This window comes from Xenopus laevis, chromosome 7S (assembly GCF_017654675.1).
Source record: "Xenopus laevis strain J_2021 chromosome 7S, Xenopus_laevis_v10.1, whole genome shotgun sequence".
NCBI lineage: Eukaryota > Metazoa > Chordata > Amphibia > Anura > Pipidae > Xenopus > Xenopus laevis.
In genome coordinates this window covers 22,605,037-22,665,984 of record NC_054384.1, presented here as the reverse complement: position 1 = coordinate 22,665,984, position 60,948 = coordinate 22,605,037, and the positions used below count along the sequence as shown (strand labels likewise).

The 60,948-nt window shown below is 40.2% G+C and overlaps 4 protein-coding genes across 12 annotated transcripts in view; all 4 read right to left on the bottom strand.

Annotated features, from left to right (window-relative positions):
* Positions 1 to 216: 216 nt before the first annotated feature.
* ccar1.S (cell division cycle and apoptosis regulator 1 S homeolog) lies at positions 217 to 33,196 on the bottom strand. Of its 4 annotated transcripts, none has more exons than XM_041570990.1 (25): positions 32,934 to 33,196; positions 30,685 to 30,806; positions 25,562 to 25,734; positions 25,316 to 25,360; positions 24,485 to 24,517; positions 24,189 to 24,382; positions 23,435 to 23,549; positions 22,840 to 23,038; positions 22,518 to 22,647; positions 21,006 to 21,167; positions 18,148 to 18,373; positions 17,954 to 18,067; positions 16,281 to 16,447; positions 15,405 to 15,615; positions 14,620 to 14,700; positions 11,412 to 11,597; positions 10,665 to 10,856; positions 9,359 to 9,595; positions 8,220 to 8,316; positions 7,259 to 7,356; positions 6,268 to 6,414; positions 5,978 to 6,098; positions 5,571 to 5,756; positions 3,592 to 3,797; positions 217 to 1,398 (listed from the first exon to the last, which is right to left on the bottom strand). In XM_041570990.1, exons 2-25 carry the CDS (start codon positions 30,758 to 30,760, stop codon positions 1,348 to 1,350), a joined length of 3,447 nt encoding a protein of 1,148 aa, XP_041426924.1. In that variant the 5' UTR covers positions 30,761 to 30,806; positions 32,934 to 33,196; the 3' UTR covers positions 217 to 1,347. The 4 variants fall into 4 exon arrangements, with proteins under 4 accessions (XP_041426924.1, XP_041426925.1, XP_041426923.1 ...); XM_041570991.1 differs by having other exon boundaries at positions 8,208 to 8,316; positions 22,840 to 22,918; positions 32,934 to 33,193; XM_041570989.1 differs by having other exon boundaries at positions 8,208 to 8,316; positions 25,316 to 25,357; positions 32,934 to 33,192.
* Positions 33,197 to 36,600: 3,404 nt separating this feature from the next.
* Positions 36,601 to 43,437, bottom strand: LOC121396404 (protein kinase C delta type-like). The gene is made up of 9 exons (XM_041571279.1): positions 43,434 to 43,437; positions 42,193 to 42,299; positions 41,608 to 41,772; positions 39,842 to 39,933; positions 39,583 to 39,645; positions 39,328 to 39,466; positions 38,190 to 38,381; positions 37,954 to 38,082; positions 36,601 to 37,431 (listed from the first exon to the last, which is right to left on the bottom strand). Exons 1-9 carry the CDS (start codon positions 43,435 to 43,437, stop codon positions 37,300 to 37,302), a joined length of 1,023 nt encoding a protein of 340 aa, XP_041427213.1. The 3' UTR covers positions 36,601 to 37,299.
* LOC121396227 (protein MNN4-like) lies at positions 43,345 to 48,084 on the bottom strand. Its single transcript, XM_041570987.1, has 3 exons — positions 47,959 to 48,084; positions 46,398 to 46,586; positions 43,345 to 44,254 (listed from the first exon to the last, which is right to left on the bottom strand). Exon 3 carries the CDS (start codon positions 44,116 to 44,118, stop codon positions 43,447 to 43,449), a length of 672 nt encoding a protein of 223 aa, XP_041426921.1. The 5' UTR covers positions 44,119 to 44,254; positions 46,398 to 46,586; positions 47,959 to 48,084; the 3' UTR covers positions 43,345 to 43,446.
* Positions 48,085 to 50,570: 2,486 nt separating this feature from the next.
* Positions 50,571 to 60,948, bottom strand: part of LOC108705728 (serine/threonine-protein kinase Sgk2-like) — a 183,359-nt gene continuing 172,981 nt past the window's right edge. For all 6 annotated transcript variants that reach the window (XM_041570969.1, XM_041570967.1, XM_041570971.1 and 3 more), the window contains 11 exons: positions 60,153 to 60,290; positions 58,973 to 59,161; positions 57,328 to 58,104; positions 56,045 to 56,151; positions 55,460 to 55,624; positions 53,966 to 54,057; positions 53,715 to 53,777; positions 53,461 to 53,599; positions 52,324 to 52,515; positions 52,088 to 52,216; positions 50,571 to 51,559 (listed from right to left, as the gene is read on the bottom strand). In XM_041570969.1, the coding sequence (XP_041426903.1) occupies positions 51,428 to 51,559; positions 52,088 to 52,216; positions 52,324 to 52,515; positions 53,461 to 53,599; positions 53,715 to 53,777; positions 53,966 to 54,057; positions 55,460 to 55,624; positions 56,045 to 56,151; positions 57,328 to 57,970 (1,662 nt within the window). In that variant the 5' untranslated portion in view covers positions 57,971 to 58,104; positions 58,973 to 59,161; positions 60,153 to 60,290 and the 3' untranslated portion in view covers positions 50,571 to 51,427. The remainder of the gene's footprint in view (positions 51,560 to 52,087; positions 52,217 to 52,323; positions 52,516 to 53,460; positions 53,600 to 53,714; positions 53,778 to 53,965; positions 54,058 to 55,459; positions 55,625 to 56,044; positions 56,152 to 57,327; positions 58,105 to 58,972; positions 59,162 to 60,152; positions 60,291 to 60,948) is intronic.

Sequence of the window (60,948 nt, the reverse complement as noted above, 5' to 3'; positions counted from 1 at the left end):
TAGTTGCACACTCATTTGACCTGACACCAAAACGCCAGAAGCTACCTTTGCATTAAAGAGGACTGTAATTACCATATCTTTGCCAGTCATATGAAAACGCAGAAGGAAGCCATTGTAGCAAGTATCTGCTATCAGAAATGAGCATTTGAAAAAAAAACACACAATTGTAAGACCAAATAAACTCCACAGACCTTTAAAACTGAACGGACAATTAAAAACAGGCAAAAATATTTTAATGTAAATAAAATGTAGGAAACAACTTTGTCAGTATGAGGTTTCTATTCATTTCTTCTGGCATTTGCTCAAGAAAACCTCAGAACCAAAAATGCATATATATCAAATGATATCTACTCCCCCCAAAGAGCACATAGTATTTATTTCATAATATACTTAAATATACTTTCCCCCTCAATTTTTTTTCTTGTATTGATTTTGTAAAACTACTCTAGATTTCAGATTTAAAGGTATAGGGAGCGGGAAAAGATTGTGGAATTCACTATTCACAAAAAAAATAAAACCCAAAAAACACGTCTATCCTATCTAAACAGGGATGCACAGAATCAAGGATTCAATGGGATTGGGGTTCACCCCCCCCCCAGTGTTCAGCCGAACCAAATCTAACTAAAAGTCACATGACTTTAAAGCTTTGTTCAAAATTGATTAGGGATGCCCAAGATCCAGGATTTGGTTTGGGATTCGGCCGAATCCTTCTTGCTGGCCGAACCGAATCCTAATTTGCATATGCAAATTAGGCGGGGAGGGAAAGTGCGTGACTGTCACAAAACAAAGAACTAAAAAATGTTTTTGCCTTCCCACCCCTAATTTGCATATGCAAATTAGGCTTTGGATTCGGCCAAATCTTTCACGAAGGATTCAGGGGTTCGGCTGAATCCAAATAGTGGATTCGGTACATCCCTAAAATTGATGCAATTTTAACGTCCCTCTCGCCACAAATTAGGATGCAACCAAATCCTTTGTATTCTGCCCTACAAAATTGATGGACTCGATGTGTCCCTAAAATCCATGTGCTTTTCCTAATGTCTCAGTGAAGAAAAATTAATTTATTAGAGCGTCTATTTGTTACTTCTCATTTTAAACACCATTTATTTTAACATTATCAACAAGGCAGTTTGTGTTTTACTCTGAATTACAGGCAACCCCTACAGGTACCCTCACACACTAATAAAACTTTATACATCTTCCCCATTAAATAACCGCTATTCACACTGTCTCTCGCACGGCACTGGAGTTGATTTATAATACAATATCCATTTACCCGGGTCGCTTGCTTAGTAAGGCAGTCCAGTTGCTCCAGACTTCTCACACTTGACCAGCACAAAGCAAAAGTTAACTTGATCCATTTTCTTTCGATTTCTGATCCTCTGTTGGAGATGGATTCTGATAAAAAAAAAAAAAAACAACAAAAAACATTTTTTTTTTTTTTTTTTAAATTTGAATGGATGGAGAGAGGAGCCAAACAAATTATTCTAATGTCTTTTATGGACACTTTCGCTACAAACATTCATAGAAATATCATTTTTTGCATGACATTCCTAAATCCTTGCCCCGCCCCATCCCCATAGTAACTGACTGTACCGCCCCACTCACTCTCTCTCCAGACTGGAGCCTTTTTATCAAAGTGTGAAAAAAGAATTTACAGATAAACGGGTGAATTCACGCAGATGTTTATAAAAATTAACATTTCATAATATGCCAGAAAATGTGATTTGTTGTGATTTCCATACCAATATTTTGGGCTACTCAATAAAACCAGCGAATGAAACTCTGGATTAGGTGTTATTAGGAGACGGAGATGCTCCAGCACTTTAACACTGTTTTATGCCCCACAACTCAAATCTGCAATTCATTAGGGATGCATCAAATCTATGGATCAGGTTGGATTCCGAATTATCCTCAAAATATTTTGCTGGATACCAAACCAATTCCAAACCCTATTCTGCATATTTAAATCTGAGAAAAAAAATGCATCAAATTGTTTCCATTATTTATTTTCTACTGTTTTTCCAAAATCTAAGTTTAAAGTTGAATGTTCATGTCTCTGGTGTTTCAGTCTGGCAGCTCAGTAATTCAGGTGCAGACTCTGAACTGTTACAATTTTGCAACATTTAGTTGATGCATTTCTCAGCAGCATCTCTGGAGTATTAGCAACTATTGTATCAATTCTAACAGCTGCCTGTAATGAAACCCAGAGATTCTGCTCAGCAGGGACAACGATAAGAAATGTATCAACTAAATGTATCAATTTAGAACAGTTTACAGGGTCGGCGACCCCACTCCCAGAGCTGCTTCAGAAGGTGAAAAAAGACACTTCACACTTCAATATTAGAAAAACGGTCACAAATATAAAACAGAAAGTCATTGGAAAAAGACATTATTTCTGGTGATCTCTGAAAAAAACTAGTTATTTGAAGGTGAACCACCCCTTTAATAGCTTTAAAGTCACATGACTAAGATTCGGATTTGGCTTGCATAAACACTAGTGATGGGCGAATTTATTCGGCAGCCATGGATTTGTGTCAAATTTCCATGCTTCACTGGCCGCAAATGTTTTTGCGAAACTGCGGCAAAAATTCACCGTCTAAAAATTAGATGCGACAAAAAAAAAAATTGTGATGCGTCAAAATAATATGGACGCCCATTGACTTTAATGCATTTGGACAAAATAGTCGCACGTATAAAAATTGACGCCCACTGCATTTCGTGAATTTTTCTACGTTTTGTGAATTTTCTTGCCGTTTTATGAATTTTTCGGTAAAGCGAAACGGGACAGATTCCCCCATCCCTACTAAACACTGAAGGAAGTCCAGAATGCCAGGCGTTGGCATTCCAAGTACACACATCCCCAAACTGCCTCCCACCAGCCTAATAAACAGTAAGAGGCCGGATTTACCAAAGGTCGAATGTTTATTTCCTCGAATGCCCTCGAAACTGGAATAGTATCTTATTTTAAGAACAAACTCAAACGTCTAAAACTCAAACTTATATTACCGATCCAAAAACTTGAATTGAATTTGACTAAACTCGAATCGAGTTTTTTCTAAGAAGAAAAAAATGTCAGGAAGGCGATTAACATCTTCAAATAGGTCACTGGACCTCTGCCATTGACTTCTACAGGTTTTAGGTGGCGATTAGTCGAATTTGAGTTGTTCCCAGGGTCAAGGTATGATAAATCTCGAATTCGAGTTTGGATTATTTCCAACTCAAATTTTGTGAGTTTGGACCAAAATCGAACACGAAAATTTTAATTTGAACCTTAATAAATCTGCCCCTAACTGTCATCTGTCTGCCCCTATCTATGTCATCTTATAGCACCTCCTCTGGCATTTACAAGAATCCACAGGGCCTGTATTTGGTTACCAACTTGGCCCTACAGACATGATTACACCAGTTATCTCAGCACACAGATAAGAATCCTTTCTGTTTGGCTAAAATTACTACACACCTATGCTGGGTATAATCATTGCATTGGTTTATGGCTTTACCCCCTAGCCCAGGCATCAGTGCAGCAGCCTGAGGACACCAACAAATGCAGATACCAAGGGGCTGGAGGGTGCAAATGAATGGACATACCTGATTTAAAACCACCTGGATTTCTTCCATGGCTGCTGACAAATTTTTGATGCTGTTCGTTAGCTGGTCTTCATACAAAGACCTTGTGTCTTCTGCCGCTTTCAAACTGTCTTTTAGGTGGCCAAGATCATCTTTTGTCTGTTTTAATTCCTCAGACAAATTTTGATTAGACGCTTCCAGCTGGGATATTGTTTTTTCATCTTCCTCTACAATGAAGAAACAGCACAGGTTTAATATGGAAACACGTTTAGTAATAAAGGTTGACAAACTCACTGGCTATACAAGTGTAAAGGCATGCAGCAGAATCAAATGTAGCAGTTAATTGACTTGTGATAGTTTATCCGGGTCCCAAGAATTCTGGATAGCAGGTCCCATACCTGTACTGCATTCCCAAAAGTGCCATCTCTTTGGACAGGCAGATACGGACAACACAACATGTCCACGAATCCTTATTGGGTTTATTTAATGCTTACATGATTGTCTAGTAGGCTTAAAGGGGTGGTTCACCTTCAAACAACTAGTTGTTTTCAGATGGATCACCAGAAATTACGACTTTTTCCAATGACTTTCTATTTTCTATGTGTCACCATTTTTCTAATATTAAAGTGTAAAGTGAAATTTTTCACCTTCTGAAGAAGCCCTGGGAGGGGGTCGCTGACCCTGTTAACTGTTTTAAATGGATACATTTAGTTGATACATTTCTTATCTTTGTCCCTGCTGAGCAAAATCTCTGGGTTTCATTACAGGCAGCTGTTAGAATTGATACAATAGTTGCTAATACTCCAGAGATGCTGCTGAGAAATGTATCAACTAAATGTTGCAAAATTGTAACAGTTTAGAGTCTGAACCTGAATTACTGAGCTGCCAGACAAACACCAGAGACACAAAGATTTAACTTTAAACTTAGATTCTGGAAAAACAGTAAAAAATAAATAATGGAAAGTAATTGAAAAGAGTCTTTATTTGTGGGGAACAATCTAAAAACAAGTGAATTGAAAAAAGTGTTTGGAAGGTGAACCACCCCTTTAAAGGAACAGTAACACCAAAAAATTCAAGTGTTTTAAAGAAATGAAAATATCATGTAGTGTTGCTCTGCACTGGTAAATCTGATCTGTTTGCTTCAGAAACACTATTATAGTTCATATAAACAAGCTGCTGTGGAGTAATGGCGGAAATTGAAAAACGGCTGTATGGCACAGGATAACGAATGGATAACAGATAACACCATTATGTTCTACAGAGCTTATCTGCTGTGTAACTTGAGCCTTTTCTCCTTTGAATGGCTGTCCCCATTGCTACACAGCAGCTTTTTTATATAAACAATAGTAGTGTTTCTGAAGCAAACACACCAGTTTTACCAGTGCAGGGCAACACTGCATTATATTTTCATTACTTTAAAACACTTCTATTTTTTGACGTTCCTGTTCCTTTAAGGTATGAAGATACCAAACTATGGAAAGATCAGTTATCTGGAAACCCCCAGGTCCCAAGCATTCTGGATAACAGGTACCATACACGTACTGCATTCCCAAAAGCGCCTTCTCTTTGTGCAGGCAGATATGGACAACAAGCCATGTTTTGCTTCTGCTGTACAGTGAAATCTTTATAATGAATCCTTATTGGGTTTATTTAATGTTTACATGATTGTCTAGTAGGTTTAAGGTATGAAGATACCAAACTATGGAAAAATCAGTTATCTGGAAAGCCCCGGGTTATGAGCATTCTGCACAACAGGTCCCATATCTGTACTAGCAATGAGAGGGGAATAAATACAGCACATTCCGAGAATTAATGTTGCAACATTTCAGGCTCATTATCAGGATTCTACTGAATTTCCTTTCCATACAGAATATAATGACCCTTGAGGTAGGCGTGGGTGCTTCAGCACAGCACCTGGCACCACAAAATAAGGCGTTTACTTAGAGCTTTCCTCTACTAAGTTCCACTGACAGAGACAGAAACTAGACAACTAGTGATACCTGTTTTGGATTCGAGTGTCTGAAGCCTGTGTTCTAATTCGGTCCTCGTTTTTTCACTCTTTTCTAGCTTCTGCAGTAGGCTTCCAACGTCCACCATTGCACCTTTATACACAATTAAGCCTCCTTTGTCTTCCACTGTTGATAATCCAGTTCTCACAGCTTTAGATGGCAGTAGGGAACAATTACCTAAAAAGAGTCACCACAAACATTCTTTTTGACAAACGGCCATAAAAAAATATTATTTTGGATTGTCTTTTTTGTCATGATGGTATCATATACGGAAAGCAGAACAGCATTCATCATATCCAGCGCTATTCCCAGAGAATCTTGGACATTATCAAAGCAACCATAATAAAGAAGGTTATGGAGAGCATCAATATGCTGTCATGTCTAGTGCTCCTCCTTACCTAGAATATCATTGTTTAAGGGATCAGTTTCTTCATGACTTCCATCTTCGGTTGCCGTATCGGTTAATTTACGGTAAAGCAATGATTCTTTCAGCAATATTCTGGTAAAGAGTTTTTTTACCTAGGAGACAAAAATCAGTAGAATATTACATTTCCAACTTCGAATAATACAAGATGGCTTTTAAGAGAAAGGACTCTTTCTTTAACCACTTGTGATTTCTGTTTCCTCTGCTGTATGAAGGAGCAGTTGAAGAGGCAAAAGTATAATCTGTCAAGGCATTATCACATACCTGAGCACGCGAGAGGTGTAAACCAAGAGTGTATAAAATCTCCTCTAAATCCTTTTCCAACAGGTAACCACAATGACTTTGGTCAAAATAGACAAAAGCCATCAACAGATCTCTATTAACTGTAACCATCTGCTTCTTATCCTTCTCCTAGAAAACAAAGTGTCAGAAATCAGTATCTAGTTCTTATGAGACATAATTGGTTAATTAAACTAATTTGGTAACCCTAGCAAAAGCAAGACTACACTACAAAAGTATGTCTTTACCAAATCAAATGGATACACTGGGGGGCAAATTCACTAAGATTCGTAGTTGCGCCAGCGTCCAATTCGTCGTACTTCGCCAGGCGTATTTTTACTACGCAAATTCACTAAAATCCGAAGTTGCACACAGGGGAAGCGTAAGGTTGCGAAGCAAAGCGAAGTTACGTTAGCGATGGTTAATTTGCATACGGCGCCAAATTGAAGTTACAATGGAGGTATATGTAGCAGAACTACACAAGCCTGGGAAACCTTCAAAACAGCAAATAAAATTTTTATTTTGCCCTACACATGTGCCCACTGTATAGTTAAGGTGCCATGAGTTAGGAAATGTATGGGGGAAGGAGGGGAGCCCCAAAAAAATTTTTGATCTTTTTCAGCCTATCACCCATAAAAAAGAAAAAATGCCAGCGTTTTTTGGGACTTAGAAAAATTTTGAACTTTTTTTGAAGCAATCCCTATCTACTCTATTGCACTTCACCTGGTCTGAGGTGGCGAAGGAAGTCTGGCGTAAAAGTTAGCGTTCTGAAAAATTTGCGCCTCAGGGAATTTGCGTAGTTACGTCCGTTGCGCGAATTCGCCAGACGTAAGGGTGCGAAGTAACACTAGTGCGTCCGTTAGTGAATCGGCGAATTAAGGAAAATGTGCTATGCTAGCGAATTGACGCTAGCGTTAGGCGCTTCGTCCTTTAGTGAATTTGCCCCTGGATCTTTAGGCCCATCTATCAAGCACACCTTATCTTTGGATTGTTGTTCCTTGCTACATCTGTTGCCATCTCTTTTTTCTTCCCGTTTATCCTTACTGCTTGAGTCATCATCGTCATTCTCTCTGTCTGCAATGCAAACATCACCATTATTTAACCAGCAATATTAGGGAAATCATTAATCACAGGACATTATGTGTATTTATATTAATCCTAACAGTATAATACAGGTATTGGATCCGTTATCAGGAAACCCGTTACCCAGAAAGGTCTCAATTAGGGAAAGGCTGTCTTCCATAGACTATTATAATAAAATGATCCAAAAGGATTTTTAAAAAATAATTTCCTTTTTCTCTGTAATAATAAAACAGTACCTTGTACTTGATATAAACTAAGATATAATTAATCCTTATTGGAAGCAAAACCAGCTTGTTAGGTTTATTTAAGTTTACAAGATTTTCTAGTAGAGTTAAGGTATGACTATCCAAATTACAGAAAGATCCATTATCTGGAAAACCCCAGGTCCCAAGTATAACAGGTATCATACCTGTATATATAAATAATTTAAAATACTTTTAAATACTTTTAATACGTGCCACCTTTTCCAGCTATGGTAAGGTGATCCCGGTTGTGGCCAATAAAAAGGCAACCATATTTGGGAGTATTAACCTTGAAAGCAAGCGAGTTGCAAGTAAAACTTAGTCCCTTTGTAAAATGTATAATGAAGCAATAGAATTCTTAATGAATCAGATGAAAATTAAGCGTAGGACTGGCCAGATATGGGATGACTTTGACATAGTTGGCCATCTTAAATATATTGCAATATATGGACAAACAATCCCTGTTTTGTTTATAGGGTAAGGTATTTTTTAGTAGCAGCATGCACAAAATGTCTCTGTCTTAAATATATTGATATTGGGTTGAGTGCAGAGGACTCTTGTATTTGTCTGTTTTAATACATGCCATCACATTTTACAAACCATCAAAATCACCGTCATCTTCTTCTGCTGCTATTGGTTCATCGTCATCTTGGTTCTCATAATCCAGATCATCTTCCTCTCTGTAATCCTCCTTTCTCCTGTCATCTCTCTGTAACATTACAGTGAAAAATGTCATTATTCAAAAACAGATCAATGCAAGACTACATGACCTTTTATATATATATATCTAGCAAATGTGCAGGGTCAAAATTGGGGCTAGGCAGATAGGAAACACTTTGCTTTATGCAAGGTGGGTTCTGTACAAAAATTTCACATTCACATAATTGCTGTTGATTAGGAGAGGAGCTGTGGTTGTGCCACTTTCTGCAGCCTATCAGACTTGTGTCTGTACTAATAGTGCAGATCAGGAGAGGATTTCCAGCTGTACTGGAAAAATTAAACTGGTTTAAAGTAACTAAATCATAATGTTGCCCTGCACTGGAAAAACTATAGCTATTACATATTATATAAATAAGCTGCTGTGCAACTGTGGGGGCAGCCAATCAAAGAGGAAAAGGCTCAGGTTGCATGGCAGATGAGCTCTGTAGAAAATTATATTTTGCAGAGCTTATCTGTTAAAGGCTATTCAGCATGTACTATTTAGCCATATTTCATTTGCCTCCATTGCTACACAGCAGCTTGTTTATATAGAAAATAGTATTGTTTCTGAAGCAGACCTCTTTTACCTGCGCAGGGCACGAGTTCATTGTATTTTAATATAAAAAATTCACGTTTTTGTGTTAGTTTTCCTTTAAAAGAGAGATTTGGTTGTGCAAATAGCTGCAGGAAAGAGAAGGGTTCTGGCTGTACTTCTAGTTTCAGACTAGTAGTGTGTTGAGTAGGTTGGTTATAGGGAAAGTATGGTGACGAGCGGATGGGGCAGGTGGGCGAGCAGGTGCCCTTGCCTTGGGCATCTGTTCTCTCTGGACGGTCCTGGTTGCATTAGTTAAAGTTAACAAGAGCCGAGGTGAGTTATTTTGGCTGCATTAGTAGCTGCAGATTAAGAAATAAGAAAAAGAAAGGAGATACTGGTGGTTCAACAACTAAAAAAATAACCAAAAGGAAGGACGGGAATTGGTCTAGAATACTACAACATAACAGAGAGCAAAAGGGCATTTTATAGATCTATAGTCAGAATACTGAACACAGACCTTTCTTTCCTCCTTCTCCTCCAGCTTTATCTTTTCTTCTGACGATTTCCTTCGTTTAGGCTTTGGCTCATCATCGTCATCTTTATCCTCTTTCCTTTCTCCTTTGTCTTCTTTCTTGCATTTTTTCTCCTTGTCTTTCTTTTCTTCTTTCTCAGGGAGAGCTAAAAGCTCCCTGTATATACGCACTCCAAAATCCCTCTGGAGCATTTCATTAAATAGTTCAGCAAACAGTGATACCTATAATAAGAGTCTTGCGTAACTTACACTGGTAATGCAGACGAGGCAGGTTATCTAAAGTGAATCGAAGCACTAATGGCAATTTAGCAGGAATTAGTTACCAGTGAATTCTCAATACAACCAAAAACAAGGTAAAACTAAAGATTATCTGGTTTAAGGACCCAAAGCCTACATTTTTAGCAGGAATTGCTGTTAAAGGCACTAACAACATGTTTCTATCTAAGCTATAAATATGTGCCTCGCCCCAATGGGGCAATAGGTCACATTTTTGGCAATTTATAATGAGAATGATTGGGCCACTTGTGCTCCATGGAAATATCCATTAATGCCCTGAATGGAATACACAAAGCTGAATGTATTACTCTAAACAAGAAAGCATATTTATTACCGGGGACTGCTCTACGGAAATTAGTGTTTTGGATTAGGTTAATTGGTATGGCAAAATTAATGTACTAACTACACATTAGTACAGGGATCCCCAACCAGTAGCTCGTGAGCAACATGTTGCTCTCCAACCCCTTGGATGTTGCTCCCAGTGGCCTCAAAGCAGGTGTTTATTTTTGAATTCCAGGCTTGGAAGCAAGTTTTGGTTTCATAAAAACCAGGTGCACTGCCAAACAGATCCTCAATGTAGGTCGACAATCCAAATAGGGGCTACCAAATGGCCAATCACAGCACTTATTTGGCACCCCACAAACATTTTTCATGCTTGTGTTGCTCCCCAACTCATTTTACTTCTGAATGTTGCTCACAGGATCAAAAGGTTGGGGATCCCTGATTAGTAAATAAACCCCAGTGGTACTGAACTGTGACAAACCCAAAAATGGTAATTTCAAGAAAATGGTACCTTAAAGCTCCTAGTAACAAAAAAAGTACTGTGCCCTTTTTCAAGGTCCTTAGCTATATACTTACTGACTGCAAATGTATATGAGTGAAGGCATAATCTAATTATAATAACTTTTCCTGAAATCAAATACTTTTTATAAATGGACAGCTAGTACTAGAGCTGTAGCTACGCGGTTGTCTTTCTAACATCAGAAGGCATACAAACTAGAAAGAAATAACTCACCTCAAACGAATGCTCCTTATTGTCCTCTATTCGGTAGTCTAACAAAACACTAAGGGACATGATGCTGCAATCAAACTTTCCATTTTTCGCAGACCAGTTTGGATGAACAATAATTGCCGGCTCATCTGGCAACACATATCTCTTTTCACGTCTCTGGCGTTCCAATTCCTCTTGTCGTTTTTGCTCCTCTTCCTAATAATTATATACACATTACTATATTATATAACTGTGAGTGCCGAGTCATTGCTTTATATATATATATATATATATATATATATATATATATATATATATATATATATATATATATATATATATATATATATATATGACCTTGATCTTATTTATTTGCATAATTTATAGACAGTAAGCAGTACTCTAGAGTACATCTAAAATTTTAGCCACTGTAAACTTTATAGAACTATTAGTAAATAAAAATGCTTCACTGCCAGCTTCTGATAAATGGTCACGCTCAGTCCCACTGCATCATATCTAAATGCACTGCAATGCCACTGCATCATATATAAATTCCTACCAGTTTTTATTCAGAGAACTCTGGCAATGATACAACTACTGAACTAAGCACGACTGTGTACAAACGTAATAATTGTGTCTAGTCTTATTCAGAAAATCATTACAAATTGCGAGGTCAACTTGAACTTAAGGTTTTTTTCCTTAACACTTGGAATATGGGAACAGCTAAACCCAAACTGCTTTAGAACAAAATAAAACCAAATTTTAATAAACCTCTTTATCATCCTCAGATTTCCTTTCTTCCTCCTCTTTCTCTTCTTTCACACATTTTTCAAGTTCTTTCTGCTCTTCTTTTTGTTCCTCTATACGTAGCTGTTTTGTCAGTCGAGCAATAAGTTGAGATTTCAGACCTTTAGAGCCAAGGGTTCTACTTTCTAGCTCCTTACGAAGATCGTTTACCTTGGAAAAAGAAGCTCTTGTTTATACGGAAAGTTACAAAAACAGAGTGTAATATAATACAAGGTAACTGAGATTACTCTCACAGGTAGAAATTGTAAATGCTTTCCAAAGGGCACTGATGTTGCAGCCGCTGAAAGGAACAGGTTTTTTTAATGACGTGGCCAGAAAGACGCACACAAATAGCTTATATTTTTCCTGTCACAGTCATATGAAAAAGTTTGGAACCCCCTCTTAATTCTTTGGAGTTTTGTTTATCATTGGCTGAGCTTTCAAAGTAGTTCCTTTTAATATATAACATGCCTTATGGAAACAATAGTATTTCAGCAGTGAAATAAAGTTTATTGAATTAACAGAAAATATGCATCATAACAAAATTAGACAGGTGCATAAATTTGGGCACTCGAACAGAGATATTCCACGAATACATAGTTGAGCCTCCTTTTGCAAATGTAACAGCCTCTAGACGAATCCAATAGCCTTTGATGAGTGTCTGGATTCTGGATGGCGGTATTTCTGACCATTCGTCCAAATTTGATGGCTGCTGAGCATGGACAGCCTGCTCCAAATCATTCCATAGATTTTCGATGATATTCAAGTTGGGGGACTGTGGCGGTCATTCCAGAATATTGTACTTCTCCCTCTGCATAAATGCCTTTGTAGATTTCGAAGTGTGTTTAGGGTCATTGTCTTGTTGAAATATTCAACCCCTGTGTAACTTCAACTTTGCGACTGATGCTTGAACATTATCCTGAAGAATTGCTGATATTGGGTTGAATTCATCCGACCCTCGGCTTTAACAAGGGCCCCAGTCCCTGAACTAGACACACAGCCCCACAGCATGGTGGAACCTCCACCAAATTTGACAGTCGGTAGCATGTGTTTTTCTTGAAATGCGGTGTTCTTCTTCCGCCATGCAAAGCACATTTTGTTATGACCAAATAACCATTTTTGTCTCATCAGTCCAAATCACTTTGTTCCAAAATGACTGTGGCTTGTCAAAATGAGTTTTTTGCAAGGAGGTGATCTTTGGGTTGGGTATTTTTCTTGGCCTGGGGTTTACAGCAACTGTGCCTGTGGCCTTCCATTTTCTGATTCTATTCCTTACAGTTGAAAGTGACAGTTTAAACCTCTGAGATAGCTTTTTGTTGCTTTGAGGATCTCATGGTGTCACTCTTCAGAGGAGCGTCAAACAGAAGCACAACGTGCAATTGGCCACCTTACTGTAAATACTGTACATTTTCTCATGATAGGACACACTTGCCTATGAAGCTCAAGGCTTAAAGAGCTAATCCAAAGAATTTGGTGTTGCCAGTAATCCGTATTGAGCAGTTACATGCATTCAAATTAGCAAAATTACAAGGGTACCCAAATTTTTGCAAAGCCAGTTTTTCACATTTGATTTCATTTCATACAACTGAATACTGCTTCACTAAAAAAAACAAAAAACACCCCAGTACTTCATTTTCCTTTGGAAATGAAAGACATACCAATGTTATCTTTTTTGTTGAAAGTGGAGTAAATTATTATGCAGGCTGAGAGGGGTTCCCAAACGTTTTCATGTGAAAGTAGGGGTACATCATTCACAGATTCAGTACATGTAGTAGAAACTTACTTGTTTTTTTGGTTTTGACATAATTCCTAAAACATTTAAACAAACACTAATCAAACTCATTTAGAGATAACCCTATTAAAGCCTTGCCATCCTCCTAAATTACATGTTATCAAATTTCTCCCCTTGCCCTTTACCCAAATGGTCAGATATCTTACATACAATGGACAAGCATTTCCCCATCCCAGAGTGATATTTGATCTTTAGCTATCTAGTTTTTGCATACTATTCTCTAGAATATACTCCTGAACACTTCAGGGATTCAACTCAAATTCAAACTGAAATCCAGTCTCATAATTACTTTTCTACCACTTTTGAATAATATAGCAGAACTACTCTAAAACAATGAAATAACAAGTAATCAAACCCAACTAAATGGTAAAATTTGTAGTTTCAGTAGGATATGCACTTTCCCCTATGAGACTTATCTGCCAAATTCCAATCCTTTACATAATCCATCAACCCATGTCTCAAATATATTCTGAATACATGCCTGTTTAGAGATGTTCTATCTCATTTAGAGATGTTCTATCCTTTAATCACATTCTCTACAGTGTCTACAAGACAATGCGAAGGCACTTTGTGGACAACCAATTCTAATATATGTCCATAGTTGTGATAATCACTGTTTAGTTCCACACAGCCTCTGAAAGCAACATTAGCACAAGAACAAGAAAATTTATACTGTTTATGGGCATTGAAAGGCAAAAAGCCCCATGTGCATTGCCAAGCAATGCTGGCGTGGAGTGAAGGTCACAGCCATTGGCCTCTTGCATACTTTGAGGCGAGTTTGGAGAAGACACTTTCCTGTTTTCACACAATAGTGTCCCTATTCTAAAAGCATGGATTATACAGAACAGGCTTGTGGAGATGTAAATGGTAGAACTTGACTCCATAGATGAAATAAAAAGTGGACTGTGAGTCAGGTCTGACCTCACAACGTCAGTACCATACCTCTCTAATGAACTTGGGGCTGAACAGATGCAATTACCACCAACACAATTCCAACAGTTAGTACTTGCAGCAAAATTCTAAAGATAGTTATAACAGCAAAGGGCAGATCAATCTGCATATTAAAACCCTGGGTTTCAGAATGAGATGTTTGGCCATATAGTATAACAAGTAGAACACAATATCACTTGTGCTTAACCAAGCCTATTTAAAGGGTCACAGGACAGTAAACACTTTAGTGATGCGCGGGTCAGGTTTTTCTGCACGGCCTGCCCTCCCCCAGCTCCCGACTTCCGGGTTTCTTTTATAGACCCACGCAGATTGTTTTTTTTGTGTGTATATATAGTAATCATACATTAATATTGTCTGTTAAAAGGTGAGGGATTTTGTGCTCTTTAGTATAAACAGTTCGTTTTTTCCTGTTTAAGTCCTGAAAAAAAAAAAAGAAGTTGATGAATGTACCTTCATTATCTTCGGGTCAAGCTTTGACCAATGGGTAGGAGTAGAAATTTCTTTTGCATCACCATCTTTATCTTCTTCCTCCTAATGAAGACATATGATTAAATGGTTAAATCATCTGTAAAGAAATAAAATTGTGTCGCAGGGCCGTGCAAGTAGCAAGGTCGCAATTTCTCATTTTCTTCTCCTAAAACTTTTGTGAAGGCACAAGAACATACTAGTTCTTTCACTGACAACTAATCAAAGCCAGATCTGTGAAATAAAGGATGATGAATAAAATGAATACAATTAGGAAATACAAACACTGCTTGTCTACGATGACTTTCCAGTGTTCATATTCAAGCCTCTGTAATTATAGGCCCTCCCCCATGATAAATCCATTGCTGTCTACTTTGCACCCCATTAATGACCTAAAATCCAAACGGTTTTGAATTTTTTTGAAGTTATTATCTTATCAATTTTGGGATGAAACAGGTAAATGTATAAACATTTGCAAAGTGGTAAGACAGTGAGAAGGCCACATTTGTTTAAACAACTGCGCCAGCTTGCAGCAACTATTTCTATCACAAGATAAACAATCAAGTTTTAAAACCAGCGAATTAGAATTTTTAGCACCGCCACCCTTTTCCACTCCCCAAAGGCTGGTATTCACTAAACTGCAGACGACGCAAGGCATGTTCCCTTGAAGTATGTGTTTAATGTGTGCTGTGCTTTGTGCCTGTGTTCCTGTGCCTGTGTTCCTGTGCCTGCGAGAAGCGGGAATAGAAAAAGGGATTAGCGTTCAGTGCCTGTTCTCCATCAGCTTCCTTGCGATCACCCTGAAGCTTGTCGACCAGCTGCTGCTTGTATCCGCGGCACAGGTTTCCCCACTCTGAGCGGGTGGGAAGGCAATGCCAAACATCCGGGAAAAATAAAACCACTGTCTCCACATGAGCAGGAACCGTACGCCCCTTGTGGGTCTCCTCAGGGCGATGGTAGCGAATCTCTGCAAAACGGTACCTGTTGCAAGGGAAGAAGCACGTTGGAAAACCAAAATCTATAATGCATTTATTAAAAGAGCCTAGTTCTCTGGTAGCACATCAAGAACAGCTAGATGGTTATCTACAAAAAAAATTATAAAAATTGAAAAATAATAGAAAAAAATAAATACAATTATACAAGCCATTGTTTTTCTTCAGGTAAATCAAAGCATTGTTGTGACGTTACTGCAAAAATGAAAAAAGAATTACTGTGTAGCTACATGAATATCTGTGAGTGTATAGTATACATTTACAATTTAGCCCAGCATAATGCATATAAGAATCCAGACTGTTGTTTTTCAACAAAGCTTGAAATACCGTTAGAAAACACGGCGACAATTTTGTTTAATGTCAAATGCAAAGCAAGAGGTTTCTTCTTGACGATCCGTAGCTGGGTATGGAAGAAAAAAAAAAAAAAAAAACAGTCTTCAAAATATACATAACAGTTGACAAAAAGAAGAACCAATAAACGTTCCTTAGCAATAATTAGTGACGATAGTAAAAATACACTAGATTTGGCACCTACCGGAAATTCAGAACCCTCAAAAGTTATTATGAAGACAACTCTAGAGCCAGGAAGCAGAGAGAGTCACCACAGAAGTTAAGAAAATAGGATGCTACCCCGACCTTAGGACAAGTACTTACCACTGTGTGCACAAGCTCAGCTCAATGCCAGTCAGGGCCTTACAACAGCGGACAGCTGTCCTGATGAGTACAGAAGGGTCTTTATCTGGATTAGGTCCATCAAGGGAAGGAGACCAGTGTCCTCCTATTGCCATAGCCTCGTCTTTACCTTTCATTCCCACTAAAAACTAATCAGGAAACAGAGAAAAGTACACCAAAAGGAAAAAATGTTACACAAATTTTTCATTAACAATATCGCCTCTAAAGCATTCTATTTAAATGTACAGTTGTGTTCAGAATAAAAGCAGTATGTTTAAAAAAATAAAGCTCCAAATCCTTATGATAGCTTTTATTTCCATACACACAAATGCACTGGGAACACTGCCCCTTCTATTCCAAAGCAAAACATGAAGAGAAATTGATCACATTTGTGTTATACCTTTACAGATGGTGAAGAAAAGATTATTAGATATTAAAAGATATTAGGCTGTTCCAAAAAAATAGCAGCGTCTGCATTCTTCTTTACAAACTCAAACATTCACTGTATAAAGTGAAATATGTTTTGAGATTTTGCTTTCCTTTGAATTACTGAACTAATATTTAGTTGTATAAGCAGTGTTTTTGCACATCTGTGTTGCATGGAGTCCACAAACCTCTGGCATCTGTTACATTCCTCAACTCTTCCACATTTCTTTGTTTTGCCAGTCTGTTTGGGGTCATTGTCTTGTTAAAACATCCATTTCAAGGGCATTTCCTCTTCACCATAAGGCAACATGACCTCTTCAAGTATATTGATGTAGTGAAACTGATCCATGATCCCTGGTATGCGATAAATAGGCCCAACACCAGAGTATAAGAAACATCCCCATATCATGATGCTTGTTCCACCATGTTTCACTGTCTTCACACTGTACTGCGACTTGAATTCAGTGTTTGGGGGGTCGTCTGCGACCCCTAGACCGAACAATCTTGCTTTCATTAGTCCACAAAATGTTGCGCCATTTTTCTTTAGGCCAGTCGAAGTGTTCTAAATTCAAATTGTAACCTCTTCAGCACGTCATATTTTTCAACAATGGGACTTTGCAGGGGCTTCTTGCCAATAGCTTTACTTCATATAGGCGTCTTCTAATTGGAACAGTACTCACAGGTAACTTCCTGAAGCTGATCATTGACATGGAGTCTTTGCCATTTGGCTATTCTTCTATCCATTTGAATGGTTGTTTTCTTCCACGTCTTTCAGCTTTTGGTTGCCATTTTAAAGCATTTGAGATCATTTTAGCTGAGCAGCCAATCATCTGCATGTCTTTCACTCTCCAATAAACTTTTTAATCAAACTATGCTGTTCTTCTGAACAATGTCTGGAACAACCCAATTTCATAGAGAAATGCACTATAACCAGCATGCACAACATTTGCTGACTTCCTTCCTTAAATAAGGGCCATAATTGACATGTTTTTTCACAGAATGAATGACCTCACTAGCTGAACTCCACACTGCTATTATTTGGAACAATAATAAAATTGGCATCTAGTTCATGCCAGATTGCTTGCAGAGCCTCACATTCAGTGACTATTAACATAATACTCAGCTCATTAGTGGTCAGCACAGCTCTAAAATCTTACACAGTCATAAAGAAATATGCAGGAGGAAGGGGATCAGATAAGCACTCTCAGTAGACCTTTAAATATTAATACCTTTATTAATCTTGCAGGATGCTGAAATCCTTCCCGAACTTCTATAGGATCTTCAGCAAGAGCACACGATTTATGATACAACTCTTCCAAGGAAGGGCTTGCTAACAGCATTACCTGTTTCAAAATATATATTTTAAAGATGTGATGCATTTCTGTTGCCGTAGCAAATTAGTTTTGTTAGTCATAATACAAACCTTAACACTGTATGTATGATCAGCATCAGGGGGATCCACAATTGCAGTGTTTTTCTCCAGAGGATCGACTTCCTTATTCATAATATAAAAGTTGCTGTAATTGCCCAGCTGAAATGATCGTGAGATAGGAAATGCATCTACCCATGTGAACTGAGTATCAAAGAAATCGCTAGGAATGTAGAGATTCTGGTAACGTCGCCTTAGCTCCATTGTATCACATCCTGGGCTATCGGGTACAAATAAAAAAAGGAACACTTTGAGGGAGAGTAATTAGAAATTAGATGCTCCCCTGTTAATAAAAATATTTATTCATGTCGAGTTTTAAATTAAAAAAATTTTAACATTTTTTTTTATTCACAAAATAAATATTTGAGAACATTTTTGAAGGTCATACAGACAAAACATTACAAGAAACTACACATGCATGTGCACCGGGAGGTGAAGAAGCTTCACTTTCTGCTGTTCCAATGGTTTGTGTGCTTTGCATGAATAAATGGAACAATAGATAGTGGCCCCTCATTTGCTCTCACACTGTTAGGCCTGTGGACTGATCAGTTAAGAAAAGTGTAGAAGTTCAGAACGTGTATGGCTGCCTAGGCTAATATATTACAGTTCAGCACACTTCACAAATAAAACAGGAGCCAGAGGAGGAGTGTAATACTGAGGGAGAGGGACCTTTTAAGAGGAATTAAAGTCTGGATGCATTTATTATAGTGCTTGTGGAGGGGGGAAAGAAACTGCCTTCTGAAGGAAGAGATTTTAGTATTTCTTGGGAAGGTGTATTCAACTACCCTGTGCCATGCCTCCAAAGGAGTACAGGATTTCACCCCAGACATCTACACCCCCCAGACATGGAAATGTCATCCGATCACAGTGATACTTATTGTGTATAAAGGCTTGCGCTATTACTGTATGTTTTTTTTCCCAGTAATTCAGAAGTCTAGGCTAATCTGGCTAAAAATGAGCATGGTCTTCTCCTTCATTCAGACCCCAGTCAAAAGGGAATGGAAAAGTGAGGGGTTTGCTAGATTTGGACTATTGAATTTGCAACTTAAAAGATGAGGAAGATTCCGAAAAAAAACACAAATACAATAGAGTCATATCCACTTGCATGTGCTTTTGAAATACTGTTTCTGAGAATTCTGTGGAGCATTGTCCCTTCATCCTATGATAACATGCCCCAAAGTGTGCATGGCAAAACACACTTATGCATATGACTATGAAGATTTTCATTCATCCAGGCCATGGTATATCTAGTATAGGTAAATCTAAAAACAACTGGACTTGCTGAGTAATCAATGAAGACATTTCACTACTCATCCGAGCAGCTTCTTCAGTTCAACAGACTGGTGTGGGAAGTTCTCGGCATATGAACTCTTCCACTAATCCATTTACAATGGCACATTGTAACTCTTCTCTGTAGATTCTGTGTAGTTACTGTGATAGGATTATCCAATGTGTCATGCAACTCCTAGAAACAGGTGTTACTTGTGAGAGTTGCATGAATGGATGTGTGAAGTGTTCTGAAACCGCTGGGGTACAGATGTTAGAACAGCATTGTATGTAGCAGACAGGCGGTGTCGAACCTCTGTTCAGGGATGGTTTCTCCACCTTGACATGAATCGCCTCGTTCAAACCAGCGGTCTTCTTTATCCAAGATTTGGACCTTGCTATATTCAAAGGAGTGTCCCTTGACTTTTAGGTGTAGAAAGACAGCTGAGTTTTGCCCTGTAGAGTTTGCCCTCCTATGCTGAGCCATTCACTTGGAGATTAGTTGTTTTGTCTCCCCAATGTATAGATCTGTGCACTCCTCGCTACACTGGACTCCGTATACCACATTGCTTTGTTTTTCTTTTGGTGTTCGATCCTTTGGGTGTACCAGTTTTTGTCTCAGTGTGTTGCTAGGTTTGAAAAACACAGGGACATGGTGTTTGTTGAAAATCCTCCTGAGTTTCTCTGACACTCTAGCTACACATGGGATGACTTTGTTTCGCCTACTATGTGTCTCCGGGCGGTTATTTCTATTGGTGTTCCTGTTGGGCTTGGTTGCTGCTGTTTTGACAAAGGCCCAGTCTGGGTAGCCACGTGCTTTCAAAGCTCCTCTGAGATGTTTTTGCTCTTTGTCTTTGGACTCTGTATCAGTTGCCACACATTCCGCCCTGTGGTGCAGAGTTCTAATGACACCCAGTTTGTGTTCCAGCGGATGGTGGGAATCAAACAACAGATATTGATCCGTATGAGTGGATTTCCAATATACTTCAGTCTTCAAGTTACCCCCCCTCTTGGATGCATATCAAACATTCCAAAAAGGCAAGTTTGTTCTCGTGGACATCTTCCCTTGTGAACTTGATGTTATTGTCCACTAAGTGTTCTGTAAAGGACGCCACACCAGTCAGTTGAACTGAAGAAGCTGCTCGGACGAGTAGTGAAATGTCTTCTTTGATTACTCAGCAAGTCCAGTTGTTTTTAGATTTACCTATAGTAGATATACTATTAGGCATAATTTAAATCCTTGCAGAATGTCTCTTCCTCAGGCTTATGTGTGTAAAAATAAAGAAAATGTACAAATGAACATGGAACCACCACCCTGGCTTCACATATACTGATTGGAAAATCCTGCACCATTCAGAGTGAGCACCAGTATATTTGGAATCTGATCACCAGCAACCATCCAAGGATCCCTGCTCTTCTGCATACAAATGCATTGTTCTTATCTAAGGTGAACAACAAAACATCTACAACGCCTTAATTTAATTTTATATCTCTGTGACCACTATGCAAGGTATTCATTAAGACAGTCACATCTTTCACAAGCCTGCACACTCAATTAACTGTAATGGTTATAATAAAAAACTTACCAGTCTAAAGAGAACTTGGAAACTTGAACAGTGTATCGAGGTACAACCCTTCTTGGCCTCCTTGGTGACCTCTCTCTTTCTCGCCGTGGAGATCTTTCTCGTGATCTTTTCCTCTGAGGGGATCGATCGCGGGATCTATGTCTCTCTCTCTCTCTTTCACGACTAAAGGAGATAGGAGAAGGTTGATAAAAGGAGATTTTGTGTACACACCGTTAAATCTCTTTCTCTCGCTTGGGGGGACACAGGAACAATGGGGTATAGCTTGCACCACTAGGAGGCAGGACACAACAAAAAAAACAAACTAATCTCTCCTCCTCCTGCTTTACCCCAGCTCCCAGGCAGAGCCAGACCAGTTTGTACCAAAGCACAAAACAGGAGGTTACCAATAAACATGAAGCCTTAAATAACTATATACAATAAAGGAAGATGCAAAAGCGACCATGCAGATGATACTAAATAGGGCAGAACTATAGGTTCCATGCAGGATGCTGCCACTTTGTGAGTGATTTGTCTAAGTTGGAAAACTGAAGGATCTAGGCTTTTTTATAGATAACAAGTTGTCTAGTTCTGGGCAGTGTCATTCTGTGGCTACTAAAGCAAATAAAGTTCTGTCTTGCACAAAAAAGGGCATTAACTCAAGGGATGAAAACATAATTATGCCTCTTTATAGGTCCCTGGTGAGGCCTCATCTGGAGTATGCAGTGCAGTTTTGGACTCCAGTCCTTAAGAGGGATATAAATGAGCTGGAGAGAGTGCAGAGACTAAGTGCAACTAAATTGGTTAGAGGGATGGAAGACTTAAATTATGAGGGGAGACTGTCAAGGTTGGGGTTGTTTTCTCTGGAAAAAATGCTCTTGCGAGGGGACATGATTACAATTTACAAGTACATTAGAGGACATTATAGACAAATAGCAGGGGACCTTTTTACCCATAAAGTGGATCACCGTACCAGAGGCCACCCCTTTAGACTAGAAGAAAAGAACTTTCATTTGAAGCAATGTAGGGGGTTCTTCACAGTCAGGACAGTGAGGTTGTGGAACGCACTGCCGGGTGATGTTGTGATGGCTGATTCAGTTAATGCCTTTAAGAATGGCTTGGACGATTTTTTGGACAGACATAATATCAAAGGCTATTGTGATACAAAACTCTATAGTTAGTATAGATATGGGTATATAGAATTTTATTAAAAGTAGGGAGGGGTGTGTGTATGGATGCTGGGTTTTCATTTGGAGGGGTTGAACTTGATCGACTTTGTCTTTTTTCAACCCAATTTAACTATGTAACTATGTCTGAAGGAAAACTTGAAGGCCTCACCAGGGAGGGAAGTATTTGATTTAGGCCCCATGAATATATACAGGTGTTTTATATTGTTATAATATTTAAAAATCAAAATATATAAAAATATATTCCACACTGTACAATACACAGCTCTATACAATCAAAGATACAGATTACAAACAAAAATATAACTGATATAACAGGTAAAGAGGATCCTAATATATTTTAATGCACCTTCGGTCATCCTTCCGGCTTGAAATTAAATCTCCTCTATCACTTCTACTAGAAAATCGGGATGGCGGCTCAATTCTTCGCACAGGCTGTGGTTGTGACGAAATGCGAACAGGTATCTGTATTAATCCAGCTTTAACAGAAAAATGCAAAAGGAAAAATTAAATAAGAAATGTATAACATGCTCACAATAATGCTAAGTAAATCACAGCATTTATTTCAACACTCACTCGAGCATTAATCCTCCTGCAGTTTCTACATGCTAGGGAATTTTCTTTGATCGTTCTCTGTAGAACAGGAAATTACATGTTTGTAACGAATTTACCTTTCTGCTGTGGTTGTTGTATGAGAGGAGATGGTTGAGTCTGAAGCAAAGGGGTGAGTGTGGCAGCTGACATCTGAGCCTGAAAAAGAGTTTGTGCTTGAGGAGGTGGCTGAGTCTGAACCGCATAGGCAGTAGGTTGTGCAACAGGTTGCATGACAGCAGGAGGATTATTTATCATTGGCTGAACTGGAGCTGGATTCTATAGCACAAAAGCATGAAATTTAAGACAGGAAACTGAAAGCAATTAAAAAAAAATAATTATGTTGGAATAATGCAAGTGAATTGCAATCAAAAACAAACTATGCAATTTGACTAGGGATGTAACTGCACCCAGTAGCATCAATCAATAACAAAATGGTCAGCAGTTGACTCCTGCAGCTAGCTTTCCCATCTGTATACAATCACAATAGTGAATTATAAACACCACCCAGTGTCAAATCAAAATGTCAGAATTGCTGCACATCTAAAAAAAATAAATCATGAAAATCAATAGCTAGATAGCATGCATATTACTTATTACTAGGTGTTTACTGCACAATATTTCAGTCAGGAAGTAAAGCAGTAACCCATATCTATGTGTCCCATAATTAAATACCTGGTTTGGAAGAGTCTGGATCCTCTGCGCATTCCATTTGAATGGCATATTGGGATTGTAAGTGGCTTCCACCAACACCCGGTCACCAGCTTGGGGTGACTTTCCTTTAACAGCTCTGCGAAAACAAAATGATTTACTGTCTTTACAAGCAGGTAAATATAATATATTAGAGCTAAAGCTTCTGCTTGTGCCTCAGTTGCCAACAACAGGAAATTCAAAACTCTGTATTATAAAATATATGCAATTACTCCCCAGGTACCATATAGTTATAGTGAAGCGATCCATATTTTTTTACATAAAAGAAATGAAGTATTAGAATTTGGACTAATCCAAATTCTGCTAGAAATGCTGACATCTGACTGGATCTCAAACTTAATACAAGATTTGGTACATTCCGGGTATGACAATGCACCTCTTTTTATTGCTAGTTCAACCTCTACTCTTTTAGGAAAGCATTAGATGGTGAAACATTGTTGATGGTATTTGCTTCAATTCAGCCATAAGAACATTAGTGAAGGTGGGCAGATTTATCAGCCTGGATCACAGTTGGCTTGTTCAAATGGGTTGAAATGAGCGCTCTGTGCAGGTCAATTGAGTTATCCATTCCCATCTTAGTAAATTAATTCTGTGCATGGGGTCTAATTAGGTTCGCTGGTTGTCTGTGTAGTGGACATCCCATCACAAATAGAGATATATTTGGTTCCTTAAATGTGACCTTTCAAAACGCAATGAAATCATATATAGAATATCTTACGTAAGTTGAAAAAATACATCTTCATCCACAAATCCAAATGTCTCATTGAGCTTGGAAACAACCCCTGTGAATACTCTTTGCTTCTGAGGCTGAGTCTGCTGCTGACTTGACCTTGGTGTTGGATATGAAACTGTTATCTGGGCAGCCTGTTGGGGAGTGGACAGGGCAAGGCTTGTGGGCAAAGCTACAGCTGGCTGCAAAAAATGAAAAAAAAAAAAGCACAGTTAGCAATAAGCTTATGTTTAATTACAACTACATATTTGTAATTGCTGACAATATAATGCATTTACACTTACCTGAGTTAATATTGCCTGCTGTGGTTGCTGCAGCTAGAGGAGGTAAAAGGAGATAAGGAAATTATCAGAATACATTTTAAACCAGGCGTCCCCAACCGCAGGACAGCGGACAGTCTTGAACCGAATTGGACGCTGCACTCCAGAATTGGACAACAGCGCTACTGAATTGGGCGCTGACCCATCCCGACCCCCTCCCCCGGTCCACAGGCCAAAAAAGGTTGGGGACTGCTGTTTTAAACCATCGGCACAATTCAGTCAATATCAATCAATATTTATTATTAGGAACTTTGCTTTACCATACTTAGAACAGAATATTGAAAACTTAGAACAGATTATGCTGCCTTTGTACAAGCCCATGCCGCTTTTCAATTTGTGAAACACTTATCACCAGAAATAAAAAATCTTGAAGCGTCCAGCAGGGCTTCTGTCAAATTAACATCAGGCAATACACCTTCTGTGTGAATCAGCAATAGTCCACAACAAGTATCACTTAAAGACAGCAACAATGTCAAGACGTTAACAAAATATCTCCATCAGCACTTCCCAGCAACCAAGAACTCTGCTTGTTCTGCAAAAAGTCGCTAGATGCTCCATGGCGTTCCCTAACTTAGATATGGCTAAATTAGGCTGTGAGACCCTGGGATGAACAAGTGTAAACAGACATATACACAGACCCTTAAGTAGTCAGTTCCTAAGCAGAGGAAGAAAATGTCTGTTTACTGGAAATTGATATAAACTTTAAAAGGCTTTAAATACAGAGTCATGAAAATATTTAAATGTATTTATAAAAACAATATCCACGAAATCACAAACATGCAATTTTCTACAGACCTGCTGTGGCACACTGTATATAGTCTGCTGGGGCTGGGCATACTGCTGAAAATATAGCAAAATGTATTGCTTTGAGTCAAATTAAAAACATAAAAGCAAACAAATAATTTAATGTCCATCAAGTGCAATGGTTAACGTAGACTTAATATATCTCTGATTGTATCATGATTAAGCACTTTCTTGGCAGATTTTTTCATCCACCCCCATAAACACATTTATTGAACTTATATGAGGAAATGATTTTACCTGCTGAAGAGCAGCAGCGGCAGCTGCTGCCTGTTGCTGTAATGCTGCCGTCTGGTTTAGCTGATAGTTTGCTGGAGAAGAAGAGGTGAGGCCAGCTGCTGCAAGTGCAGACTGTTGGGTATAAATGGAGGGGGATGCCCCAAACATTGATGGCTGCTGAACAGCAAGAGGAGCTGAGAACAGAGTACAAATCATGAGGTTTCCATCACAACTAAAACAAAACTATATATGACAATTTGTGAAGAAGCAGGAGGACCAGTTTATTGTAGTATACAAATATATTGCAGAAATCAGCTGCACAGTAAAGCAATAAATATTAGTTTTTATATTATAGTGTACCATTAAGTGTATAATCAGGAGATTTTGTGTACTCACGGTTAAAACTCTCTCTTCAGTCGCTTGGGGGGGGACACAGGGACAGTGGGGTATAGCTGGCACCACTAGGAGGCAAGACACAATAAAAAAATAGAAACTTGATCCCTCCTGCTATACCCCTCCTCTGTAGGCAGAGACACTCAGTTCGTACCAAAGGAGAAACAGGAGATTATTAATAATGAACAGAAAAACTGATAACTAATTACAAGAAGAACAGATGGTTGAGTCAACCAAGTCTGAAGCCAAGAGAAGGACTCTATCCAGGGAGGGAAGCCCTGTGTCCCCCAAGCGACTGAAGAGAAAGAGATTTAACGGTGAGTACACAAAATCTCCTTGGGGGACACAGGGACAGTGGGGACGTACCAAAGCTGTCCCCTGAATCAAGGGCGGGAAGTAGAGGCCTACGTGATACCTTCCTGCTGTAGCGCCGGTGTCAGATGCCGCAAAGGTGCCAAACTGGTAAAATTTGGCAAAAAGTATGGACTGAAGTCAACGTTGCAGCCTTGCACAATTGTTTCACTGAGGCTTGGTTTCGAAAGTCGTTGTGGAAGGTCAACAGAGAAGACCTACATGAGAGGGCAGAGATCTCTGATACTCTCCGTGCTGAGGCAATAGCCAGCAGAAAAACAGTTTTCCATGTGAGCCACTGAAGTTGAATAGAATCCATGGGCTCAAGGGAGCGTGTTGCAGGGCACGTAGGACTAGGGTTAAGTCCCAATTGGGCACTGGTGAACCTTTCTGGGAGTTTTATGTGGGCCACTCCCTGAAGAAAAATCTTAACATCGGGAGCAAGGCGAGAAGTCTGGAAAGTGCCGAGAACAGGATAGAAAGTGCAGAGAACTGAGATTTCAGCGACCCAAGGGACATGTCCAAGGACAGTCCCTCCTGTATAAAGGCCAGAAGGTGTGGAGTGGAAAACTTCAGTGAATTGAAACCATTACGTTGACAGCACCGATAATAAGTGGACCAGGCTCGATGGTAAGTCTTGGTGGAGACCAGTTTGTGGGCTGCATGCATGGTAGAATGACAGCGTCAGAGAACGCCTTCCGTCTCAGGATCGCAGTTTCAGTAGATACGCCATCAAATTGAGCTTGGCAGGACAAAGGTGAAGGTTTGGACCCTGAGAGAGAAGGTCTGGGATGAGAGGCAGGTTCCTCTACTGAGAGATGTACTAGATCCGAGACCCAGGATCGATGGGGCCATCTTGGAGCTATGAGGATGAGAGTAGAGTGTTCTCTCTGAAGCTTCTTGATCGTTCTTGGAATGAGAAGGGTCCCTGGACCTTACAAAGAAGAGAGGAACTTTTCGATTGTGACGTGATCGACCTCTGGCGTCCCCCATCTTTGAGTTATCTTGTGAAAGATGTCGTCCTTTAGAGAACACTCGCCGGGATCTAGGCATTGTCTTCTGAGAATCTGCCAGTTTAAGAGACTTGGAATGAAGATGGCTGACAGGCGAGTCAGATTGCCTATATCTTGAGAAGGTTGATGTGAAGACGTAGTTCCAATAGAGACCAGCGAGTTGGCGGACCGTCCAGCACTGCTGCCCACCCGGAGATGCTTGCATCTGTGGTGAGCAGTCACCATTGTGTATCCCCTAGGGGTCTGCCCCTGGTCAGGTGACTGGTTTGCATCCACCAGAGAAGAGAGACTCAAGTCCTGTGGGATAGACGAAATTCCAGGAGAAGGGATTTGCGCCTCTAGGCCGCAAGAATATTCCACTGAAGCTCCCTGAGGTGATGCTGGGCGAAGGGAACGGCTTCTATCATTGAAATCGTGACTCCCAACACCTTCATGTAGAATCTCGCAGTGTGGGATGACTTTGAGAGGAGAGACCACACGAGGGTCCGTAGATGCTAGACCTTGTCGGTGGGACATTGTGTGTCTGGGTGTTGAACTGCATCCTGAGGAAGACCATGCATTTGCTCGGGGTTAATGAGGACTTGTCCAGGTTGATGAACCAACCCAACTCCTGTAACCGAACCATAGTGAAGTGCAACGCCTGCTGGGCCTCTGTGAAGGAAGGTGCCTTGATCAGGAGATCGTCCAGAAAAAGGAGTTATGGAGATCCACCTGGTGCGGATTAGAGCAGTGGCTACCGACATAATCTTGGTAAAGACACGAGGGGCCAAAGTCAGGCCAAAGGAAAGGGCCTGGAATTGGAAGTGGAGATTTTGGAAGGCAAATCGCAAAAATCTCTGATGGGGACGGAAAATTGGGACATGAAGGTAGGCATCCTTTATGTCCAGAGAAATGACGTGATGGGTCCCCATGGGAGGCTTGGCTTACCTGAGGGTGGAGTTCTGAAGTTTCCGTAACAGCCTAAGGTGGCTTGCACGTGGAACACAGAGGGTTCTTGTGACCAGATGGCAGGCGTTTGCGGCATTTGGCACAAGCTAAATACTTAACCGATGCAGTAGTTGATGGCCTGGATCACCTGTACCTTCAGACATGGTGTACACAAGCTGTTCCTGTAAGAGAGGAATTAAGTTAAAAACCCCACTGTGTCAGAAGTACTGTCCTGTTCTAAGAAAAAACAGGGGGGGGGCTGCGCTGCAGAGAAGCTGGGGAAGAGCTCTGCCCAGCATGGTGAGTCTGCTAGTAATGGAGACTGGAGCGACGACGGAAGAGAAACCTCCTCCAGAATCAATGGGAAGTAGCTGCCTGGGCGCGCAATGAAGAGTGCGAAGAGTGGCCCCTCCCCTAGCAGTGACTTATGGTGCCGACGCACGCCTTCGAAAAATGGCGCCTAAGGCACCGGCGCACACTTCAGGGTTGTGCACCGCGTGCGCATACAGTAAGCGCAAAATCTGACCAATGCCAATGCTTCCACAGGTGGAGTGAAAGACAGCCCAGGTGAAGTCGCTTGTAAAATAGTGGTGCTCAACCGGTGCTAAGCCCACAATAACTCTCTTGCGCTGCTGACAGTGAGGACAGTAGGAAACATAAGTGCCATTCCCATTGCCAGCCTTTGTGTTTGGTGGAGGCTGATGAACATACTGCCTGGGTCTGACCTAGTGACCTGCAGATTGCAACAAAGTCTCCTATACTGCTGTGCTATAAAGGCAGATGGTTTGTGCAGGGGGGGGAGGGGGGCTCAGAGAGTGAATAGGCTGCTATTAAGGATATATGCTAACCTTAAATGAGCCACGGCAGGAGTTCCCAGACTGTAGTGTAGGGATCCTTGGGGCATATAAGGAGGATTGAGCAACAGGATGAACCTGGCTATACCTCAGCCCTGTGTCCCGGCCAGCGCATCCTCTCTCTGTATGTCAGAGGGAGGGAATCAATGCTGGATGGTCAGTGCACAGCACAAGAGACCCCGGTGACATCCTGAAGTAATGGATCAGACTACTCAGTGTAGCTGTCCAGCTCCATATAATGTGAAGGAATTGTAATGAAATAAAAAGAAGAGCAAAATAGTTAGTAAAATACTCCTGAATGCAGGAGACAGTCCTAACCTCCTGAGGACACAACAAAACTGGGTGTCTTTGCCTACAGAGGAGGGGTAAAGCAGGAGGAGAAGGGATCAAGTTTCTATTTTTTTTATTGTGTCCTGCCTCCTAGTGGTTCCAGCTATACCCACTGTCCCTGTGTCCCCCAAGCAGACCTGGAGAAAAGGCACATTCCTTATAATGTGCAACCAACTTTCCTTGGCTGTTATTATTTGCACAGGCTTCCACATTGCTTGATTCAGCTGAGGCTTTTTTTTTTTTTAAAGCGGATAAAGACCAGTACATGGAGTGTGTGTGGTCTATGATTTCCTTTTTCTCTGTTATAATAAAACAGTGCCTTGTACTTCATCCACACCAAGATATAATTAATCCTTATTGGAAGCAAAACCAGCCTTTGAGTTTATTTAACATTTACATGATTAACTAGTTCTAGTAGACAAGGTATGAATTGTCTACAGAAAGATACATTATCCGGAAAATCCAGGTCCCGAGCATTCCGGATAACTGATCCCATACCTGTATTCGTCTATATTTAATGGTCTACAAAGAAGCCGAAAAAGTACTGTAATGCTCATATAAGAAAAACTAACAGATGTACTACAATTCACAATTTGAAATCAAAACGCATCAGTTAATAGTGCTACTCCAGCAGAATCCTGCACTGAAATCCATTTCCCAAAAGAGCAAACAGATTTTTTTTATATTCAATTTTGAAATCTGACATGGGGCTAGACATTTTGTCAATTTCCCAGCTGCCCCTGCACTTTAGGAGAGAAATACTTTCTGGCAGGCTGCTGTTTTTCCTTCTCAATGTTACTGAATGTGTCTCAGTGAGACATGGGTTTTTACTATTGAGTGTTGTTCTTAGATCTACCAGGCAGCTGTTATCTTGTGTTAGGGAGCTGCTATCTGGTTACCTTCCCATTGTTCTGTTGTTTGGCTGCTGGGGGGAAAAGGGAAGGGGGTGATATCACTCCAACTTGCAGTACAGCAGTAAAGAGTGATTGAAGTTTATCAGAGCACAAGTCACATGACTTGGAAATTGACAATATGTCTAGCCCCATGTTAGATTTCAAAATTGAATATAAAAAAATCTGTTTGCTCTTTTGAGAAATGGATTTCAGTGTACAATTCTGCTGGAGCAGCACTATTAACCGATTCATTTTGAAATTTGTTTTTTTCCATGACAGTATCCCTTTAATATACAGTCATCCTGAGAGAGTTCTCCTCGGATTTCAGGATACCAAACCACAGCAAAAAATCAAGAACAAGAAATAACAGCATATAAATTTACCTGGCTGTGACACAGCAGCTGCTGTAAACTGGGTGGCCCATGGCGGGGGATTCTTCTGTCTACCAAACTGAGCCATGGAGGTTGGATGGTCAGCAGTTTGGGACTGCTTTTATAGATATGACCTGTTAAAATAGTGCATACATCTAGGCATTTATTGGCAACACACACATGTTAAGTTGCTGAATGAATACACATACTCCTTAGCTAAGCACTGGGTTAGTGATGCTGTTTATGAAAAAAAAGGCTTGAAATAATATAAGCCTAAATTATGTATTGGCTCTCTGTGATATTATTAATACAAGCAACCAGTAAGGTCAACTAAGTGCCCAGTAATAGCCCTGATGTAACTGTGGGCTTGACCAGTTGAAAGCAACAAGTAAACTAAATAATAATGTTACAGCTAAAGTAGAAACAACATTGTAACTTGACTCATACCATATACAGAAATGCCACAAATATATAAAGCATAGATGTCCTCTGGTACTTAATATAGTCCAGCTGCATCATTAAAGTAATTAGTAACATTTTCATTTTAGCTATTTGGCTATTTAGCCACAAGAGGAAAATATAACTCTTTGCAATTAGCTGTAGATATGTTGTCAGTGGCCTCTGGAATAATAAATCTGGCTGAGTAACAACACACCAGACTATATGCAGAATGGAGACTATATATGCCACTGGATGCCCTCGGGTTGGGAAGGGTTAAAAGCAATAGCTTAGTTAGTAAAATTATCTTAGTTGTTCCAGTGCTGTTAGTAATGTGCGGGTCAGGAAAAAACTCAGCCCACAGCTGACCCTAACCAGCAAAACCTTATTAAAAAAAAACGGACCCCCTTACCCCACATAGACCTAACCTCCCTCCTCCACCCCAGCCTAGCTGCTACCGCAGACAAATTCAGGGATCGGAGTTCACAGCAGCCATCTTCTGGGTCTTCTTACGGCGCTACAGCAATTTACATCCATTTCGGCGCATGCGCAGTTATCGCCGACCGGGAAATTGCTCCGACTGCACATACGCTGCTCTGCCGTTCTCATTCTCAGATTACTGAAGACCTGGAAGATGGCTGCAGTGAACTCGGATCCCTGAATCTGCACAGAGGGGTAAGTAAAAAGTTAGGGGCATTTGCCTGGGCTAGCAGCTAGGCTGGAGGAAGAGGAGGGGGTCTATGTGGGGTGGAAGGTTTCTCCTTTAAAGGGGGTCTGTCATGATTTTTATCATGTAGTTTTTATTTCTAAATTACACTGTTTACACTGCAAATAGTTCACTCTACCATATAAAATGTCATTCCTGAACCAGTAAGTGTATTTTTTAGTTGTAATATTGGTGTGTAGGTGCATCTCAGGTCATTTTGCCTGGTCATGTGCTTTCAGAAAGAGCCAGCACTTTAGGATGGAACTGCTTTCTGGCAGGCTGTTGTTTCTCTTACTCAATGTAACTGAATGTGTCTCAGTGGAACCTGGATTTACTATTGAGTGCTGTTCTTATATCTACCAGGATGCTGTTATCTTGTGTTAAGGAGCTGCTATCTGGTTACCTTCCCATTGTTCTGTTGTTAGGCTGCTGGGGGTGAAAAGAGGGGGGGGGGGGTTGATATCACTTCAACTTGCAGTACAGCAGTAAAGAGTGACTGAAATTTAACAGAACACAAGTCACTGGGAGCAGCTGGGAACTGACAATATGTCTAGCCCCATGTCAGATTACAAAATGAAATATAAAAAAAAAAATCTGTTCTTTTGAGAAATGGATTTCAGTGCAGAATTCTGCACGACCAGCACTATTAACGGAGGTGTTTTGAAAAGAAAAAAAATGTTCCCATGACAGTATCCTTTTAAACATCTCTGACGTATGGCTTTTGCAATGCCAATACAATATCAGAGTAGTCTAGAAAGACTTCAATGAAATCCTCTCTGTAGATTGCCCAAAATAGCCTTCTTTATAAAAGAGAGGCTAGAATGAATGGTTTAAAGGACATCAGATTACAATTTACAAGACGATTGAGCTGCCCCATGGGCCAGCAGTGCTGATCAGACCACAGTGCCTGCAGCCAGGAGTCCTGGGCCCATCTCAGTGCCTGTAGCCAGGAGTCCTGGGCCTGTCTCAGTCCCTGCAGCCAGGGTTCGAGTGCACAGTTAAGTATCAGTGCCCATCTCACTGCAAGGCTTTGTCCCAGAAACAAAACATTGTATTGAACAGCAGACACATACTCCCTCCCTTGATCCCCGCATTTTCCTCTCACAGCAGCACCTACCTTTAGCAATCCCTTCCTTGCGCAATGTTGCCTCTCTCTGACATTTAAACTTTCTGACGCCACAATTCTGTGTAACATTCAAACGCTCTGCTCCTTCCTCTGGATGGGCCGCAAAAGCTCCATATTGATACTTTGAGGAAGTCGTGACATGTAGAGGGAGGGATAGAATGATGTCATGTGGGGGCGTGTCTACACGCTGATCTCCCTCTTGACTCACCACGTGACAACCCAGCGATGGAAACAAACGAGTTGTGCGTGCGTGGGCTGGATAGTCTCTGAGCCGTAGACGCTCAGGGCTCAGATTAATTACCAGCTGAGAGGGAGGGCAGTGTTATTCCCCGTTCGTGTCATGATGAAGGGACTTGTACTGTGTGTATGTGTGCCTGAACATTACAGTGGGGAGATATTGCCCTCCAGCTGTGTTTTTTAGAACTACACATCCCAGCTGCTGTCAGTTGTTAAAGGGCCAGAGTAAAATAGTATATTATCAGGGATGCTGCTGATGTTCATCATCCTGATATGTCTGGGCAGGTCTGAATGAAGGGATTAAATTACTGGAAAACCTTTTCCCATAATCCCCCTGCACTCGTTTATCAGGACACAATGGTATAGGTATTTTCCAACTTCCATTCCACCCACTGCCCTCGGTTGTTCTGAGGTAAAACCATTTGAGAGAAAATCTCAACACACCATTAATTTAATATCTCCTCTGCCAATAAAACTTTTCATTTACTCAATTTGGTGAATAACCTGTAAATAAATGATGGTGTTAACCTGCTGCCGGCAGAGATTTTGAATTGAACCAGAGTGGGGTTTTGGCTTCAGAAATGGACATTGTGTGAGGAAAGAACTTGGCAGAGTAGAGCAAATAAAGGCTGAGGCTGAAATCTGGGCCCATTGCTACCTGAGTCCAGTAGAAGAGAGGCCCCATTGCTACCTGAGTCCAGGAGAAGAGAGGCCACATTGCTACCTGAGTCCAGGAGAAGAGAGGCCCCATTGCTACCTGAGTCCAGGAGAAGAGAGGCCCATTGCTACCTGAGTCCAGGAGAAGATAGGCCCCATTGCTACCTGAGTCCAGGAGAAGAGAGGCCCCATTGCTACCTGAGTCCAGGAGAAGAGAGGCCCCATTGCTACCTGAGTCCAGGAGAAGAGAGGCCCATTGCTACCTGAGTCCAGGAGAAGATAGGCCCCATTGCTACCTGAGTCCAGGAGAAGAGAGGCCCCATTGCTACCTGAGTCCAGGAGAAGAGAGGCCCCATTGCTACCTGAGTCCAGGAGAAGAGAGGCCACATTGCTACCTGAGTCCAGGAGAAGATAGGCCCCATTGCTACCTGAGTCCAGGAGAAGAGAGGCCCCATTGCTACCTGAGTCCAGGAGAAGAGAGGCCACATTGCTACCTGAGTCCAGGAGAAGAGAGGCCACATTGCTACCTGAGTCCAGGAGAAGAATGGGGGAATTTGGGCATCTAAAGGGGTAAAAAATAAACGGGGTGCTTCCTAGTCTTCAGATGAGTAACGTACTTAAGATTCAGCTATAGGAGGACTTTCTGGATAGGGTTGGGGGAGGTCAGTATTTGGACTCTTGAAACACTTATTTGGGCTTTATAAACTAAAAATAAAAAATTGGTGCACCCCGACCATACTCTAATTTGTAAGTCATTCAGATGCTGGGGGGAAAAGATTTTATACCCCTTGGTGCTTTTGCACTTCTGTTCAGAATATAGGTAAAATTCCCCCTTTTTCTGAAAGTCCTTCAAACCCTAGCTTATAGGACAACAAAAGGTTAACAAACATGCTGGGTTAAGAAAAGGCTTTATGTGTTATTTTTTTACTGGGCAGCGCAAATCTAGGCTCTCTGTCTTCTTTCACTTGCAAATCCACTGCCTGCAGAAGCAGAGTCTCACAGTTGGGTGATGTCACCAACATTCCTTTAGTAAGATGGCAGCGCTGTTTTCTTCAACAGTTTGCAACTTCAGAGCTATTTTTTATTAGTAAGAAAGTAAACGTGTTTTGGTTAAATAAACATAGAGATTCTGGAGGGGCATATGAGATCTACAAAATTAAGTAAGGTTTGCCTTTAGTTCTCCTTTGTGGAACATTGAAGCAAACACCAATGTACTGCTCCAGCCTAATTTTTCTTTACATCTTGCCCCAATTATGATAGAAAATGAGGTCAGTATATTATGTCTTTGTGGGTCTCCACATACTGTATACTTCAAAAACTTGAATTGTCTTTCTGCTCATTGATTCCAGCCAAAAAAAGCAATAACCCGTTCCCCCTATTCCTTAAGTATGTTATTCAAAGCACAGCCTGTTTGCTAGGCTACCTGGGATCCTAGCAACAAGATACCAGTTGACATCTCACAGTAGAACGCTCCAGAACAAATAGCTTAAAAACCCACAAAATATATAACACGATGACTAATTGAAAATACTCTTAAGGTGGCCATACACAGGGAGATCCGCTCGTTTGGCGACATCTCTCCCCCCCCGATATGCCCAGTAGTGATATCGAGCTGATCCGATCGTGGGCCCTAGGGCGGTCATATCGTGGGACCACATCAACGAACAGATGAGGCCGTGATCCGATGGGATTTTTTATCTTGCCAGATAGATATTGATCTGGGACGCCCGTCGGATGGCCCCACAGACGGGCCAATAGCCTGTAGACTCGGTCGCCAGCTTTTATAGGCCCGTGTATTTGGGCCTTTAGAATACCAATTTACAAATAGAATAAGCACTATTACCAAGGAGCTGACTATTCTTGTGTCACTGAAACCACATGATTTGTTTGATTAGCTGAATAACCAAATTCACTTCACTTTTTAAGTAAAGAGCATAATAACATTTAAAAATCTAAATAAAAGTAATATAAGCAGAGTGTCGCTAACTTTTCCTATCCATTATCTTTATTACAGTGTCTTGGATGAATGACCTGGGTCTACTAAATAAATAATAATCTTTCCACAAGCATCTCAAGCGTATTGCATGCTCAGACATACACACAAAGCAAAACTTAGCAAGAAATGAAGGAAATCATTCCAATGCCACTTGCTACAAGTTTGTGAGTAAAGTTGTAAACAGTGAGTCCCTTCACAGTGGTGGCGGCACGTTTTGTAGTTTAAAGTTGGGGTGGGAGAAATACCATAGAGTAGACCATGTGACCTGGGTGCCCCCACCCCACAACTGTGGAGTCTGCTGTATGGTTATGCCACTAGAGGAGAACAGTACCTTTTAATAGATCAGATTTTATACTTTTTGTTTGAGGGGTTATGAAAGAGATGTAATGTTAGGGGACATTTATTACGACAAGGCAAAAGGGTGCCCTTTTAGTGTATATTCTAAAATCCACTGCATCCAGGGTCTGGCGGAATGCTGTACCAAGTGCTTGTAAAAAAAGCAATCTAGGCATAGGTTGTAGTGCCCTGTCCCGACTGCCTGCCATAGGGCCTACATGCCTCCAACAGTGAATGCTGCAAATGCTGTATTCATAGAGATAAAGAGGTTATGAGCAAGTGAAACAAATTCTGCCAATGAAACAATACATCACTCACACTCTCAGCATTGGTTGAATTAGCACATGTTTATACATGTGAGCAGTAACGCCACGTCAAGGCTTCAACCTTGTTACCGGCACGCCGGGTGTAACGCCTCACACAACAGGACAAACGTGACAAACAAAGACAACAAACGAGGCTTAAACTGCACATGTCTATGTCCCACCCTTTGCTCATTTAACATCAAAACTACCAGGACAAGGTAAAAAACCCCATCTTACTTCAGATGGGAAAAAACCCTTGATCTGGATTTCTACACAACTATGAGTACTATAGAGCTATATAAATAACTAACTTCCAGGACAAGGTAAAAAAAAAAAAAAAACATCTTACTTCAGATGGAAAAAACCCTTGATCTGGATTTCTACCCAACTATGAGAACTTTAGAACTATATAAATAACTAACAGGGTATTGGTTCCATAGACATGATGTGCAGGAAGACAAAGCAGGCTGTGATCTTAGACTCTGCTTTGCCTTCTGTTACACCCTTATCCTTTCATATCTCACGTTCACTCACACATTCGCTCACATAAAGATACCCACCTATACTTACGTGTGATGTGCCAAATGAGTGACTGCCCCTCATAATTCTAGGCCTGATGTTACCCAACAGTCTCATACCCTGGAAGATGGAATCCCAGGTGAAGGTGGAGCCGATGGTTGAAGCAGGAATCGCAAGAGATGATCTGGCCTTCATGCAGCAAGCGGAAAAGTTCTTGCAGCCCACAATCATGTCCATTGTCCCATAAAACCTGTGCTGATGGAATAGGAAATTGTTTTTATTGGCTGGATTAAACACCTACACATACTTACGTCAGCCAGGTGGAACTTTGAAATGAGAAGCCGGCAATGGTGTCACTGCCCCCTGATGTTCCTTCATCCTCCTTGTACTCCAGGAATGACAGCTTCTCTTTACACGGCTGGAATAGGTCTGGTGATGGCTGCATTAAAAGGGAAAAATAATTTTAATCAAGACAATGCTAAATATCTATTATGAACAAGAGAACAGTCATTGGATTTGCTTTTAGAAGTCCATATGAAGCATTTTGATTCTATTAATATAGCACTTTGAGTTTCAGTTTGCCATGTATTTCACTATACAAAATAGATTACAATTGCAAAATACAACATTTGCAGATGGCAGCATTATATTGTTTGCCTGTGCAGAGACTTCTTTTGTAGATACCAGTGCTATAACAACCCTAGTGGTTTCAAATATTCAGAGCTTTTTTTTTTTATGGGATATTGTGGGGCTAATTTAAAACAGATTTGGAAGAATCCAGAAGGTTCAGAGATTTTAATAATCTCATTACCTGTACCCACAGAGCATCCCTTCGGCCTTATGTGTATAGGTTTTACTATAGGGTTAAATACAAGTTCCACAAACTAAAGCCACTGCTTTCTGACTTCACTAGTCAATGCTATAATCATTTGTCATTATTATTCCCCAACCATGTACTTACTGTTCTCGGCTGGTAAGGGGGTTGTAATCTTTCCTCTTCCAGTGCCGCCCAATCGATAGCTTTGTAGAATGGGTGGCATCTGATGTTTCCTCGAACACCAAGGCGTTGCTTCCGATTCTTTTCTAGTAGCTAAAGGATGAATGGACAATTATTTAAATCCCAGCAAATTGAGCAGAAATGGAGAATACATTTATTAGTGAATATGTCAATACTTTTATCCCTCTGCCATTACTCACCTGCCCCAGAAGATGTTTTAGATCTTCATCCAGCCAGTCGGGTATATTGGGTTCATGGTTTTTGATGGAACAAATGAGCTGATCCATGTTCTCGCTGTTGTGAAACGGTGACATTCCAGTGGTTATTTTGCAGATGGTGATGCCTAATGACCACCAGTCTACTGCTGCATTGTATGTTTTTCTGTTCAGCATCTTAGAAAAGAAAAAGAATCATTTACCAAGTTGTAAAATGGTGCTTTTAAGTAAGTATACTGGGATAATTTTGGCAACAGAGTTTAACGGATTTGGATGCCCATTGAGCATATGGGGGTAAATTTATCAAAGAGTGAAGTTCCGCCACTAGAATGAAATTCCGCAGCTCTCAATTCATTTCTATGGGATTTTGAAAGGCGTATTTATCAATGGGTGAAGTGAAAGTTCACCCTTTGATAAATACGCCTATAAAAATCCCATAGAAATGAATGGAGAGTGGCGGAATTTCACTCTAGTGGCGGAACTTCACTATTAACTTCACTCTTTGATAAATATACCCCATGGAGTGTAATGAGTAATGCATGTGACCAGTTGGTTTCTCTAGTGTGGATCAGAACTGTCACATTTGCCAGAGCCCAGTAAGTGCTGTATGGGTATAAGGCCCGGATTTGTGGTGAGGCTACCAAGGCCCGGGCCTAGGGCGGCAAATTATTAGGGGAGCACCAGTGCTCTGACATGTGTGCTTACTGCGGTGTGGGAGGTGGGTGCTAGGACTGCACGGTTGGCCCACAGATAGGGGCGCCCCCTATCCAAATCCGGCCCTGATGTGTATAGCTTAGTCACAGGTAATAGAAACCATGTCAGCAAATATGGATGATGCCTGGCAATATGTGAGTGACACCAAAGCTCTATGTAAAGATGAGAAAGTAATACAAATGTTTGTCATATAAGTAAAAAAATGTTATGCTGTTAAGCTGGTTCTCTCCACAGGCCTATTAGCTACCAGTAACTACAGTATATTTACTCTTGGTATATTGATGTGCTGTTTAGCATGGCTATTTTATATGTCTGTAATAAATACAGCCTGTGAAAGCACTGACATGAAGGTATATTCACAGACAGAAAATAAATACCCATGTAAATAATCTCTAATTGCATATCTCACCTCTGGCGCCATGTATTCTATGGTTCCGGCCCGGCCAGTTGTTAGGTCACCATCAAAGATGCTTTGCTTTGCCAGGCCAAAGTCACAGATTTTAACGTGTCCTTGATGGTCCAATAGAACATTCATGGGTTTGATGTCTCTGTAATATAAAGATAAAAGGAGAAATAAAAAAAGATGAAGGCTGCTGATTTGCAGAGCAACCTGTGTGCGGCCTCTGCTGTAGAATGTTACAGAAATGAAGACATTTATACTGACCGATGGATAATCCCGAGGCCGTGCAGGTATTGTAGGCCGCAAATCATCTCCGCAGAGTGGAACCTTTTAAACAGGGAAATAATGGTTAAATTAACTGGAATTCATTAGCTTTCTTTTAAGAAAATGAGAAAAATTTTTTTAAATTTGACTATGATGCTCCCTAGTGCAGAAGTGTACACATTTTATACACCTTCTTATAGGCACAAATGGTATAAAGCTATCTATAAGTCATATTGTACTAGTGCCATGTAATACTTACCGTACTCTCTCTATGGGCAGCGTCCCGTGTCGCTTCAGCTCATCCTCAAGGCTTCCCCCACTCAGGTACTCCATTACAAAGAAGGCATGCCACTGGTTACAAAGACAAATGGAAAGAGTGAAGGAGAGAAGGAAACACTTACAACAACATAGGGTAGTACATATTTTATTAATTACATTAAAGGGGTGGTTCACCATTGAGGTAAATTTAGTATATTGTAGAATTTCCAATTCTTAGCAATTGGTCTTCATTATCTATATGTTTTACTTTATTAGTTATTTGCCTTTTTCTTCTGACCCTTTCCAGCTTTCAAATGGGGGTCACTGACCCCATCTAAAATCAAATGCTCTGTAAAGCTACACATTTATTGTTATTGCTACTTGTCATTACTCATCTTTCTATTCATGCCTCTCCTATTCATATTCCTGTCTCTTATTCAAATCAGTGCATGGTTGCTAGGGTACTTTGGACCCTAGCAACGAGATTGCTGAAATTGCAAATTTGAGAGCAGCTAAATAAAGAGCTGAAGAACTCAAAAACCACAAATGAAAACCAATTGCAAATTGTCTCAGAATATCATTCTCTACATCATAAGAAAGTTAATTTAAAGGTGAACAACCCCTTTAATATAAAGCCAAATAAGGTGGGCCAAAATATCTGTTTTTGTACTTGCTGCACAATAAGAACAACATATAAAATGTGAATATATGGCATTAGATCATTAATATTGTGGGTAGTTTGAGGATATCCTGCATGTTGTTATTAAACCCTGCAGGCAGAATGCAGTACTGGATATATAAATCCTGCATGAACATGTAAGGGGTGTACAAGGCAAGGAGGCATTATATTATGTGTATGGAACTATACTATATAATCAGTTTGGTTATTATATGTGTCATGTCATTTGTAATGGTCAGGACCGCCATCAGAAATCGCAGGGCCCCATACGACAAAATTCCTTGGGCTGCGCCCACTGCAAGCCCCACCTACAATTCCACCCCCCACCACACAGTAAAAAACCAAAAAAAATATTGGTGGCTAGGGTTCCCACATGTTAATAAAAAATAAAAAGATATTGGTGGTCAGGGCCCCAGAAAAGAAATTACCCTAGCACACCCTGGCCTTCCTAATCAAAAACGAATCCCAGGTGCTCAGTGAAGAAGGCGTTTGGCAACCTCAAGATCCACATGAAAAGCAAGAAAACACCGGCACAGCATGGGTTGCTTCTAGCAGGGAAACCCCTTGCTCATTTATTGCGGATGCATCCACAATAAATGAGCAAGGGGTTTCCCTGCTAGAAGCAACCCATGCTGTGCCGGTGTTTTCTTGATTTCAGGTGGTCAGGGCCCCCCATAAAAAAACATTTGTGGCTAGGGCTCCGCCCATTAAAAAATATTGGTGGCTAGGACCCCACATGAGAAAAATAATTGGTGGCCAAAATTAGTGGCCAGGCCCCCCCCACATTATAAGAAAATTGGTGGCCAGGGCCCCTTAAACATCCATGCCTTCCAGAAGTCAGCAGCTCTCAGAAAGATGGGGGGCCCAGATAATCAAGTAAGTGTGGTGTGGCAGGGCCCCCTTACCCTCGGGGCCCCCTACAACTCTCCCCCCTGTCCCCCCCTGATGGCTGCCCTGGTAATGGTTATAATATATATAATATATGGGACATTATGTAAGGGGATCAGATGTATGACTAAAGCCATCATCTAGGGGATACAGAGGAACAGTATTACAAACTAAATGGCAATATGGAGTCAATGTTGTACCTGGGTTTGAAAAGCGGCAAAGCCTTGGCAAAGAAATGGGCTGTGTCTGCCGATGTTCAGCACTTGAGACTCTGAGAGAAGGCTGCTGTAATCTGGGAGCTCTCGTTTGCCGACAGATTTTACAGCCACATATGGCCTCCTGTCTCCTAACGAAGCCAGCATTACCTAAAAAAGTAAGAAAAAAGTTAATATTACTGTGTATTTTAAGCACAAACATGCAGGCCCGGATTTGTGGTGAGGCCACCAAGGCCCGGGCCTAGGGCGGCAGGATTTTAGGGGGCAGCATGCTGCCCAACCACACCCACATTGGTTCAGAAACACTGGGGATGCTCAGGAGATACAATAGTTTTTTTAATTTCCCGTGCGGCAATCGTCATTATTCTGGTCCCGGTGATGAAAATTTGAGCGAATAAAAGGGAGGGGATGGTGGCGACAAATGATAGCGGGCCTTGGGGTGACCGCTGTGTAAATCTGGCCCTGGTAAAATGGAAATTTTCCCCAGCGCACAACATTTTTTTGCTTTCTTCCACATTTAGGATTTAAACCCTACAAAAAAATTGTGTTTAATGGAAACCAATCACTTACTTTGCCATATCCTCCTGCTCCCAACTTAGAGTAGAAGTTGTAACTGGAGATACTGAGCGGGTTTAGCCTTGAAGGTTGAGCTTCTACACTCACAGGTCCAGCTTCTCCTAGAAAGGAAAATAAATGTTATTTGCACCTTATTGAATAATAGTTAATGAAGAGCTCCCATAGTTAATAGTTCAATAGCTAATAATGAATTTTGATGCTCCCATGTACTGCACTTAATGCACTGTAAAACTGTAACTCTTCTTTCACAAACAGCACAGGAGAACCTTTTCAAATGGTTAAAAGACCAATTGTGGCCATTGCATGGTTCCGGCCCAGCCAGTTGATAGGTCATCATCAAAGATGCTAGGCCAAAGTCACAGATTTTATCATGTCTTTGATGATCCGTGTGCATTTTTCCAGGGTCCATGTGTTCTGCATTAGCGCATACATGTTACAAACTATATCTAAAATAAGATCCACTTTCTGCAGATGTTTAAAGACCCAATGCAGGCAGATCCCCCAAATTTTATAGGATGGAAAGCAGAGGAGATTTATAAAAAGCTCATGAATTAACATAGGTGCTAAATTACAGTTGCCAGTAGCAACCAATTAGCTATTAGCTTTAAACAATCGACTACTAGTTAGCAAATATTAGAAAATTAAAGCACTGCTTTTATTAGTTGATGTGGGTATCGCCACTGGTGCAATTTAGAATTTAAAAAAACTACCCTATAGGATTAAGTAGTAAATACTGCAAAACTGGTACATGTCTAGTCACTGATACCAACCAATCAACAGAAAGTATTTACTGGTCAAAGGCAAACATCTCATTGGCTATTATGGGTCCTTGCATCTAGGCAACATTGTTTTAATATAGAAAATACTGTAGGTGCTAAATTGCATCAGAGCAATTACCCATAGGAATCAATCAGATATTTAATTTCAAGTTCAAATACACAGCTCCAAGCTGCTTGCTGTTTGATTCCCTTTGACTGTTGCCTTTATAATTAGTTATTATGACCAACATGTATTTATAATACACCAACAAATGTCACAATGCTTTACAATAAACCAGTGTATATAATACACATACAGTACCAAAAATCCTACAGAAACAAGCAAATACCAATATGAGAAGTAAAGAGGGCCCTCAATCTATATATTTGATTTCATGTTACACTTATGTCAGTATCTGGGTCCTAAACAGTGATTGCACCAGTAAATTAGAGGCAGTTGGCAATCATGTGACCTACTCATTTTTGCTATTTAGGCATTTTTAAGTGATTTTTCTTTACCTTCATCAATCTCCTGCCTTCTCGGTTTCTTCTCCCTGTAGCACTCAACTTGCAGATGGTCATCTACACTCCTCTCTCTCTTCTTCTTCTGTTTTTTTCCTTCCTCTTCTTCGTGGTCTTCACTTTTCTTCACCTTTGAGGACTGCGGATCTGAATCTTTGAGACCAGAAAGTATGCTCTCCTGCCTGCAGCCCTTACCTGGCAGCTGTTTCTCCAAGCTGCTCTCTCTCTTCTCCTTCTGGTTTTCTTCTCCCTCTTCTTCATGTTCTTTTCTTCTTTTCTTCACCTTTGAGGGCTGGGGGTCTGAATCTTTGAAACCAGAGGGTATGCTCTCCTCCCTGCAGCCCTTCTCTGGCAGCTGTTTCTCCAAACTGCTCTCTCTCCTCTCCTTCTGGTTTTCTTCTCCCTCTTCTTCATGGTCTTCTTTTCTTTTCTTCACCTTTGAGGGCTGGGGGTCAGAATCTTTGAAACCAGAGGGTATGCTCTCCTCCCTGCAGCCCTTCTCTGATAGCTGTTCCTCCAAACTGCTCTCTATCTTCTCTTTCTGGCTTTCTTCTTGCTCTTCTTCATGGTCTTCTCTTCTCTTCTTCTCCTTTGAAGGTGGGGGATCCGAATCGATGGAATTAGAATGTATTCTCTTCATATTCTCTTGAAATCCACTGGAGCTCTCTCTCTTCTGCTTCTTCTCTCTCTGACGCTGTCACACCAACTGTCATAACGGTTGAGGTCTCTTGCTTAGTGGAAGGTGCCACCTGATGACATCATCACCTGGGCACAGGCTGTAAGATAACATTGCAGTGCAGAGCCAGGTACAGTCAGTTATAGTTACAGTGTACTCTTATTCAGCAAGTCTACAGTATATCCATAAGATTAGGAAGTGCAGATAGCAACCCCTATCCATTATATTCGTTTATCGGCTTTCCTATACTTCATTCCATTTGTCCAGTCTGTGTCTAGATTCAAGAATCTGATTCGGAGCTGTTTAATATATGAAAGTCCATTCACATTGGCTTGTATAAGCATGGGAAGTAATTTACTGTCATTGTCAATTCACTGGCATGAAATGGATTTACCCCATATTAGGATATTTACATACCCCAAAGTGCAGGGTAAGAAAATGAAATAGCATCATTACAGGAATTATTACAAGGTCAGTCACATCCCACTCCCTATTTTAATTTATCACCTAGAGTTCCAATAAACAATACAATAAGGGGTCCTTCAAAAGATAAATATGTAGATGACACAGTGTTAACCTTTGGTTCTGTGACTCCAAGGGGCAAATTCATTAACCTCCAGAAATTCACCAGCAACGGCTTTGCTCACATCACCACACTTCACCAGGCGAAAATTTGCCAGGACAACGCTAATTCACTAAAATGCAAAGTTGCATCCAGGGCGCCGAACGGTGGCGAAGTTTTGCTAGCATTACTTCGGCAAGCAAAGTGAAGGTGCGCTAACGTTGGCTAATTTGCATATGGCGGGAAGTTAAAGTTCTATGGACGTATATGTTGCAGCAAATACATTATACTACACAAGCCCAGGGAACCTTAATAAAAGAAAATAGAGTTGTTATATTGCCCTACACATGTGCCCAGTGTATAGTTTATGTGTCATATGTAAGGAAATGTAGTCGGGTACCCTAAAAAATTTTTTTTATCTTTTGCAGCCTATCACCCTGAAAAAGTGAAAAGTCACCAGCGTTTTTTGGGACTCCTATCTACTCTATTGCACTTTGCCTGGTCTGAAGTGGCGAAGGCAAGTCTGGCGCAAGAGGTAACGTTCATTAAAATCTGCATCTTAATGAATTTGCATAATTACGTCCAGTCGCCACAGTGTCGGACTGGGATGCCAAGGGCCCACCAGAAAACCTTAGGCTGAGGGCCCACTTTCCAAACTATTATTCCTCCTCTCCTCACTCAACCTCTTTATTCTCTTAGCCTTTTATCTCTACATACTATACTCTATTCTTCCATTAGTAGGCCTCTTTTTTCCCATTAATAAATAGAGAATGGCCATGAAATAGACCAAATGGTTAGAGGCAAGAGGGCCCACTGACACCTGGGCCCACCGGGAGTTTTCCTGGTATCCCAGTGGGCCAGTCCGACACTGAGTCGCCAGATTGAAAATTCGCCTGGCGTTAGAGTGCGAAGTAGCGATAGAGTCTATCTACTTCACTAGCAAATGTATGCCTGTTCCTGTAAGTAAATCGGTGAAGTCCCGAAATGACATCACGCTGGCGAATTTACGCTAACATTATTCACTTTGTCCTTTAGTGAATTTCCCCCCCATGTTTCTCTCCATGTCCCTCTAGATCAGGGGTCACCAACCATTTTTACTTGTAAACCACATTCAAATGTGTGATTACAAAGAAGTGCTGTGAGTGGTAGGCCCTATGTGGACTGGCAGCCTACAGGAGGTTTGGCAGTACACTTGGTTTTTATGTAAACAATACTTTCCTCAAAGCCTGGAATTCAAAAAGAAGTGAGGCCACTGAGAGCAACATCTAGGGTTATACTGGGGGGCCCACTGGGGCTGCTGTCTCAGGACCCTCCCAAGCCCCGACCCTGCCGCAAATCCCCCTCCGGACCCGGACCGTGGCCACAGCCACCTTCAGCATGACCTCCCCTGTGATTATCTAAAGAGGAGTTCGCCATTTCTTACAAATGGTCAATTAAAAGTTATTTCAGATAAATGGAGTTTGATACCTTCTTTTTCAGTGTTACTTTAACCTTGTTTTATAGATTAAAGTGAGAGATAATCGCACTGCTTTATGATTCACATATTTCATTAGTCAATGCTATTCACCCAGGGCACTTAGCATTTCTGATTTGTATTTCCCAACCAGCAATTGAGCGGTAATAGAGCATAAATATAGTTTTTTGAATGAGGCAATACTTCTATCCTTCTGTCACTATTCACCTGTCCCAGAAGATGTTTTAGATCTTCATCCAGCCAATCAGGTAGCTCTGGATCACAGAATTTGATGGAATTAATAAGCTCCTTGGTGTCACTGTTGTTGAAGGGTGACATACCAGTGGCCATTTCACAGATGGTGACGCCAAATAACCACCAGTCTACTGTTGCATTGTATGCTTTTCTCTTTAGAATCTGAAAAGAAAAAAAATCACTTACCAAGTTCGAAATGTCACCTTTTAATTATGTCTGCTGGGATAATATTGGCAACAGAGTTTAATGGATTCAGCTGCCCATTAAGCATATGGAGTGCAGTGAGTAATGCATGTGACCAGTAAGCTTCTCTAGTGTGGATCAGAATTGTCACATTTGCCAGAGCCATGCCCATGCTGTATGGGTATAACTCAGTCACAGGTAATAGAAACTGTGTCAGCAAATATGGATGTTGTCTGGCAAAATGTGAGTGGCACTAAAGCTCTGTGAGTGAGTTATAGAAATGTTTATGATGTAGTTAAGCTGATTCTGTCCACTGGCCTATTAGCTACAAGTACTTACAGTACATTTACTCTTGGTATATTGATGTGCTGTTTAGCATGGCTATTTCATATGTCTGTCATAAATATAATCTGTCAAAGTGAATGCTAACATGCAGGTATATTCATAGATACATATAAAATATATAAAAATGAATGTGGCTCTTAATGGCAAGTAAATAATAATACACTTTGGGGATCTGTGGATCTTTCTTTGAAAATGTCCCACCGCCATCTTCTTAGAACTTCCTTAGCCTGCTTTGCGAATACACAGTTTGGTAAAATCAGAAAACGTAACTATTGTATGCATGCTCAAGTCTATGAATCTGAAGAAGCCACAATAGAGCCTTGGGAAATATATATGTAACCTGGCAGCCTGGAATCTATAAAGAATGAACTCTGCAGTTTCTTTCAAACAGTAAGGGGCACATTTACTAAGCTCGAGTGAAGGATTCGAATGATAAAAAATTCGAATTTCAAAGTATTTTTTTGGTTACTTCAACCATCGAATGGGTGAAATTCGTTCGAATCAAATGATTCGAAGTAAAAATCGTTCGACTATTCTACCATTCGATAGTCGAAGTACTGTCTCTTTAAGAAATACTTAGACTAGATACTTTGTCACTTTAAACCTACCGAGGTGTAATGTTGGCCTATGGGGACCTTCCCCAGCACTTTTCGAACATTTTTTTGATCGAATAAAAATCCTTCGATCGATCGCTTAGAATCGTTCGATTCGAAGGATTTTATCATTCGATCGAAGGATTTGTGCTAAATCCTTCGAATTCGATATTCAAATTCGAAGGATTAACTTCGAGGGTCGAATTTGAGGGTTTATTAACCCATCGAAATTCGACCCTTGATAAATGTGCCTCAAGGTGTCTAACACCCCCTCCCCATGTACTACTCCTTCATTATTTGTCCAACAGAGGAACCTCTATGTCTTTGAAAGACATCAACTTGAATTTGTATTCTATTCTGTTTTCCTCCTATACTTGCTTTTATTGTAAATAATCTGTAATTGCATATCTCACCTCTGGCGCCATGTATTCTATGATTCCGGCCCAGCCAGTTGTTAGGTCGCCATCAAAGATGCTCTGCTTTACCAGGCTGAAGTCACAGATTTTAACGTGTCCTTGATGATCCAATAAAATATTCAGGGTTAGCTGTCTCTGTAATATAAAGATAATGAAGCTAGTGACCCTTATACAGTCCCTATTAATTTCTTAAACTTAATGTATGTATGTTTCAGTAGGTTTGTCTGAGATCCAAATGCGATTTTGAGCTTTAAAGTCAATCACATCCTGCTGATCTTTTCCCATTAATTAAATGGGAGGTTCAATACGTTTTAACCCAATTAATTGCTCTTAATAGTAATTAGGCTTTTAAGGGTTCCTTGAAAAATAAATAAATATATAGATACAGAATATACAGATACAGAGACATTTGAATGACAGTAATTATTTTCCAAACAATGGACTGGGACATAGGACAGACTAAAGTTCTAGAGTTGCTAAGAGAACACAATAGTAATAATAGTAATGTTTTACTTTCAACATGATTATTCAGCATAGATTATTGAGTTAGGTTATTTGTATCAAATATATATATATATATATATATATATATATATATATATATATATATATATATATATATATATATATATATATATATATATATATATATATATATATATATATATATATATATATATATATATATATATATAAGTATTATAAAGGAAAGAAAGAAGTGGGAATAACAAATCACAGAGCTGTATATAACAATGCTCAAACAGTGCCTTGTGGTCAGTAAGGGGCACCTTAATGGCAGATCTTGATCAGACATCAGCTTTGCTGGTTTACTTGCTGCATTAGGCTATGCTGATCTGGGATGGGCTGCCTTGACCTATTTTAGGGAGGGTGCATATAATTTATGAGGGGTTGATGGGTTAGTATTTTTCTTCCCCAAGAGGTAAGGCTGATTGATGCTGGCATGGCATAAAGAACACATTTTCATACCACTGTATACAAAAAGCATTCTCATATATAGGAAATATTGCATGAATTAACCATTCCTGTAACAATGTATAAGGTAAACAGGACCATCTCAATCCAGAATAATAATAAATCATAAAGTGCCATAATGAATGATGAACAAGCCACAAAACTCTAGTAGAGTTGGGTTGGCCCGGCTCTGAAGTAAGGTTTGCCTTTAGTTCTCCTTTGTGGAACATTGAAGGAAACACCAATGTACTGCTCCAGCCTAATTTTTCTTTACATCTTGCCCCAATTATGATAGAAAATGAGGTCAGTATATTATGTCTTTGTGGGTCTCCACATACTGTATACTTCAAAAACTTGAATTGTCTTTCTGCTCATTGATTCCAGCCAAAAAAAGCAATAACCCGTTCCCCCTATTCCTTAAGTATGTTATTCAAAGCACAGCCTGTTTGCTAGGCTACCTGGGATCCTAGCAACAAGATACCAGTTGACATCTCACAGTAGAACGCTCCAGAACAAATAGTTTAAAAACCCACAAAATATATAACACAATGACGAATTGAAAATACTCTTAAGGTGGCCATACACAGGGAGATCCGCTCGTTTGGCGACATCTCTCCCCCCCCGATATGCCCACATTGATGTAGTGATATTGAGCTGATCCGATCGTGGGCCCTAGGGTGGTCATATCGTGGGACCACATCAACAAACAGATGAGGCCGTGATCCGATGGGATTTTTTATCTTGCCCGATAGATATTGATCGGGGACGCCCGTCGGATGGCCCCACAGACGGCCAATAGCCTGTAGACTCGGTCTGTCGCCAGCTTTTATAGGCCTGTGTATTTGGGCCTTTAGAATACCAATTTACAAATAGAATAAGCACTATTACCAAGGAGCTGACTGTTCTTGTGTCACTGAAAACACATGATTTGTTTGATTAGCTGAATAACCAAATTCACTTCACTTTTTAAGTAGAGAGCATAATAACATTTAAAAATAATCTAAATAAAAGTAATACAAGCAGAGTGTCGCTAACTTTTCCTATCCATTATCTTTATTACAGTCTCTTGGATGAATGACCTGGGTCTGCTAAATAAATAATAATCTTTCCACAAGTATCTCAAGTGTATTGCATGCTCAGACATACACACAAAGCACAACTTAGCAAGAAATGAGGAAATCATTCCAATGCCACTTGCTACAAGTTTGTGAGTAAAGTTGTAAACAGTGAGTCCCTTCACAGTGGTGGCGGCAAGTTTTGTAGTTTAAAGTAGCTGAGGTGGGAGAAATACCATAGAGTAGACCATGTGACCCGGGTGCCCCACAACTGTGGAGTCTGCTGTATGGTTATGCCACTGAAGGAGAGCAGTACCTTTTAATAGATCAGATTTTATACTTTGTTTTGTTTGAGGGGTTATGAAAGAGATGTAATGTTAGGGGACATTACGACAAGGCAAAAGGGTGCCCTTTTAGTGTATATTCTAAAAGCCACTGCATCCAGGGTCTGGCGGAACTCTGTACCAAGTGCTTGTAAAAAAAGCAATCTAGGCATAGGTTGTAGTGCCCTGTCCCGACTAACTGCCACAGGGCCTACATGCCTCCAACAGTGAATGCTGCAAATGCTGTATTCATAGAGATAAAGAGGTTATGAGCAAGTGAAACAAATTCTGCCAATGAAACAATACATCACTCACACTCTCAGCATTGGTTGAATTAGCACATGTTTATACATGTGAGCAGTAACGCCACGTCAAGGCTTCAACCTTGTTACCGGCACGCCGGGTGTAACGCCTCACACAACAGGACAAACGTGACAAACAAAGACAACAAACGAGGCTTAAACTGCACGTGTCTATGTCCCACCCTTTGCTCATTTAACATCAAAACTACCAGGACAAGGTAAAAAACCCCATCTTACTTCAGATGGGAAAAAACCCTTGATCTGGATTTCTACACAACTATGAGTACTATAGAGCTAAATAAATAACTAACTTCCAGGACAAGGTAAAAAAAAAAAACCCATCTTACTTCAGATGGAAAAAAAACCCTTGATCTGGATTTCTACCCAACTATGAGAACTTTAGAACTATATAAATAACTAACAGGGTATTGGTTCCATAGACATGATGTGCAGGAAGACAAAGCAGGCTGTGATCTTAGACTCTGCTTTGCCTTCTGTTACACCCTTATCCTTTCATATCTCACGTTCACTCACATAAAGATACCCACCTATACTTACGTGTGATGTGCCAAATGAGTGACTGCCCCTCATAATTCTAGGCCTGATGTTACCCAGCAGTCTCATACCCTGGAAGATGGAATCCCAGGTGAAGGTGGAGCCGAAGGTTGAAGCAGGAATCGCAAGAGATGATCTGGCCTTCATGCAGCAAGCGGAAAAGTTCTTGCAGCCCACAATCATGTCCACTGTCCCATAAAACCTGTGCTGATGGAATAGGAAATTGTTTTTATTGGCTGGATTAAACGCCTACACATACTTACGTCAGCCAGGTGGAACTTTGAAATGAGAAGCCGGGAATGGTGTCACTGCCCCCTGATGTTCCTTCATCCTCCTTGTACTCCAGGAATGACAGCTTCTCTTTACACGGCTGGAATAGGTCTGGTGGTGGCTGCATTAAAAGGGAAAAATAATTTTAATCAAGACAATGCTAAAAATCTATTATGAACAAGAGAACAATCATTGGATTTGCTTTTAGAAGTCCATATGAAGCATTTTGATTCTATTAATATAGCACTTTGAGTTTCAGTTTGCCATGTATTTCACATCACTATACAAAGTAGATTACAATTGCAAAATACAACATTTGTAGATGGCAGTATTATATTGTTTGCCTGTGCAGAGACTTCTTTTGTAGATCTCAGTGCTATAACAACCCTAGTGGTTTAAAATATTCAGAACTTTTTTTTTTGTATGGGATATTGTGGGGCTAATTTAAAACAGATTTGGAAGAATCCAGAAGGTTCAGAGATTTTAATAATCTCATTACCTGTACCCACAGAGCATCCCTTCGGCCTTATGTGTATAGGTTTTCCTATAGGGTTAAATACAAGTTCCACAAACTAAAGCCACTGCTTTCTGACTTCACTAGTCAATGCTATAATCATTTGTCATTATTATTCCCCAACCATGTACTTACTGTTCTCGGCTGGTAAGGGGGTTGTAATCTTTCCTCTTCCAGTGCCGCCCAATCGATAGCTTTGTAGAATGGGTGGCATCTGATGTTTCCTCGAACACCAAGGCGTTGCTTCCGATTCTTTTCTAGTAGCTAAAGGATGAATGGACAATTATTTAAATCCCAGCAAATTGAGCAGAAATGGAGAATACATTTATTAGCGAATATGTCAATACTTTTGTCCCTCTGCCATTACTCACCTGCCCCAGAAGATGTTTTAGATCTTCATCCAGCCAGTCGGGTATATTGGGTTGATGGTTTTTGATGGAACAAATGAGCTGATCCATGTTCCCGCTGTTGTGAAACGGTGACATTCCAGTGGTTATTTTGCAGATGGTGATGCCAAATGACCACCAGTCAACTGCTGCATTGTATGTTTTTCTGTTCAGCATCTTAGAAAAGAAAAAGAATCATTTACCAAGTTGTAAAATGTTGCTTTTAAGTAAGTATCCTGGGATAATTTTGGCAACAGAGTTTAATGGATTCAGATGCCCATTGAGCATATGGGGTTAAATTTATCAAAGAGTGAAGTTCCGCACTAGAGTGAAATTCCGCAGCTCTCAATTAATTTCTATGGGATTTTGAAAGGCGTATTTATCAATGGGTGAAGTGAAAGTTCACCCTTTGATAAATACGCCTATAAAAATCCCATAGAAATGAATGGAGAGTGGCGGAATTTCACTCTAGTGGCGGAACTTCACTATTAACTTCACTCTTTGATAAATATACCCCATGGAGTGTAATGAGTAATGCATGTGACCAGTTGGTTTCTCTAGTGTGGATCAGAACTGTCACATTTGCCAGAGCCCAGTAAGTGCTGTATGGGTATAAGGCCCGGATTTGTGGTGAGGCCACCAAGGCCCGGGCCTAGGGCGGCAAATTATTAGGGGAGCACCAGTGCTCTAACGTGTGTGCTCACTGCGGTGTGGGAGGTGGGTGCTAGGACTGCACGGTTGGCCCACAGATAGGGGCGCCCACTATCCGAATCCGGCCCTTATGTGTATAGCTCAGTCACAGGTAATAGAAACCATGTCAGCAAATATGGATGATGCCTGGCAATATGTGAGTGACACCAAAGCTCTATGTAAAGCTGAGAAAGTAATACAAATGTTTATCATATAAGTGAAAAAATGTTATGCTGTTAAGCTGGTTCTCTCCACAGGCCTATTAGCTACCAGTAACTACAGTATATTTACTCTTGGTATATTGATGTGCTGTTTAGCATGGCTATTTTATATGTCTGTAATAAATACAGCCTGTGAAAGCACTGACATGAAGGTATATTCACAGACAGAAAATAAATACCCATGTAAATAATCTCTAATTGCATATCTCACCTCTGGCGCCATGTATTCTATGGTTCCGGCCCGGCCAGTTGTTAGGTCACCATCAAAGATGCTTTGCTTTGCCAGGCCAAAGTCACAGATTTTAACGTGTCCTTGATGGTCCAATAGAACATTCATGGGTTTGATGTCTCTGTAATATAAAGATAAAAGGAGAAAAAAAAAAGATGAAGGCTGCTGATTTGCAGAGCAACCTGTGTGCGGCCTCTGCTGTAGAATGTTACAGAAATGAAGACATTTATACTGACCGATGAATAATCCCGAGGCCGTGCAGGTATTGTAGGCCGCAAATCATCTCCGCAGAGTGGAACCTTTTAAACAGGGAAATAATGGTTAAATTAACTGGAATTCATTAGCTTTCTTTTAAGAAAATGAGAACATTTTTTTTAAATTTGACTATGATGCTCCCTAGTGTACACATTTTATAAACCTTCTTATAGGCACAAATGGTATAAAGCTATCTATAAGTCATATTGTACTAGTGCCATGTAATACTTACCGTACTCTCTCTATGGGCAGCGTCCCGTGTCGCTTCAGCTCATCCTCAAGGCTTCCCCCACTCAGGTACTCCATTACAAAGAAGGCATGCCACTGGTTACAAAGACAAATGGAAAGAGTGAAGGAGAGAAGGAAACACTTACAACAACATAGGGTAGTACATATTTTATTAATTACATTAAAGGGGTGGTTCACCATTGAGGTAAATTTAGTATATTGTAGAAAGTCCAATTCTTAGCAATTGGTCTTCATTATCTATATGTTTTACTTTATTAGTTATTTGCCTTTTTCTTCTGACCCTTTCCAGCTTTCAAATGGGGGTCACTGACCCCATCTAAAATCAAATGCTCTGTAAAGCTACACATTTATTGTTATTTCTACTTGTTGTTACTCATCTTTCTATTCATGCCCTCTCTTCATATTCCTGTCTCTTATTCAAATTAGTGCATGGTTGCTAGGGTAATTTGGACCCTAGCAACGAGATTGCTGAAATTGCAAATTGTAGAGCAGCTAAATAAAGAGCTGAAGAACTCAAAAACCACAAATGAAAACCAATTGCAAATTGTCTCAGAATATCATTCTCTACATCATAAGAAAGTTAATTTAAAGGTGAACAACCCCTTTAATATAAAGCCAAATAAGGTGGGCCAAAATATCTGTTTTTGTACTTGCTGCACAATAAGAACAACATATAAAATGTGAATATATGGCATTAGATCATTAATATTGTGGGTAGTTGGTGGATATCCTGCATGTTGTTATTAAACCCTGCAGGCAGAATGCAGTACTGGATATAAAAATCCTGAATGAACATGTAAGGGGTGTACAAGGCAAGGAGGCATTATATTATGTGTATGGAACTATACTATATAATCAGTTTGGTTATTATATGTGTCATGTCATTTGTAATGGTCAGGACCGCCATCAGAAATCGCAGGGCCCCTTACGACAAAATTCCCTGGGCTGCACCCACTGCAAGCCCCACCTACAGTTCCGCCCCCCAGCACACAGTAAAAAAACTAAAAAAATATTGGTGGCTAGGGTTCCCACATGTTAATAAAAAATAAAAAGATATTGGTGGTCAGGGCCCCCCATAAAAAACATTTGTGGCTAGGGCTCCCCCCATTAAAAAATATTGGTGGCTAGGACCCCACATGAGAAAAAAGAATTGGTGGCCAAAATTAGTGGCCAGGGCCCCACATTATAAGAAAATTGGTGGCCAGGGCCCCTTAAACATCCATGCCTTCCAGAAGTCAGCAGCTCTCAGAAAGATGGGGGGCCCAGATAATCAAGTAAGTGTGGTGTGGCAGGGCCCCCCTTACCCTCTGGGCCCCCTACAACTCTCCCCCCTGATGGCTGCCCTGGTAATGGTTATAATATATATAATATATGGGACATTATGTAAGGGGATCATATGTATGACTAAAGCCATCATCTAGGGGATACAGAGGAACAGTATTACAAACTAAATGGCAATATGGAGTCAATGTTGTACCTGGGTTTGAAAAGCGGCAAAGCCTTGGCAAAGAAATGGGCTGTGTCTGCCGATGTTCAGCACTTGAGACTCTGAGAGAAGGCTGCTGTAATCTGGGAGCTCTCGTTTGCCGACAGATTTTACAGCCACATATGGCCTCCTGTCTCCTAACGAAGCCAGCATTACCTAAAAAAGCAAGAAAAAAGTTAATATTACTGTGTATTTTAAGCACAAAGATGCAGGTCTGGATTTGTGGTGAGGCCACCAAGGCCCGGGCCTAGGGCGGCAGGATTTTAGGGGGCAGCATGCTGCCCAACCACACCCAGATTGGTTCAGAAACACTGGGGATGCTCAGGAGATCCAATAGTTTTTTTAATTTCCCGTGTGGCAATCCTCATTATTCTGGTCCCGGTGATGAAAATTTGAGCGAATAAAAGGGAGGGGACGGTGGCGACAAATGATAGTGGGCCTTGGGGTGCCCGCTGTGTAAATCTGGCCCTGCTAAAATGGAAATTTTCCCCAGCGCACAACATTTTTTTGCTTTCTTCCACATTTAGGATTTAAACCCTACAAAAAAATTGTGTTTAATGGAAACCAATAACTTACTTTGCCATATCCTCCTGCTCCCAACTTAGAGTAGAAGTTGTAACTGGAGATACTGAGCGGGTTTAGCCTTGAAGGTTGAGCTTCTACACTCACAGGTCCAGCTTCTCCTAGAAAGGAAAATAAATGTTATTTGCATCTTATTGAATAATAATAGTTAATGAAGAGCTCCCATAGTTAACAGTTCAATAGCTAATAATGAATTTTGATGCTCCCATGTACTGCACTTAATGCACTGTAAAACTGTAACTCTTCTTTCACAAACAGCACAGGAGAACCTTTTCAAATGGTTAAAAGACAAATTTTGACCATGCATGGTTCTGGCCCAGCCAGTTGATAGGTCATCATCAAAGATGCTAGGCCAAAGTCACAGATTTTATCATGTCTTTGATGATCCATGTGCATTATTCCAGGGTCCATGTGTTCTGCATTAGCTCATACATATTACAAACTATATCTAAAATAAGATCCACTTTCTGCAGATGTTTAAAGACCCAATGCAGGCAGATCCCCCAAATTTTATAGGATGGAAAGCAGAGGAGATTTATAAAAAGCTCATGAATTAACATAGGTGCTAAATTACAGTTGCCAGTAGCAACCAATTAGCTATTAGCTTTAAACAATCGACTACTAGTTAGCAAATATTAGAAAATTAAAGCACTGCTTTTATTAGTTGATGTGGGTATCGCCACTGGTGCAATTTAGAATTTAAAAAAACTACCCTATAGGATTAAGTAGTAAATACTGCAAAACTGGTACATGTCTAGTCACCGATACCAACCAATCAGCAGAAAGTATTTACTGGTCAAAGGCAAACATCTCATTGGCTATTATGGGTCCTTGCACCTAGGCAACGTTTTTTTTCATATAGAACATACTGTAGATGTTAAATTGCATCAGAGCAATTACCCATAGGAATCAATCAGATATTTCATTTCAAGTTCAAATACACAGCTCCAAGCTGCTTGCTGTTTTATTCCCTTTGACTGTTGCCTTTATAATCAGTTATTATGACCAACATGTATTTATAAAACACCAACAAATGTCACAATGCTTTACAATAAACCAGTGTATATAATAAACATACAGTACCAACAATCCTACAGAAACAAGCAAATACCAATATGAGTAAAGAGGGCCCTCAATCTATATATTTGATTTTATGTTACACTTATGTCAGTATCTGGGTCCTAAACAGTGATTGCACCAGTAAATTAGAGGCAGTTGGCAATCATGTGACCTACTCATTTTTGCGATTTAGGCATTTTTAAGTGATTTTTCTTTACCTTCATCAGTCTCCTGCCTACTCCGTTTCTTCTCCCTGTAGCACTCAACTTGCAGATGGTCATCTACACTCCTCTCTCTCTTCTTCTTCTGTTTTTTTCCTTCCTCTTCTTCGTGGTCTTCACTTTTCTTCACCTTTGAGGACTGCGGATCTGAATCTTTGAGAACAGAAGGTATGCTCTCCTCCCTGCAGCCCTTACCTGGCAGCTGTTTCTCCAAGCTGCTCTCTCTCTTCTCCTTCTGGTTTTCTTCTCCCTCTTCTTCATGTTCTTTTCTTCTTTTCTTCACCTTTGAGGGCTGGGGGTCTGAATCTTTGAAACCAGAGGGTATGCTCTCCTCCCTGCAGCCCTTCTCTGGCAGCTGTTTCTCCAAACTGCTCTCTCTCCTCTCCTTCTGGTTTTCTTCTCCCTCTTCTTCATGTTCTTTTCTTCTTTTCTTCACCTTTGAGGGCTGGGGGTCAGAATCTTTGAAACCAGAGGGTATGCTCTCCTCCCTGCAGCCCTTCTCTGATAGCTGTTCCTCCAAACTGCTCTCTATCTTCTCTTTCTGGCTTTCTTCTTGCTCTTCTTCATGGTCTTCTCTTCTCTTCTTCTCCTTTGAAGGTGGGGGATCCGAATCGATGGAAGTAGAATGTATTCTCTTCATATTCTCTTGAAATCCACTGGAGCTCTCTCTTCTGCTTCTTCTCTCTTTGACGCTGTCACACCAACTGTCATAACGGTTGAGGTCTCTTGCTTAGTGGAAGGTGCCACCTGATGACATCATCACCTGGGCACAGGCTGTAAGATAACATTGCAGTGCAGAGCCAGGTACAGTCAGTTATAGTTACAGTGAACTCTTATTCAGCAAGTCTACAGTATATCCATAAGATTAGGAAGTGCAGATATCAACCCCTAGCGATTGTATTCGTTTATCGACTTTCCTATACATCATTCCATTTGTCCAGTCTGTGTCTATATTCAAGAATCTGATTCGGAGCTGTTTAATATATGAAAGTCCATTCACATTGGCTTTTATAAGCATGGGAAGTAATTTACTGTCATTGTCACTGTCAATTCACTGGCATGAAATGGATTTACCCCATATTAGGATATCCACATACATCAAAGTGCAGGGTAAGAAAATGAAATAGCATCATTACAGGAATTATTACAAGGTCAGTCACATCCCACTCCCTATTTTAATTTATTACCTAGAGTTCCAATAAACAATACAATAAGGGGTCCTTCAAAAGATAAATATGTAGATGACACAGTGTTAACCTTTGGTTCTGCGACTCCAAGGGGCAAATTCACTAACCTCCAGAAATTCGCCAGCAACGGCTTTGCTCACACGGTGGCGAAGTTTCGCTAGCGATATAGATATATATATATATATATATATATATATATATATATATATATATATATATATATATATATATATATATATATATATATATATATATATGTGTGTGTGTGTTTCCCATGGCTGAGTGAGTATGGGGGAAAAATCCACTGCTTTATGATTCACATATTTCATTAGTCAATGCTATTCACCCAGGGCACTTAGCATTTCTGATTTGTATTTCCCAACCAGCAATTGAGCGGTAATAGAGCATAAATAAATTTTTGAATGAGGCAATACTATCCTTCTGTCAGTATTTACCTGTCCCAGAAGATGTTTTAGATCTTCATCCAGCCAATCAGGTAGCTCTGGATCACAGAATTTGATGGAATTAATAAGCTCCTTGGTGTCACTGTTGTTGAAGGGTGACATACCAGTGGCCATTTCACAGATGGTGACACCAAATAACCACCAGTCTACTGTTGCATTGTATGCTTTTCTCTTTAGAATCTGAAAAGAAAAAAAATCACTTACCAAGTTCGAAATGTCACCTTTTAATTATGTCTGCTGGGATAATATTGGCAACAGAGTTTAATGGATTCAGCTGCCCATTAAGCATATGGAGTGCAGTGAGTAATGCATGTGACCAGTTAGTTTCTCTAGTGTGGATCAGAATTGTCACATTTGCCAGAGCCATGCCCATGCTGTATGGGTATAACTCAGCCACAGGTAATAGAAACGGTGTCAGCAAATATGGATGTTGTCTGGCAAAATGTGAGTGGCACTAAAGCTCTGTGAGTGAGTTATAGAAATGTTTATGATGCAGTTAAGCTGATTCTGTCCACTGGCCTATTAGCTACAAGTACTTACAGTACATTTACTCTTGGTATATTGATGTGCTGTTTAGCATGGCTATTTCATATGTCTGTCATAAATATAATCTGTCAAAGTGAATGCTAACATGCAGGTATATTCATAGATACATATAAAATATATAAAAATGAATGTGGCTGTTAATGGCAAGTAAATAATAATACACGTTGGGGTTCATTAGGAACCCTGAGTGTATTCAATTGTAACTTTCTGGTGCTCCTATTCCTAAAAAAATTATCGGTCTGTGGATCTTTCTTTGTAAATGTCCCACCGCCATCTTCTTAGAACTTCCTTAGCCTCCGTAATAGTGCATATAATAGTTACGAAAATGTAACTATTATATGCATGCTCAAGTCTAGGAATCTGAAGAAGCCACAATAGAGCCTACATATATATATATATATGTAATATATATGTAACCTGGCAGCCTGGAATCTATAAAGAATGAACTCTGCAGTTTCTTTCAAACAGTAGGTATCTAACACCCCCTCCCCATGTACTACTTTCATTATTTGTCCAACAGAGGAACCTCTATGTCTTTGAAAGACATCAACTTGAATTTGTATTCTATTCTGTTACCCTCCTATACTTGCTTTTATTGTAAAAAAACTGTAATTGCATATCTTACCTCTGGCGCCATGTATTCCATGATTCCGGCCCAGCCAGTTGTTAGGTCGCCATCAAAGATGCTCTGTTTTACCAGGCTGAAGTCACAGATTTTAACGTGTCTTTGATGGTCCAATAAAATATTCAGGGTTAGCTGTCTCTGTAATATAAAGATAATGAAGCTAGTGACCCTTATACAGTCCCTATTAATTTCTTAAACTTAATGTATGTATGTTTCAGTAGGTTTGTCTGAGATCCAAATGCGATTTTGAGCTTTAAAGTCAATCACATCCTGCTGATCTTTTCCCATTAATTAAATGGGAGGTTCAATAAGTTTTAACCCAATTAATTGCTCTTAATAGTAATTGGGCTTTTAAGGGTTCCTTGAAAAATAAATAAATAAATATATAGATACAGAATATACAGATACATTTGAATGGCACTAATTATTTTCCAAACAATGGACTGGGACATAGGACAGACTAGATTTCTAGAGTTGCTAAGAGAACACAATAGTAATGTTTTACTTTCAACATGATTATTCAGCATAGATTATTGAGTTAGGTTATTTGTATCAAATATATATACTGTATATATAAGTACTATAAGGGAAAGAAAGAAGTGGAAATAATAAATCACAGAGCTGTATATAACAATGCTCAAACAGTGCCTTGTGGTCAGTAAGGGGCACCTTAATGGCAGATCTTGATCAGACATCAGCTTTGCTGGTTTACTTGCTGCATTAGGCTATGCTGATCTGGGATGGGCTGCCTTGACCTATTTTAGGGAGGGTTCATATAATTTATGAGGGGTTGATG

Excerpts from the sequence above, each read along its gene's own strand:
- ccar1.S (XM_041570988.1), bottom strand. The coding sequence starts at position 30,760 with ATGGCTCAGTTTGGTAGACAGAAGAATCCCCCGCCATGGGCCACCCAG. Across the intron at positions 7,357-8,207 it reads AGATGACGGTGATTTTGATG|ACAGAGAGAATGACGATGAT; the intron begins GTTTGTAAAATG and ends TTTGCATTGCAG. Across the intron at positions 6,415-7,258 it reads AACAACAATCCAAAGATAAG|GAGAAGGATAAGAAGCAGAT; the intron begins GTGTGCTTGATA and ends TTTGTTTTCTAG.
- LOC121396404 (XM_041571279.1), bottom strand. Across the intron at positions 39,934-41,607 it reads TTGCCGCTTTTCAAACCCAG|TGGCATGCCTTCTTTGTAAT; the intron begins GTACAACATTGA and ends CTTTGTAACCAG. Across the intron at positions 38,083-38,189 it reads TAAAACATCTTCTGGGGCAG|CTACTAGAAAAGAATCGGAA; the intron begins GTGAGTAATGGC and ends TTCATCCTTTAG.
- LOC121396227 (XM_041570987.1), bottom strand. The coding sequence starts at position 44,118 with ATGAAGAGAATACATTCTAATTCCATCGATTCGGATCCCCCACCTTCA.